This window comes from Staurois parvus, unplaced genomic scaffold (assembly GCF_062004578.1).
Source record: "Staurois parvus isolate SC_StPar_1 unplaced genomic scaffold, SC_StPar_1.0 ptg001161l, whole genome shotgun sequence".
NCBI lineage: Eukaryota > Metazoa > Chordata > Amphibia > Anura > Ranidae > Staurois > Staurois parvus.
In genome coordinates this window covers 860,612-932,700 of record NW_028318957.1, presented here as the reverse complement: position 1 = coordinate 932,700, position 72,089 = coordinate 860,612, and the positions used below count along the sequence as shown (strand labels likewise).

The following is a 72,089-nucleotide window of genomic DNA, read 5'->3' as shown; positions in this document are numbered from 1 at the left end:
CATGTGGGGGACACAGCAAACATGTAGAAGAAGGGGCTCTGGTCAGAGGAGACCAAAATGGGACTTTTTGGCCTAAAAGCAAAACTAACAATATAAATCATCCTGAACACACCATCCCCACTGTGAAACATGGTGGTGGCAGCATCATGCTGTGGGGATGCTTTTCTTCAGCAGGGACAGGGAAGTTGGTCAGAGTTCATGGGGAGGTGGAGAGAGCCAAATACAGGGCAATATTAGGAGTCTGCAAAAGACTTGAGACCGGGGAAGAGGTTCACCTTCCAGCAGGACAACGACCGGAAACATCCAGCCAGAGCTACAATGGAATGGTTTAGATCAAAGCATATTCATGTGTTAGAATGGCCCAGTCACAGACCGAAATCCAATGCAGAATATGTGTCAATTGCTGTTCCCAGACGCTCTCCATACAACCTGACAGAGCTTGAGCGATTCTGCAAAGAAGAATGGGCAGAAATGTCCCTCTCTAGATGTGCAAAGAGACATCCCCAAAAAGACTTGCAGCTGGAATTGCAGCCAAAGGGGGTCCTACAAAGTATTGACTCCGAATACAAATGCAGCCACACTTTTCACAGATTTATTTGTAAAAAATTTTGAAAACCATTTATCACTTTCCTTCCACTTCACAATGATGTGCCGCTTTGTGTCGGTCTATCACATCCAATCTCAATAAAATACATTGACGGCCTAGCATCCAACCCACAAACAGAATTATAAAAGAATGCAGTAATAAATATTACATTGTAAAATAAGGCTTTTGTATGAATAAAGTTTGGAATGTTTGGAAAATTGGCATTGGCACACAATTGGCGCCAATTTTTGTGTTGCCTAGGGCAGCCTAAAACCTAAATACACCACTGGTGCCATCTCTTCATCACTCCGCCTGTATTATCTCTGGATGAGCTGTGTAAGACGAATGCAAGGATGATCATTAGAGACAGCCGTGTCTTCCAAGTCACTTTATGGGGAAAATGTTCATGGCTGACTGGAGTGTCACCCCTTCATGTTCAGAAGTATTGGGAACAAAACACAAAGTCCTCCCCCATCCTGTCCTGGGTGTATTAGTTCCTCTTTGATGTTTCATTCCCCTCTTGGGTCGGGTTATTCGTATCGAAATCTTATTCTCCTCGTCATCCCGAGCAATGTCCCATTCACAGCTGTAACAGAGGTTCTTCCTCTGGATTCATCCTGTAGAAACCTTCAGTTCTGGTCGGAGGGATTTCAACTTTTTCAGTTCCCTTTTAGTTTCACGTGACAAAGAATTGTTCACGATCCTAGAAGAGAGGATAGAAAGCAGACATCATTAAATGATGGACCGCGGTCCGGACACCGACCAAGCGATGTCTGGACCATCAGCCCACCAGACTAAAGTGTCATATCCCCCCGCTCAGCAGTCATTGGTTGCTGGGACCATAGACATCCCAGCAGCCAATGACGTCATGTGTGCCCCCTGTGGCTCGGCATCTCTCCTGCTCCTTTTTTGCCCGCAGGATACGATGTGACGTCATGCAGGCGCCTCTCCGCCCTCACCAAGATTCTCCGCCCCCTGCAGCTCGCTACCTCTTCCGGCTCCCGCTCCCTGTCTGCCCTCAAGGTAGGGTGTGTTTCTGCTTCAATAAAGATTCTCAGAGGCACGTCGATGGGCACATTTCATGGTAAATGGCACTCTGATGGGCACACTTTGTTAGGATGCAGTAAATGTAATTTGAATGTATTATTATTTATTTTATTTTTTTTACTGAAAATATAGCTTTGAAAAACAGTTACCGTAATATAATGTAATAAAAATGTGTAACTACCATATTTATATTCTACAGGTCGTCAGCTTTTGCAGATTGTTTTGGGGTCCCTGCAGCAGGGAAGGAGTTAAATTATATCTATATCCAAGAGCAAAACTGTGACATATTACAGCTTACCAGTCTGTAAGGCCCCATTCACACTTGAGCGTTTTTCAGCGTGAAGTTCGAAGCTCAAAAACGCTCAGGGGGGAAAAGAAAATCAATATTCCTCTATGGAGATGGTTCACATCTCCACTCCAAGTCAGCTGAAGCAGAACGGCTGAAGCTCAAAAAAGTTTTGGAGCTACTTTTGTAACTCAGATTGGGAAGATGTGCAGGTCTTTGGCGCATTTTTATTCCCATAGAAATGTGCGATTGGTGTGTTTTTGCGTGATTTCGCACGTTTTTGTACGATTACCTGCTCAAATAGAAAAATGGAAACAAAAAAAAGTAAAAATATATCAATAAATAAATGTAAAATAAATAAAATAAGTACATATATAAACAAAAAAATCCATGAAAAATAAAAAAACTAAATAACAATTAACCCTTAACCTTAAAAAAAATATGAAATTAATTATTATTAATAATAATACATTTTTCAGGTGTGTGTGTATTTATTTTACATTTATTTATCATCATTATTATTATCATTAATAATAATGTATATTTGTTTGGGTTTATGTGTTTATTTTTTATTAAATATTATTACTAATAGTAATAAACGCACAAAAATTGCGGTAAAAACTTTGAAAACCGCTACGCTCAGATTTGAATGAAGCCCAAATGTGGTGGCTGCATTAGCTGAATTTCATTTATTTATGTACCTTGATCCTTCCAGAAATGCTTTGTCTTTCTACTCTTCTTATAAGCAAACAAACAATAGTAATTTCCTTCCAAGAAAGTGTCTGTAAATGATCCTCATCCACCCAACCCCCTTAATGAAGTGTGTTAAAGTGGTATTAAAGGTTCAAATTAAAAAAGAGAACCCCCAAAAAAGATGTTATACTGCTGTGTGCAATCCATTCCTCCTCTTCTGGGGTCCCCCTTGACCAGTGCCCCCAATAGCAAGCCACTTGGTGCATGCTCGCTCATTAGACCTGTTCTCTATGTCCATAAGACAGACAGACAGCCGCCGCTTGGCCTTGCCCTCTTCTCATTGGCTCACTGGCTGTGATGGACAGTGGCTCCCTCTGCTGTTTCAGCCAATGAGAAGAGGAAGTCCTGGGACAGCCAAGGCTCTCATGCACATCATGGATCAAAAGGGGGCTCAGGTGAGTATTAGGGGGGCTGTGGGGGGAGCAGCACACAAAATGATTTTACCTTCATGCATAAAATGTACTGTATGAAGGTAAAAAACCTTTATCATTTACAACCACTAGAGATGAGCGAATTATTCAAAAATTCGATTCGGCTGATTCGCCGAATTTCAGGAAGAAATTCGATTCGATGCGAATTTATTCGCTACGAAGTTAACTTATAAAAAGGGTTTCTAGGCTTCAGAGAGGCGGTTGAAACATTGTATCTATTTGTTTCCATAAATGGATCCATTTATGGAAACAAATAGATACAATGTTTCAACCGCTGTATGGAGGGAATGTCACAGAACTGTCAGAAATAGCGGAGCTCTGCAGATACACTTTTTGCCGGCTTGGAATTATTCTTATTTTCATCCTACTTCTTCTTCTTCTTCATCCTCATCCTCATCTTCTTCTGAGGATGAGGATGAAGAAGAAGAAGAAGTAGGATGAAAATAAGATTAATTCCAAGCCGGCAAAAAGTGTATCTGCAGAGCTCCTCTAAGTGTATCTGCAGAATAGAGGAGCTCTGCAGATACACTTTTTGACGGCTTGGAATTATTCTTATTTTCATCCTACTTCTTCTTCTTCATCCTCATCCTCTTCTTCTTCTGAGGATGAGGATGAAGAAGAAGAAGAAGTAGGATGAAAATAAGAATAATTCCAAGCCGGCAAAAAGTGTATCTGCAGAGCTCCTCTAAGTGTATCTGCAGAATAGAGGAGCTCTGCAGATACACTTTTTGCCGGCTTGGAATTATTCTTATTTTCATCCTACTTCTTCTTCTTCTTCTTCTTCATCCTCATCCTCAGAAGAAGAGGATGAGGATGAAGAAGAAGAAGAAGTAGGATGAAAATAAGAATAATTCCAAGCCGGCAAAAAGTGTATCTGCAGAGCTCCTCTATTCTGCAGATACACTTAGAGGAGCTCTGCAGATACACTTTTTGCCGGCTTGGAATTATTCTTATTTTCATCCTACTTCTTCTTCTTCTTCCTCTTCTTCTTCATCCTCATCCTCTTCTTCTTCTTCTGAGGATGAAGAAGAAGAAGTAGGATGAAAATAAGAATTCCAAACCGGCAAAAAGTGTATGTGCAGAGTTCCTCTATTTCTGACAGTTCTCTGACAGCTCCTTCACATGTACAGCGGTTGAAACATCTGTTTCCGAATAAAAACATCTGTATCCTAAATGGAAACAAATAGATACAATGTTTCAACCGCTGTACATGTGTTCCTTCTGTCAGAGAACTGTCAGAAATAGCGGAGCTCTCTGCAGGGACACTTTTGCCGGCCGCTCGGGAAAAATCCGATTCGCGCACCCGAAGTAGGCAAATATTCGGATTCAACGCGAATCGAATTTTTCCTGAAATTCGTATCGAATTCCGGTTCGCCTGGTTCGATTCGCTCATCTCTAACAACCACTTTAAGCCTGGTACACATGGGCAGAAAATCAGCTGGTTCAGCCGGTCTGTTGAACAGCATGCTGGAAAGCCAATGGGTGCAAGCCCTAATCAGTGTATTCTGACTGGAGGGGAGCCCCCTGTCAGAATACAATGTCACAGCGGGAGAGATCCCTACATCATAGTGTTGATACAGGGATCTGTTTTTTTTTTTTCTATCCCACTGGTTGAGTGAAAGAAAAAAAAAAAACCTTCCTGTGTGTACACAGCTTTACTGGCAGGATCAACAGGAGAAGATGAAGGAAAGGCCTGAAATAAGGAAATAAATGCCTCCAACACATTTTAGAACTGGTAAGCTGCTGGCAATGTGCACAGGAGCCTCGGCTTTCTGGAGCTCTCCCTCCTCATTGGCTATGACAACAGCAAGAACAATTGGCTCCCACTGCTGTCAATCACAACCAGTGACCCAAAGAGGAGAGAGAGGGGGAGGAGTTGGACTGCGGCTTTGTGTATGAATATATGCGCAGAGCAGCGGCTTAGGAGTGAGCCTGCTCAGGTGCCCCCATAGCGAGCTGCGGGAGACCAGAGAAGAGGAGCAAAATGACTGCACACAGCAGGTAAGTATCACATGTTTGTTTTCTTTTTTACAAATTGCCTTTATTGTCACTTTAAAACATATGATCCATACAGGTCCCATTATATATATCATTCATCCACTTATCATCATGTGTGTGTCCTATTTATTGCCTACATAAGGTCGTGTTCAATTCTAATTATATATAAAGTTATAAAAACCAACCACCTTATTTTAATTCCAATTCTAATCCTGTGAATAAGGCCCTGAAACCGGAGGAGGCCTTACCCCCCCCCCCACATGTGTTGGCCGTATGTGGCGCTATTAGTCGTTAAACATTTAAAAAAACACTTTAAAGTGATACGAGTTTTTGTAATAGATGCGTCTCAATGCCTCCTCCAGGGTTCATTTAATGACATTGCCAAATTTTTTTTTTATTTGCCGTGCTGCCTCCAACATCATATACACTATACTGCCAAAAGTATTGTCTCCGCCCTCCCAATCATGTGATTCAGGTGTTTCAATCTCCTCCATGGACACAGGTGTATACAATCAAGCCCCTAGGCATGCAGACTGCTTCTACAAACATTGGTGAAAGAATGGGCCACTCTCAGGAGCTCAGGTGTCCGTTTATGAACCAGCAGTAATAGATCACTGCTCAGTTCTCCGGCATTCTCGGAGAACACAGTTCTCCTGTGAATGCCGTTTATGAAGCATATGTAGATTAGTTTTCCAAACGAAGGGAGAACGGTCTACAAACGCTGGAAAACGGCTGATTTTACTATAATCTCGCGAGATTACAGTAAAAGATCGGTTTACTAAGCAGAGGTAAATTATCTCTTAGTTTGCGGTCCCTCCAATTCTCCAGCTCTGGGCTGGAGAATTTGGAGGGGGAACACAGATCTCCAGAGAAGGGCTGAACATATTCTCCTGGGTGTCATAAACTGTGAATGACCAGAGAATAGCTGTGATCCTCTGAATCTCAGCTATTCTGTGTGTCATAAACGGACACCTCAGTGACTGTAAGCGTGGTCCCGTGATAGGTGGCCACCTGTGCAATAAGTCCATCCGTGACATTTCCTGGCTACTAAATATTCCACGCTCAACTGTTAGTGGGATTATAACAAAGTGGAAGCAACTGGGAACAACAGCCACTCAGCCACCAAGTGGTAGGCCACATCACATGACAGAGCGGGGTCAACGCATGCTGAAGTGCACAGTGCGCAGAAGTCGCCAACTGTCTGCAGAGTCAATAGCTAAAGACTTCCAAACTTGGTGTGGCCTTCAGATGAGCCCAACATCAGTGCGTAGAGAGCTTCATGGAATGGGTTTCCATGGCCGAGCAGCTGCATCCAAGACTTCCATCACCAAGTGCAATATAAAGCGTCGGATGCCGTGGTGTAAAGCAGGCTGCCACTGGACTCTAGAGTAGTGGAGACGTGTTCTCTGGAGTGACCAATCACGGTTCTCTGCCTGCCAATCTGATGGCCATATCTGGGTTTGGCGGTTTCCATAAGAACAGTATATGCCTGAGTACAAAAAAGAGCTGCGTCGTCAAGTTGCCAGAAAGAAGCCTTTACTGCACCAATGCTACAATAAAGCCTGGTGAGGCGTGTCAAGGTGTTGTCAGGCGTATTGTAACCGGGCTTTTTTGTGGCATTGGCACAGTAAAGACTTTTTGGCAACTTGACCATGCAGCTCAGTTTTGTTCATGTATTGTCTATGGTCACTGTTTTTAATGCACTAATTTTTTCTATATCCTCCCCTGTATCTGTATGATGTCATTTTTTTCTCTTTCATTGTAATTTCCTGCTATCCTTTCTGCAAGACAGGCACTGAAATGAAGCAGGAAATTTACTCTATATCTCTATATATACCGAATTCTTCCACATTGTATAGTTTGCCTGAACGTCCTGCATACAAGAAAAATATTCATGATTGCCAAGTGTTTGGTGAGTTCAATTATCTGATGGAAAAATGTCTGCAGTGATTGTCTCTGCTCTGTTCAGGCCAGGCATAGAGGTCTCAGGAAGATTTCAATCGAAACTCTCCCAGAATATGATTGTCTCAGTCAGTCCTGTTATACTCACTGTAATTCCTCTATCCGGCTTGTTGTCAGAGCCGCCATCAGATCCCTGAAATGAGGACCCTCCAGATTGTTCCCAGACAGGTTCAGTGTCCTCAGTGTCGGGTTATTTCTTATTCCAGATGCCAGGTGGGGGATGGAACTGTCTGTCAGGTGATTATAGGACAATCTGTAGAAGAGAAGAATGTTACCAGAAGGAAATGAATCCCCCCCCCCAGGAATGAATGGAACTATTCTCTACATGGATGGAACTCATTTCTCTTTATTGGAATCATTTATATTCGATCACTTTATAAATCTCCAGGAAATAGAATTTTATAAGACAAATGTTATAATGGAGTAGACCCCCCAATATTGTCCTCCATGTGTAGAGACGGTGATATCTCCATACACAGGATGAGCACAGAATACCACTGACATGACTCGTATTGTGCTATCATCTCCTTGTGTATGGAGCATGAATGGGATCAGCAGACAGTGTGAGGCCGGAATCAGCATTGCTAGTGATTGGACGGGAGGATTGTATCTGATATTCTATTTATCTCTGCTGATCAGAGCTCTGTACTCATAGGACGTCATGGCGCTAGGTAACAAATGTTCAGTAATGGGGAGATCTTCCGGAACTGAATAGCACGCCAGATGAAGAGAATTTGTTTGATGCTCTGATCACTCATTGCATTAAGATCAGATTCTCCCATGTATGAGCATCTTTAATGTCATCTATTTATACCGATACCGAACTAAATGTAGAGACTTGCTAAACCCCGGACCCGGCATTCACTATATCCACTCTCCCCGGACCCCGAATTCACTATATCCACTCTCCCCGGACCCCGCATTCACTATATCCGCTCTCCCCGGACCCCGCATTCACTATATCCGCTCTCCCCGGACCCCGCATTCACTATATCCGCTCTCCCCGGACCCCGCATTCACTATATCCGCTCTCCCCGGACCCCGCATTCACTATATCCGCTCTCCCCGGACCCTACAATCACTATATCAGTTTTCCTCAGACCCTGCATTCACTAAATTTGGTCTCATGTCCGGTTGTCCGGACCCCGCATTCACCATATCCGCTCTTCCCGGACCCCACATTCACTCTATCCACTCTCCCCGAACCCTGCATTCACCATATCCGCTGTCTTCTGACCCTGAATTCCCCATATCTGCTCTCCCCGGACCCCGCATTCACTATATCTGCTCTCCCTGGACCCTGCAATCACAAAATATGGTCTCCTTGGACCCCACATTCACTATATCCGCTCTCCCCAGACCCTGCATTCACTATATCTGGTCTCCCCGGACCCCGCATTCACTATATCCGCTCTCCCTGGACCCCGCATTCACTATATCTGCTCTCCCCGGACCCCGCATTCACTATATCTGCTCTCCCTGGACCCTGCAATCACAAAATATGGTCTCCTCAGACCCCACTTTCACTATATCCGCTCTCCCCGGACCCTGCATTCACTATATCCGGTCTCCCCGGACCCCACATTCACTATATCCGCTCTCCCCGGACCCTGCATTCAATATATCTGGTCTCCCCGGACCCTGCATTCAATATATCTGGTCTCCCCGGACCCCACATTCACTATATTCGCTTTCCCCAGATCCTGCATTCACTATATCTGGTCTCCCACAGTACACACAACATGGAAATGCAATTTTTTTTAGTAAATATAAACTGCTAAGTACCTTTTCTCATCAGAAGTATATAGCAGTCTTTTTACTTTTATCAGTGTCCGGCCGAGCACTGGATAAAGTTTGTAGGAGGAGTTTTCTTTCTGCTCTAGGAGGATGCAGAACCCCTGATCTCTGTCTGGACAGCGCTGATTGGCGCTGCGTTGATCACATGTACCCTCCCAAGGAAAAAAAAACATCTCTAGCAATACACACTAAACTGAGCATGTGCAAAATGCCTACGGTTCAGTCTGTATTATCAGAAGATAAGAGGTGGTTGCTTGAAAAAGGGGAGGAACAGAGCAGAAAGGATCAATCGGTCTTTTTACACAATGCAGAGGATTAACCCCTTAGGTTCCACAGTGAGTATCACAAGCACGCTTTACTGCATCTACAGACTGATTGTACTGTTGTGGGTTTAGTAACACTTTAATGGTTACATTTTATAGTCTATAGGGTCACCATGTTACCATCTGATATTATGCTGTTTGTACAACTTTATATCATATGAGGACCTACCCAATGTATCCAGTCAGTTTGTATCCAATTAGGCAATGGAGGTAAAGAAGATTGTAAGATCAGACTGTACTGTGTGTGGGGAGCTTTAACCAATTCAATATCGGGCAATTTTACACCTTCCTGCCCAGGCCATTTTTCAGGTTTCAGCGCACTCACACTTTGAATGACAATTGCGCGGTCATGCAACATTGTACCCAAACTAAAATGTTATAATTTTCTTCACACAACTAGAGCTTTCTTTTGGTGGTATTTAATCACCGCTGGGGTTTTTATTTTTTGCTAAATTAACAAAAAAAGACCAAAAATTTTGAAAAAAACCCACATTTTTCTTTGTTTCTGTTATTAAAGTTTACAAATAAATAATTGTTCTTCATAAATTTAGGCCGAGATGTATTCTGCTCCATGTCTTTGGTGAAAATAACCCAAATTAGGATGTATTATTTAGTCTGTAGGAAAGTTATAGAGTTCACAAACTATGGGATAGATCTGAATATTGATCAATCCTGCAGTACTGACAGCCAATCTAATTTCTTGAGCTCCAAGAATGTCAGGACAGTACAGATATCCCCCAAATGTCAGGACAGTACAGATATCCCCAAATGACCCCTTTTTGCAGAGTAGACAGTCCGACGTACTTCATAAGAGGCATGGCGAGTTTTTTGAAGTTGTATTTTTTTGTCATAATTTTTCAGAAAATGAAAAAATGAAAAAATTATTTTCACTATTTTTTTTTTTACATACTGTCACCAGTGCAGTACAGCGTCATCATATAACTGGCATGGCGAAGAACAGGGACACTGACTGGTGACAGTATGAAAAAAAAAATATATATATATATTTTTTTGTTTTTAATTTTTTTATTATATTTAATTTTTTATTACATTTTTTTTTTTAAGATTTTTTTTTCATATTTTACTATGACCAAAGTAGTACAATGTTACCATAGTAACATTGTACTACTTTGGGGAATTGATCAGTATTTTTTTTTTTTTTTTTACACAATTTGCTTATAGCAAAGAATTACTTTGCTATAAGCAAGCATTTACCTGAATGAAAGCGAATCATTCAGCTTTTTTTTTTTTTTTTTTTTTGTGCTTAGCTGTGATTTGGTCACAGCTAATCACATGACATGTGCATGTGATTAGCTGTGACCATTCACAGCTAGGCACTAGTATACAATGGATGGCATCATGAATGAAGCCATCCATTGTATACAACTGTCATGTGACCTGCTGTGATTGGTCACAGCAGGTCACATGGTACCAGCAATGGGAGCCGGTACTCGGATCTGTCATCGGACGTGTCCGAGGTGCACGGCCGGTGACAGATCGCACTGCTGCGCCGCTCTGCATTAGCGCAAACTGCGCATGTGCGGGAGTACGCCAAATGGCGTGCACCCGGAATGCAGGAACACTTTTCAAGCCGCCAAACGGCCATTGGCCGGGCGGCTAATGGTTAAGTAAGCTACAGACTATACAATATTCTTTCCTTCCACTACGGGTGCAAAGACAGACAATTGCTCAATCCCCCCATCAACACAGTCAGAATGGATGGGGGAATCACTCCTGCCGCACAACTGTGTTCTGCCAACAGGAAGCCTTCCCTGCCAGCAGAACACTGATCACTGTTAGCTGCTATAGACCTCCAGCAGTGATCGAATGCAAAAAGTCCCAGAGGATGGTTGTACTGAATGTGATTGACGGATCAACTTCAGTACAACCAGCCTGCCCATAGATGGGTCAGATCTCGGCTGGTCCTTACTAAACCTGTCCATATTTGATCCACTTATGGCCAGATGTAGAAAAAGTCTAATTTATTGCTGATAACAGAGTTAGAGAAGATCCGAAGATTTAGACAATTGAATGTTAATCTGTCCCAGAATATGATTGTCTCAGTCAGTCCTGTTATACTCACCGTAATTCCTCTATCCGGCTTGTTGTCAGAGCCGCCATCAGATCCCTGAAATGAGGACCCCCCAGCTTGTTCCTAGACAGGTCCAGTGTCCTCAGTGTCGGGTTATTTCTTATTCCAGATGCCAGGTGGGGGCAGGAACTGTCTGTCAGGTGATTGGAGGACAATCTGTAGAAGAAGAGAAGAATGTTACCAGAAGGAAATGAATCCCCCCCCCCAGGAATGAATGGAACTATTCTCTACATGGATGGAACTCATTTCACTTTATTGGAATCATTTATATTCGATCACTTTATAAATCTCCAGGAAATAGAATTTTATAAGACAAATGTTATAATGGAGTAGACCCCCCAATATTGTCCTCCATGTGTAGAGACGGTGATATCTCCATACACAGGATGAGCACAGAATACCACTGACATGACTCGTATTGTGCTATCATCTCCTTGTGTATGGAGCATGAATGGTATCAGCAGACAGTGTGAGGCCGGAATCAGCATTGCTAGTGATTGGACGGGAGGATTGTATCTGATATTCTATTTATCTCTGCTGATCAGAGCTCTGTACTCATAGGACGTCATGGCGCTAGGTAACAAATGTTCAGTAATGGGGAGATCTTCCGGAACTAAATAGCACGCCAGATGAAGAGAATTAGTTTGATGATCTGATCACTCATTGCATTAAGATCAGATTCTCCCATGTATGAGCATCTTTAATGTCATCTATTTATACAGATACCAAAATAAATGTAGAGTGTTACTAAACCCCGGACCCTGCATCCACTATATCCGCTCTCCCCAGGCCCTGCATTCACTATATCCGCTCTCCCCGGACCCCACATTCACTATATCCGCTCTCCCGGGACCCCGCATTCATTATATTTGCTCTCCCCGGACCCCGCATTCACTATATCTGGTCTCTTCCCAGAACTCGCATTCACTATATCCGATCTCCCCGGACCCTGCATTCACTATATCCACTCTCCCCGGACCCTGCATTCACTATATCTGATCTCCCCAGACCCTGTATTCACTATATCCACTCTCCCCGGACCCTGCATTCACTATATCTGCTCTCCCCGGACACCGCATTCACTATATCCACTCTCCCTGAACCCTGCATTCACAATATCCGCTCTCCCCGACCCCGCATTCACTATATGCGCTTTCCACGGACTCTGCATTCACCATATCTGATCTCCCCAGACCCCGGATTCACTATATCCGCTCTCCCCGCACCCTGTATTCACTATATCCGCTCTCACCAGACCCTGCATTCACTATATCGGCTCTCCCCGAGCCCTGAATTCACTATATCCGCTCTCACCGGACCCTGCATTCACTATATCCGCTCTCCCTGGACCTCGCATTCACTACATCCGCTCTCCCCGGACCTTGCATTCACTATGTCCGCTCTCTCTGGACCCTGCATTCACTATATCTGGTCCCCCCGGACCCCGCATTCACTATATCCGGTCTCCCCGGACCCTGCATTTACTATATCCGCTCTCCCCAGACCCTGCATTCACAATATCTGATCTCCCTGGACCCTGCATTCACTATATCCGCTCTTCCCGGACCCTGCATTCTCCATATCTGGTCTCCCAAGACCCCGCATTCACTATATCTGCTCTCAACGGACCCCGCATTCACTATATCCGCTCTCCCCGGACCCCGCATTCACTATATCGGCTCTCTTCCCAGAACTCGCATTCACTATATCCGATCTCCCCGGACCCTGCAATCACTATATCCACTCTCCCCGGACCCTGCATTCACTATATCTGATCTCTCCAGACCCTGTATTCACTATATCTGCTCTCCCTGTACCTTGAATTCACTATATCTGCTCTCCCTGGACACCGCATTCACTATATCCACTCTCCCTGAACCCCGCATTCACTATATGCGCTTTCCACGGACTCTGCATTCTCCATATCTGATCTCCCCAGACCCCGCATTCACTATACCTTTTCTCCCCGCACCCTGTATTCACTATATCCGCTCTCACCAGACCCTGCATTCACTATATCGGCTCTCCCCGAGCCCTGAATTCACTATATCTGCTCTTACCGGACCCTGCATTCACTATATCTGCTCTCCCTGGACCCCGCATTCACTACATCCGCTCTCACTGGACCTCGCATTCACTACATCCGCTCCCCCCGGACCCTGCATTCACTATATCCGCTCTCCCCGGACCCTGCATTCACAATATCTGATCTCCCTGGACCCTGCATTCACTATATCCGCTCTCCCCAGACCCTGCATTCACTATATCTGGTCTCCCACAGTACACACAACATGGAAAAGCAATTATTTTGGTAAATATAAACTTTTAAATACCTTTTCTCATCAGCAGTATAAAGCAGTCTTTTGATTTCTATCAGTGTCCAGCAGAGCACTGGTTAAAGCTTGTAGGAGAAGTTTTCTTTCTGCTTTAGGAGAATGCAGAACCCTTGATCTGTCTGGACAGTGCCGATTGGTGCTGTGTTGATCAAATGTACCCTCCCAAGGAGAAAAAAAAAACCTCTCTAGCAATACACACTAAACTGAGCATGTGCAAAATGCCTACAGTTCAGTCTGTCTTATCAGAAGATAAGAGGTGGTCTCTTGAAAAAGGGGCGGAACTGAGCAGAAAGGATCAATCGGCCTTTTTACACAATGCAGAGGATTAACCCCTTAGGTTCCACAGTGAGTATCACAAGCATGCTTTACTGCATCTACAGACTGATTGTACTGTTGTGGGTTTAGTAACACTTTAATGGTTACATTTTATAGTCTATAGGGTCACCATGTTACCATCTGATATTATGCTGTTTGTACAACTTTATATCATATGAGGACCTACCCAATGTATCCAGTCAGTTTGTATCCAATTAGGCAATGGAGGTAAAGAAGATTGTAAGATCAGACTGTACTGTGTGTGGGGAGCTTTAAGTAAGCTACAGACTATACAATATTCTTTCCTTCCACTACGGGTGGAAAGAAAGACAATTGCTCAATCCCCCCATCAACACAGTCAGAATGGATGGGGGAATCACTCCTGCCGCACAACTGTGTTCTGCCAACAGGAAGCCTTCCCTGCCAGCAGAACACTGATCACTGTCAGCTGCTATAGACCTCCAGCAGTGATCGAATGCAAAAAGTCCCAGAGGACGGTTGTACTGAATGTGATTGACGGATCAACTTCAGTACAACCAGCCTGCCCATAGATGGGTCAGATCTCGGCTGGTCCTTACTAAACCTGTCCATATTTGATCCACTTATGGCCAGATGTAGAAAAAGTCTAATTTATTGCTGATAACAGAGTTAGAGAAGATCCGAAGATTTAGACAATTGAATGTTAATCTGTCCCAGAATATGATTGTCTCAGTCAGTCCTGTTATACTCACTGTAATTCCTCTATCCGGCTTGTTGTCAGAGCCGCCATCAGATCCCCGAAATGAGGACCCCCCAGATTGTTTTCAGACAGGTTCAGTGTCCTCAGTGTCGGGTTATTTCTTATTCCAGATGCCAGGTGGGGGCAGGAACTGTCTGTCAGGTGATTATAGGACAATCTGTAGAAGAGAAGAATGTTACCAGAAGGAAATGAATCCCCCCCCAGGAATGAATGGAACTATTCTCTACATGGATGGAACTCATTTCTCTTTATTGGAATCATTTATATTCGATCACTTTATAAATCTCCAGGAAATAGAATTTTATAAGACAAATGTTATAATGGAGTAGACCCCCCAATATTGTCCTCCATGTGTAGAGACGGTGATATCTCCATACACAGGATGAGCACAGAATACCACTGACATGACTCGTATTGTGCTATCATCTCCTTGTGTATGGAGCATGAATGGGATCAGCATTGCTAGTGATTGGACAGGAGGATTGTATCTGATACAGTATTCTATTTATCTCTGCTGATCAGAGCTCTGTACTCATAGGACGTCATGGCGCTAGGTAACAAATGTTCAGTAATGAGGAGATCTTCCGGAACTGAATAGCACCCCAGATGAAGAGAATTTGTTTGATGCTCTGATCACTCATTGCATTAAGATCAGATTCTCCCATGTATGAGCATCTTTAATGTCATCTATTTATACAGATACTAAAATAAATGTAGAGTGTTACTAAACCCCGGACCCCGCATTCACTATATCCGCTCTCCCTGGACCCTGCATTCACTATATCCGCTCTCCCCGGACCCTGCATTCACTATATCCGCTCTCCCCGGACCCTGCATTCTCTATATCCGCTCTCCCCGGACCCTGCATTCACTATATCCGCTCTCCCCGGACCCCGCATTCACTATATCCGCTCTCCCCGGACCCCGCATTCACTATATCCGCTCTCCCCGGACCCCGCATTCTCTATATCTGGTCTCCCACAGTACAATCAACATGGAAATGCAATTATTTTAGTTACTATAATCTGCTAAATACCTTTTCTCATCAGCAGTATATTATTATACAGTATTTATAAAGCGCCGATAGTTCGCTCAGCGCTGTACATTACAAAGGGGGACAGAACATCCGACAGTACAGTAACAATACAAAGCGATACACGAGGGGTTCGAGGACCCTGCTCTTTCCAGCTTACAATCTAGGAGGGAGGGGATGGTGGCACAGGAGGAGATAGCTGTGGGGGATGGAGTGGTAGGAAGAGTGGAGGAGGTCGGCAATTAGCAGGGGGTGGGGTAGGCTTCCCTGAAGAGGTGGGTTTTCAGGGTGCGCCTAAAGGAGAGGAGAGTAGGTGATAGTCTGATGGATTGGGGTAGGGAGTTCCAGAGGATGGGTGACACCCTGGAGAAATCCTGGAGGCGGGCATGGGAGGAGGAGACCAGGGAACTAGAGAGAAGGAGGTCTTGTGAGGGGCGGAGTGTGTGTGCTGGGCGGTACTTAGATATTAGGTCAGTGATGTAATTTGGGGCAGTATGATGGACAGCTTTGTACGTCAGTGTTAGGATTTTGAATTTGATCCGTTGTGCTATCGGAAGCCAGTGGAGGGATTGGCAGAGAGGGGTGGCGGAAACGGAGTGGTTGGTAAGGTGAATGAGTCTGGCTACCGTATTCAGGATCGACTGAAGCGGGGATAGCCTGTGGCGAGGCAGGCCAATGAGGAGGGAGTTGCAGTAGTCGAGTTGTGATATGATGAGGGAGTAGATGAGCTGTTTAGTGGTTTCTGGGGTTAGGTACATGCGGATTTTGGCAATGTTGCGGAGGTGGAGTCTATCTTTTGACTTCTATCAGTGTCCAGCAGAGCACTGGTTAAAGCTTGTAGGAGGAGTTTTCTTTCTGCTCTAGGAGGATGCAGAACCCTTGATCTCTGTCTGGACAGCGCTGATTGGCCCTGTGCTGATCACATGCATCTTCCCAAGGGGAAAAAAAAAAAAAACCTCTCTTGCAGTACACACTAAACTGAGCATGTGCAAAATGCCTACGGTTCAGTCTGTTTTATCAGAAGATAACAGGTAGTCGCTTGAAAAAGGGGAGGAATAGTGCAGAAAGGATCAATCGGTCTTTTTACACAATGCAGAGGATTAACCCCTTAGGTTCCACAGTGAGTATCACAAGCATGCTTTACTGCATCTACAGACTGATTGTACTGTTGTGGGTTTAGTAACACTTTAATGTTTACATTTTATAGTCTATAGGGTCACCATGTTACCATCTGATATTATGCTGTTTGTACAACTTTAAATCATATGAGGACCTACCCAATGTATCCAGTCAGTTTGTATCCAATTAGGCAATGGAGGTAAAGAAGATTGTAAGATCAGACTGTACTGTGTGTGGGGAGCTTTAAGTAAGCTACAGACTATACAATATTCTTTCCTTCCACTACGGGTGGAAAGACAGACAATTGCTCAATCCCCCCATCAACACAGTAAGAATGGATGGGGGAATCACTCCTGCCGCACAACTGTGTTCTGCCAACAGGAAGCCTTCCCTGCCAGCAGAACACTGATCACTGTTAGCTGCTATAGACCTCCGGCAGTGATCGAATGCAAAAAGTCCCAGAGGATGGTTGTACTGAATGTGATTGATGGATCAACTTCAGTACAACCAGCCTGCCCATAGATGGGTCAGATCTCGGCTGGTCCTTACTAAACCTGTCCATATTTGATCCACTTATGGCCAGATGTAGAAAAAGTCTAATTTATTGCTGATAACAGAGTTAGAGAAGATCCGAAGATTTAGACAATTGAATGTTAATCTGTCCCAGAATATGATTGTCTCAGTCAGTCCTGTTATACTCACTGTAATTCCTCTATCCGGCTTGTTGTCAGAGCCGCCATCAGATCCTTGAAATGAGGACCCTCCATATTGTTCATAGACAGGCCCAGTGTCCTCAGTGTCGGGTTATTTCTTATTCCAGATGCCAGGTGGGGGCAGGAACTGTCTGTCAGGTGATTATCATACAATCTGTAGAAGAAGAGAAGAATGTTACCAGAAGGAAATGAATCCCCTCCCCCCCCCCCTAGGAATGAATGGAACTATTCTCTACGTGGATGGAACTCATTTCTCTTTATTGGAATCCTTTATATTCGATCACTTTATAAATCTCCAGGAAATAGAATTTTATAAGACAAATGTTATAATGGAGTAGACCCCCCAATATTGTCCTCCATGTGTAGAGACGGTGATATCTCCATACACAGGATGAGCACAGAATACCACTGACATGACTCGTATTGTGCTATCATCTCCTTGTGTATGGAGCATGAATGGGATCAGCAGACAGTGTGAGGCCGGAATCAGCATTGCTAGTGATTGGACGGGAGGATTGTATCTGATATTCTATTTATCTCTGTAAGAGCTCTGTACTCATAGGAAGTAATGGGGGATCCCCTGACACTGAATAGTAGATGTGTAGTAATGGAGATCCCTTTGACACTGAATAGTAGATGTGTAGTAATGGGGGATCTCCTGACACTGAATAGTAGATGTGTAGTAATGGGGGATCCCCTGACACTGAACAGTAGATGTGTAGTAATGGGGAGACCCTGACACTGAATAGTAGATGTGTAGTAATGGGGAGATCCCTGACACTGAATAGTAGATGTGTAGTAATGGGGAGATCCCTGACACTGAATAGTAGATATGTAGTAATTGGGGGATCTCCTGACACTGAATAGTAGATGTGTAGTAATGGGGGGATCCCCTGACACTGAATAGTAGATGTGTAGTAATGGGGGGATCCCCTGACACTGAATAGTAGATGTGTAGTAATGGGGGGATCCCCTGACACTGAATAGTAGATGTGTAGTAATGGGGAGACCCTGACACTGAATAGTAGATGTGTAGTAATGGGGAGATCCCTGACACTGAATAGTAGATATGTAGTAATTGGGGGATCTCCTGACACTGAATAGTAGATGTGTAGTAATGGGGGGATCCCCTGACACTGAATAGTAGATGTGTAGTAATGGGGGGATCCCCTGACACTGAATAGTAGATGTGTAGTAAAGGGGAATCCCTGACACTGAATAGTAGATGTGTAGTGTCAAGTACCAGGAGCGCAGAGAGAGCACGCAGAGACAGATTGCACAGAACACGACATGCGGGCGTTTATTAGGGAGGTTTTTGGGGTACAGACAATAGTTCTGTTAGTCCAGTAAAGTTCTCTGGAAGGCAATATGGGACAACAGGGGGCTGATAATCTACAGGGTTCAGTAGGACAAGGGAGTGGAGGTTTTGTGAGAATTCGGGTTCCTGGGGAGAATTGGGTTAAATCTTTCGGGCAGCACGGGGTTAGTCCACTTACTAGATGCGGAGAGCCAGACACGGAGGGTTACAGTCCACACAGGGTCAATCCACACAGGCAGCGTTCTCACGGGGAACAAAGGGTTAAGTTTTCCAGGCTCACAGGGAACAAAGGATTAAGTCCGCACAGGGAAGAAATCCAGCAGCAGGCTCATGGGGAACAAAGGGTTAAGTCCTCCAGGGGAGAGATCCAGAAGCAGGCTCACAGGGAACAAAGGGTTAAGTCCTCCAGGGGAGAGATCCAGAAGCAGGTTCACAGGGGTGGGGGGGGGCAGCAGAAGGTTCATCCACAGTGAGGAGATCCAGGCAGCAGAGAGTTAGCCCCACACAGGGGAGGAATCCAGCAGCAGACTGGAAGGCAGGTGAGCCATTGAGAAGAGAGGAGGGCAGGGGGACGGAAACACAGAGGTGGCTGTCACTGAGCACACGGCAGGCAGGAGAACATACGGGACCGGTGCCCTGCTCTGTCTTAAGTACAGAGCCGTTGCCGGGGTAACACAAAACTATGCGTCGGGTTACCAGGGCAACGGGCCCCGCCCCCCGAGTCTCTGGAACCATACAGGGAACGCGGCCTTTGTCCCTGTCGGGCATGGAGCGCAGGAAGACATCTACGAGGGGACAGGGAGGGGGGAGGTGACAGGAGGGAGCCTGCCTGTGGATTCCCACAGTAGGGGGGCCAACTTTATGGCACCCAGCCATGGAAACAGGATGCTCCCTTGGCAGGGGGCCAGATTGCCGGCAACGGGGGTGAGGGGTTGCTGGGGGCTGCCTGTGTTAGGGACAAGGAGGACTAGAAGTCCCAGCATGGACGGGATAGAAGACTGAGGGTTGGGGGATGGCAGGCAGCAAACCTGGAGGATGGGGGGGGAAAGACCAGCTCCATGACAACCAGTAATGGGGGATCCCCTGACACTGAATAGTGGACGGTTGTGTTAGGTGATAGGAAGCTCATATGAGGCTCTAATTGCCAGTGGCTAGAGCGCAAAAATTAGTGCCTGGGTGACATTGCACGGGCTGCAGAGACCCAAGAGCAGAACACTACTCTCACCATTTAGAGCAGTTCTTGCTGGTGACACAGGCAGCACCTTGGACAGAGTTGGGGGGATATAGGAGGTGGAGGAGGCCATTATCTTTGGAAGTGGAGCAGCTTGTTCCTGGCCATCATCCGGTGAGCAGTACTGAGTAGGTTCGTGCAAATGCAACATACAAATAATGACGGGTATAATGGGGGGTGGGGGCAGGGACCCCACCCAACCCAACCCCATCACCTGTCATAGAGGGATCCAATTCTCCATCCACAGATCCACAGCTATGCCATCCTGGACATCCCAGTACACTGCACAGCACACCTCTACTACAAGGCAGGTCTCCTCTTCCAAGCCAGGATCTATGCAGGATGAGAAGGTACTCACTTCTGCTCTCCAGTGCAGGCATCCACAAGAGGGTGCACAATACACACATACATGATACACACACACTGTGCACACACACGATATACACAACCGCTGCTGATACCACCAGTGAGGTAGCAAATATGCCTCCCACTATGTCTGCTGAGGTGGATGGCTCTGGTTCCAGGTTCCTTTCCTTGAACTCTGTGTTGCCATCAGGGTGGACTGGATGAAACACCTGGGCCATTACTGTATCAGACAGGTGTACATTCTCTCATTCTAGTAGAAGATGAATTCCTTTTTTCCATTCTGTCAGTATCAAAACATTTGGAACATCTGGAATACTTCTGATGTAGAGGATTCTCACTCCTTGATCAGGGATGCAGGCTGTCAGCATCTGCTCGACCCGCTCTTCAGTCCAGTCATCTCCAGGGAGGCTCAGCACCACACACTATTCTGGCATTCTGCTCCTGGCACCAGGCAGTGATCTTCATGGGTTCCATCCTTTCTTCCTGGGGTTCACAGACTCTCTAGACAGGGAAATCCCAGACAAGCCCCCACATGTGGGCACTACCCCCTTAGGAGTTGCTGAATTGTTTTGGGGTTTCCTGTGGATCTGGACCCCACTCTGAAAGCCAATCCCCCGCTGACATCACAGTACACTCTTAACTGAAATAAATTACCACCAGAAAGTGAATTCTCACACCGATTGAAGTAAACTAGTAAGAGGTTTATAGCAAATTTCAATATGGCTTGGTTACACAGCATAAACAGAATTAGAATGTGTAAAATCAATTGTTACTTGTGTTGATTTGAACTTAAGGAAAACTAACCCACTAGTTTTCAGAAACTAACCCAATACCCTCAACCTGAGGTGGTCTTACAGTCACCAGTGAGCAGTTAGGACTATCAAACAGGTAGACTAGCTCACTTTGGGCCCTCAGGACCTGATGGCAAGGAGATAGCCTGAAATAAGGAAAAGAGCGCTTTACCCCAAAACAACCAATACTCTTTAAAGGCAATGAAGAGTCTTCTACTCACGTGATGGGGCCCAGTTGGTGCACAGTGAAGAGAAGTGGGGACTGTAACTTTCTGAGGAACAGTGCAATAAAGAGAGGGAAGAATAACACTCCCCCTGCAAGCAGAAATTTAAAAAATGTAATGTTCCTTTAGGGCACTAGTCACTTCCAAGTCTAAAGCAACAAGGGGCCAATCTGGTAAAAGTGATTGTTGGCACAGGGCAACTCTTCTTTGGGCTACAAGACTTTTTGAGCAATAGGGAAATGGCCTCCTTAGCAGAGTGAATTGATGATGATGGTGACACAGCGGTGCTTTGGCCTGTGGATCAACTGTCCTGCTATGAGTTCTGATGGCAAGGCTGTGCTAAGTGTAATTAGATGATAGTTATTAAAAGTTGTGGCCTAGTTCCTTTAACCACTGCATGCAGGAAAATAGCAAAGGTGGAACAGGTGTCAGTGTTCCCTGTCCTTGATAATGATGTGACAGCTTCTGGTGAATTTTGGCGGTTTTTCTCTCTCCTTCGATAAGACCTCAACACAATCTCCGGTCCTGCCTGCAGCATTCCGTCTGGTCACCTGCTAGCAGATTAGCTTTCTCCATGATGCAGCAATGTCAATGAGCAGGAGACTCTCCTTGTCTCCTCTCTTTCTCCGGCCTGGTCCGGTCCTCCCACAGTCAATGCACTCCTCTCTCCAGATCTCTCCCCTCTCACTTTCTGTTTCATCTTGCGGGCTTTCATATATATACTCCCTCGCCCACACGCAAGCTCCTCTGGGAAATGTAGTTCTTTACTACACTGTTCCTTAGCAAGGTTTTGCTGTTCAGCATACAAAATCCATGGGGCTGCTCTACAGAGTGTGAATGCCACTGTTGTGCAGGACACTGCCAGAATGTGTTTGAACATCCTGCATCCACTTGTAGCAGGGTGTTACAACAAAAAACAAAAACACATCGATGAGTTCTTGCGGGAAAAAAAACATTTTAGGCATCAGACAGCATGGATTCATGAAAGACAGAAGTTGTGAGACAAATCTGATTTGGAGGAAGTGAGCAAAACCTTAGACCAGGGAGTGGCTGTGGATGTGGTATACTTGGAAAACGGATTGGCTTGGATCCCTCACGAGTACAAGCCAGCCACTCCTCAGATCCACCCATTGCCTCTAGGCCTTCCTCCAAAGCTCTAGAGCAGGGGGAAATTCCAGAGGGGCTGGCCTGTAGAGCCTCTCCGCTCCTGACCACTATTTGACTTCCTGATTATTGCTCCTAGGCTGCTACTCAGCCCTCCTCTCTATCAATCAGGACTTTAGCTATCTAGGACAGTACTACACTAGTATATGTATAAATGTGATTTAGGGATCTCAGATTTTAAGCTCCATGATCCGAAGAACTCGCTATTGGGGAAGGATGTCGATGAGGATGGGAAAACCTGTTGTTGATGTACGGTCTCAGAAGAGAAACATGGAAAACATTAGGGATTCTCAGATGTGAAGGGAGACGAAGTTTGAAAGCAACAGTATTGACCTGGCGGAGGATGGTAAATGGACCAATAAAACGAGGAGCAAATTTCATAGAGGGTACTCATAGATGGATATTCTTGGTAGAGAGCCAAACCTTGTCACCAAGGAAACATTTGGGACTCACCCAGTGATGACAATCTGCAGCTACTTTGTACTTGGGAGCTGACAGATGTAAGTTCTTGGAAACATTCGCCTCAGAAGGAGTAAGAATAGGAGAACATACGACAGGAAACTGGGCTGGAGCAGACACCAATAACCAGGAGGAAGGGTCTGGTGAGGAGGCTGCCAGGGAGGACACAGGAGTAGTCGTGAAGGCTTTGATTTGTACAGTGGGCAAGACAGGCTGTGCAGAACAGGAACCTGAGGTAATACAAGGGACAGAAGGCACTGTAGGGTGTATGGGGGCTGTACAGGGGACAGAAAACACAGTAGAGTGTAGGGGGGCAGGACAGGGGACAGAAGGCACTGTAGGGGACAGGACAGGGGACAGAGGGTACAGTAGCTACTAATGTGGAAACCATGGCTGGGTCCAAAGCAGCTGAAGGGAGTTTTGGGGTCTTAGCAGGCAGGGCACATGGAATCTGGGAACTCATATGGTACAGAGGTCACAGATGTTGGGACCTTCACCCATCCAGAAGGTAGTGACATAGGAGCTCTGAGCTGCACAGTATGTAAAGGGATCCATGGTTTGGGAAGCAAAGAGGGTAAGGAACTAGAGGTGGACAGCACCGGAAGGGGGCAATAGGAGTAGGCAGGGAAGCAGCTTTACTACAAGAAACATCTTGTAAGGTCTGGCAATGTTGAGGGAGCATCGGAGAGGTGGTGGCCTCAGCCACGGGTACAGTGTGAGGTGGGAGCACCTTAGGGAGACAAGTCCGATTGTATTTTGACCCCCAAGACAATACTTGGCCAGAGTTCCATTCAAGATTGTGTGAGTGTTTCTGCAACCATGGAAGTCCAAAAATGATGGAGCTAGAAGAGTTAGGGAGGATCAGGAGGGAGATTTCCTCATGATGAAGAGTGCCAACATGCATAGTTATAGAGGTGGAAGAAGCGTAGAGGTCCTAAGGCCAAGGTAGAGCCATCAACTGTAGATACTGATTGGGGTGTCATCAAGGGGACAAGAGGAATGCCCAATTCAGTGGCCAAAGATTGCTCAATTAAGTTCCTGGCTGCCCCAGAGCCCACATAAGCAGAAACCTGGTACAAGTTCAGGGCCCAATGAATGGAGACAGGTATGATAAATCAAGGGAAGGTGGTGGAATTCAGGTTCTGTTCTAGATCACCTCCCTTAGAGTGACCTAGACCAAAGTTTCCTGGGTGGACAGAACATGACTTAATTAGATGACCTTCAGCCCCACAGTAAAGGCATAGACCAATTCTTAGGTGACGCAATCGTTCTTGTGGAGTGATGTGTGTTCGGCCTAACTGCATAGGCTCTTCAAATGCTGGTACGGTTGCAGAGGTAAGTTGATCAGGGGCTTTCTGGAAAACAGGAGCAAAAGAACCCACTGGGGGGTGACGTGGACGAGCCCTTTCCAGAGCTTGCTCTTGGAAGCGGATATCGATTTGGATGCTAACAGCAATCAAGTCATCCAGCGCGGTGGGTATGGTTCTTCCAGCTAGTTCGTCCTTAATACAGTCTGCTAGACCCTGACATAGGATTGCAGAGAAAGCCTCATTATTCCATGCCAGTTCCGAAGCTAAGGTGCGAAACTGAACTGCATATTGTCCAACAGTCATGCTACCTTGACAAAGCCGAAGAAGAGCTCCTGCGGCAGACAAAGTCCTGCCGGGCACATCGAAGGTTTTACAGAAAGCTTGCAGAAAGGCTGGGAGGCTGCAAATAGTTGGATCTTGATGCTCCCACAGTGGCGAGGCCCAAGCCAGTGCTTCACCAGAAAAGAGGGAAATCATGTATGCCACCTTGGAACGGTCAGTAGAAAAATGGTGGCCTGCCAGCTCGAAGTGAATTGAGCACTGATTGATGAAGCCCTGACAATCTTTGGGATCACCAGAGAAGCGAGGCGGAGGAGGCAACTGGAGTTTTGAAGGACTGTGTTCTACTGGAGGAACAGCGGGGGTTGGAGCAGCAGGAACCAGAGCAGAAGCCAAACAGAGGATAAGGAAGGGGACACAACCTGCAGCTGATCCAGCCGAGAGGAAAGTTCCTGCAGACACTGCATAATACGTTTCTAATAGGCCTGCTGGACATCGACTCTCTGTGCCAAACACTGGAGTTGTTCCAGGAGAGGCTGCGGGGTCTCTGAGGAGCTGATGGCCTAAGCAAACTTTCAGCACCTGTGGTAGTGAGTTCTTATTGATCCTCAACTTGGTGTTCCCCAGAATGTGGAGTCTAAGCCCCAGCCTGCTTGTTCACCAGAGCCCCTGACAGTGGGGATGGACTTGCAGCAAGCTGGGACCAGGTCGCGGCAGCTGAGGTTGAGGAGACCGCTTGCGGGAGCAGAGTACAAAGGGAGGAGACAAACGGAATCCGACAGGCAAGCCGAGGTCAGGACAGGCAGAAAACAAAGCAAGGTCAGAGAACGAAGCTGGGGTCAATACACGAGTAGTCAAAGTAGTATTCAGACAGTAATAACACACAGGAGTTCCAACAACTAGGAAGTTTCTCAGGCAAAGTGGGCTAGACTGAGCATGTCTTGAATAGACAAGCAAACTAGGAGGCAGGCCAGGAAGTAATGGAACAGAAGGAAATAAAACCAAGAGGATAGCAGACGATGCCCATAGGTGAGCACAGACAAACACACACCTCAACTCAGCCTAGCTTAGCTAGCAACTCCACACGGTGTCTCCCTGGAGCAGTAAACCAATTTCCTCATTTGGGGAGGGAGTTGTAGGTGGAGACCTCAGGCTATGACCAAAAATCCTCACATTTGATGTCGTGGCGTAGGCTACCTCCCTGGGAAGCAGCTTCCGGCTCAGGTAGAGGATGGGATGTTCCTCTCTTGCACCATCCACCTGGCTCAGGACTGCACCCAATCCATATGCAGAGGCATCCGTCTGAACTAGGAAACGGCAGGTGAAGCCTGGAGCCTGTAGGAAAGGATAGGAGAATAAAGGAAGAATGGAAGAGATACACTTCGTGACTTATAATGTTAATGAATTAAATAGCCCTGGGAAGAGATTTAGGATATTTAAAGAGATTCAGCATAGATTGTCTTCAGTGTTTTTTTTTTTTACAGGAGACACATTTGGTGCGAGAAACAAATGTGAAATTAAATTCTAGATATTATCCATTGTGGTTCTATGCAGATTCCCCAATTAGAAGAGCTAAGGGAGTGGCAATAGGTTTTGCAAAAAAATATAAGGTTTACGTTAGAAGACAGATTGGTAGATCCTGTAGGGAGATTTCTGTTTCTGAAGGGAAAACTGCAAGAAATAGATTGTACATTAGCAAATATTTATTGCCCGAATAAGAAACTGGAGAAATTCCTAAAAAAAACTCTGAAAAAATTAATGGATTTCAAAAAAGGGAGGTCTAATTGTGGCAGGAGATTTCAATCTCTGTATGGACCCTCAGATAGACATGACATTGCCTGTGCAGAGAGAGGAAAGTAGGTCTTTGAGATCCTTGAAAAAAATGATATTCCAATGCCAACTTGTGGATATATGGAGAATTAAGCATGTGAAGGACAGAGATTATACATTTTACTCCCTTGCACATGAGATGTATTCAAGATTGGATTATATATTGCTGGAACATCGACTTATTGGGGTTTATTTACTAAAGCTGGAGAGTGCAAAATCAGACTCACTTCTGCATAGAAACCAATCCGCTTCCAGGTTTCATTGCCAAAGCTTCATTGAACAAGCTGAGGATAGAAGCTGATTGGTTTCTATGCAGAAGGGAGTCTGATTTTGCACTCTCCAGCTTTAGTAAATAAACCCCATTGAGTCTTTGGTCAAAGCAAAAATAGAAGTGATGTCAATATCGGACCATGCTGTCACAATGCAATTATTATGGGGAAATATTATGGTGAGCTGAAAGGGGAAAAAGTATGGAGGTTAAATGAGACACTCCTCCGGGATCAAGAGACGGATCAAAAAATTAAAAAAGAAATAGAGCAATTTTTTGTGGAAAATGAGTCTGGTTTAGTGTCTGTAGCAACGGTGTGGGAAGCTCATAAGGCCTATATTAGAGGAATCCTGATACCAATTGGAGCAAAGAAGAAGAGGGAAAGAAGAGAAAAAAAATGAATGTACTTCTTGGGGAACTCTGTGAGCTTGAGCAGACACATAAATATAGAGTAACAAAAGAGATTATGCAGAGGGTAATAAATAAAAGAGAAGAATTAAATAATTTTCTGGAAGAAGATAAGAGAAGAGTGTTTAACAAAATAAGTGAGAGATATAGATGGGGAGACAGGCCAGGAAAGTATTCAATGAGGACTTAGAGAAAAATAAATCCAGGAACTATATAGAGAAAATAAGAGATCCCAAAGGAGAATTATTGTACTCAACTAAAGATATAGCTAAAGTGTTTAAAGAATACTACAATAATTTCTATAATATTATTCCCCATAGTTCTATAAATAAAGATGGAGTAGGAAAAATAGAAAAAAGACAGTCATACTTAAGAAAAGCGGGATTACCGAAAATAAGCGAGGAACAATTAAAATCCCTTGAATTAGCAATAATGCAGGAAGAAATACAACTAGCACTAAAAAGTACTGCAGCTGTCAGGAACTGCGGGTCTCGCCGCGGCGCACAGGTCTGCGCATGCGCAGACTGCCTAGGCGCACCAATGTGCAGGCACTAGGACCTGGGCGTCCGCGGCGGCAGTTGTGGCCGCGCATGCGCACTCACGCGCCTGGCAACAATGACGGTGCAGGGAGCACTATTTAAACTGGCCAGGCGGTGATCAGGTTGCCACACAGTCTAGTTCCTGTACCTGTGTTTCTGAAGTGCGTCCCTGTTGCCGATCCTGCTTGTCCTGAATTGTGTTGACCTTCTCCTGCTCTGACCCCCGGATCGTCTCTGACTATTCCTCTGCCTGTCGTTACTATTACTATTGGACCTCCCGTTGCTGAACCTTGCCTCGTGACCCGGTTGCTCTCTGTCTACTGCTGGGTACCTACCTGCCTCCACAGTTACCGACCTGGCTAGTTGGACCACGCTCACTCCTGACTGTCATCCATCCATCCCGCTCAGGACCTGGACCTGTCAGCCTCTTCACATCAGGCTCACACCTGGCACATACCCTCAGCGGGACCCCTGTACCACAGTTGGGTGCACTCAGGGGTCGTGACATAGATCAAGTAGGATTTGTCCCAGGGAGAGAAGATAGAGACAATGGATTGAGATCTCTGTTTCTCATACAAAAAAAGTAGGAAAGAGAAAACCCCTGCGGTGGTACTCTCGATTGATGCTGAAAAGGCATTTGATAGAGTAGATTGGGGATATATGATGGATACATTGGAAGTATTGGGGATAGGACATAGAATGAGAGAATGGATAAGGAAATTATATAGCCTCTGCAGCAATCATGGTTATTGGGGAATTATCAGAGTATTTTGGGATGCTAAATGGAACAAGACAGGGATGCCCTCTGTCTCCACTTCTATATGTTTTGTCATTGGAATCTCTATTGGCTACAATAAGGAATAATATAGATATAAAGGGAATATGGATAGGAGACACAGAACATAAGGTGGCAGCTTATGCAGATGATATGCTGTTTTATGTGGGAAAGCCAAGGATAACATTGCCAAATTTAATAAATCATTGAAAGAATATGGGGAGATGTCAAATTTAAAAATTAACCCAATTAAAACAGAGATCTTAAATATAAATCTTCCAAATAGAGAGAAAAATAGGTTACAGGAGTAATTTCCCTTTGTTTGGAGAGAAAAAGAATTAAAATATCTAGAGACCAAAGATGAACTAAGGAAATTAGGTGGGGGAAATATATCATGGATCGGTTGTGTAAACTTGATAAAAATGGTGATTGTTCCAAAAATTCTGTATAAATTCCAAATGATAACAATTAAATTACCAGAAGCATACTTCAGAACAATTAAAAAAATGTTAAATAAATTTATTTGAAGCAATGAAATTTTAAGTAGAAATAAAGAGAAAAGGCGAACTAGGAGTACCAGACTTGGAAAGATATTATTATTCAGTAATATTGGCAAGAATTTTTGATTGGACACATAATGCACATGGGAAAAGCTGGGTAAAAATTGAAAATACAATAAGTTGTACTAATTTAAGTAGAATTGTATGGATACCTCCACAATATAGAGGATTAGCAGATAGCACAAGTTTGTTCACACCAGGGGCGGACTGACAACTCATGGGGCCCCCGGGCAATAGGGAATCATGGGGCCCCTGTGTCCTTGCCAAACTCAAAAAAGCCAATGAAAAAGGTACCAGGGGCATCTCATGGGGCCCCCTACTGACCCCGGGCCCTCGGGCAGTGCCCGGGTTTCCAAATGGTCAGTCTGCCCCTGGTTCACACTTAATGTTTTAAGAGTTTGGGATGTTTTACACAGATGGGATGGGAATTTAATTCACTGTTAATGCCTTTAGGATCCACAGTTTTTTTCCTCCAGGTAAAGAAAGTATCACTGGGAAGTGGATAAAGAAGGAAGATGTACAATTAAGAGACATAATGGTGGGAGAGGAAATGGGTTCACTTAAAGAATTGAAAAATAAGAGGGAAATATTTATGAGAATGGATGTGTAGCGTTATTTTCAATAGAAACACTTTATAGGGAAGTTGCCAAGGCCATTGAGAACAAGAGAGGATTGGAACCCTTTTGAGCACTTGTTAGATACACGGGGTGATGGGAAACATGGGATTTCTAAAATATATAAGATTCTCACTGAAATAGATACGGATATAAGGCCATCATTTATAGAGAAATGGGAAAGGGACTTAGGAGTAACAATAGATGTGGAAAAGCAGAAGAAAATGTATAGTCTGATTCATGAGAATGTAAATATGAAGGAGGTGGAAATGAATTATAAATGTTTGGCAAGATGGTACATTACACCGAGTGTAGCACAAATATTAAGCGGAGACAATTCACCCTTATGTTGGCATAGATGTGGGGGTGCAGATACAATATATCACATATGGTGGGAGTGTCCTAAAATCCAAGAGTATTGGGTTAAAATAGTATGTTTGATTCAGAAAATTACGGAGGTTAATATCTCAAAAGACCCAGAGATTTGCCTTTTTCATGGTACCAAGCTTTCAGTTAAAAAATATATTTAAAAAAACTGGTTTATTGTATTATTTGAATGCAGTGAAAGGATTGATACCCAAATTTTGGAAGGAACAGGAGGCACCAAAAATAAAAGATTGGGTAGATAGGGTGGATCAGATATATAGATTGGAGGAACTTTACCGTATGAATGAAGATAAGATGGAGTTTCCATATAAAATGGAAAAAAATGGGAGGAATTTAAAAAAATCAAACTCAATTCTAGGGATCATGGTTGATTAATATAGGAATAAATATGGCTTTATTTCTGGATTAGGATCTCCAGAAAAAGCAGAGCAGAGATAAGGTAGGGTTGAAGGGGAGGGAGGTATGTGGTTTATTGGTAGGGGGGCTTTGGGTGAGGGGAAAAGATATAAAATATTAATGTTATTGTTTTGATATGGTGTTAGGTAAATGTGAGCTTATGTTTTGTTTATACAAACAACCATTTAAAATAGATAATCTGAAAAATTAATAATGAAATATGTAAATTATAAAAAAAATCCAATATAATAATAATAATTTCCCTGGAGAAATTTCAGAACATTTTATTATTCATAGTTAATATTTACCCCAGACTCTTGATGTTGTGTAGAACCGGTACAAGTTTTCTCAATCCTTCACTCTGAATATTACATGAACGTAGATATACTTCTATCTCTCTGCAGGATTGAAGGATAAAGGACAGCACAGAGAAGTCCAGAGGGCTGAGGGGGACATTGTACAAGTCAATGTTGTTTGATCCAATACATTGTGACACCAAAGCCTTGTTCCTGCTCTCATGGAGATAGTAGAATACATTAAGAAGATCTCTGTTGCCTCTTATGGATGTGTCAGGTCTTTGTTCTAGTAGTTTCTTCTGGATCCAGGTGATGACGTGTCTGGCAGCCTGAGCAGACAATTCTCCCACATGAGACTTTAACATGGATCTAGTAGAAGAGTCTGAGAAACCGCAGAGGAAACGGAGGAATATTTCAGCACGGCCATCTTTGTAAGATTTAGCTACATCAAGTGTTTCCTGTAATCTGTCAGCATTATAGTCAATAAAATGGACTAAAGCAGCAAAAAACTCCTGAAGAGTGAGATGTAAGAAGGTGTAATCCACATCAGGAGGCTGACCAGATTCCATCAGGAACGATGAAAAGAGATGTTTATCATTTCTCACATTGAATGACTCCAGTTGACGCTCATCAAACACAATCATGTGATTCATGACTCCATGTTCTGCCATCCGCCCCATAGATGTCAGCAGTTCCCGGGCAGTGTGAACACCATCTGTATTCTGGCTGTGATTGGCCAGAATGTTGGAGACAAAAGTCACAAAGAGTTGTGTCACTGTTTTGGGCAATGATGTCATCAGCTGATCGGTGATTGTTGGTTGGGCTCTGAAGCACATTGATAACACTGTACAGATGATCCAGCAGTATGCTGGGATATAACAGAAAGTGTACAGCGTGTCATTCTCCTGCACATAATGAAAAGCCTTCTCTGACCATTCCTCATTTCCAAAGAAATTATTGAAGAAGGTCCGTCTGTCTTCGTGGAGAAATCCCATGATCTCTGCTATTCTCTGGAAAGCACCGGTATCAACCGATGCCAGTCTGGTTGGGCGGCTGGTCATCAGTACAGAGCAACCCTTAAGAACACTCTGCCTCACCAAACTGATCACAATCTCACCAAAATGTGTTCTCTGTTTTTGATTGGACAGTTTACTTGATCTGAAATCCACTTGATGAATACTTTCATCCAAGCCATCAAATATAAACAGAAGTCTCTCTGGATCTTGTAAAATATTTCCAATCTGACTCTCCAGATGTGGATATTGTTGAAGAATCATTTCCTCAAAGCTGAGCTCTCCCAGTCTATTAAGGTCCCGGAATCTGAAGAGGAAAACAAAGGCAAATCTCTGGTAGTGTTTTCCGGTCACCCAGTCATAGACAAACTTCTGCATCAGTGTGGTTTTCCCTATTCCTGGCACTCCGCTCACCATTACTGCATGTGGTACACATTGTGACTGGAGGTTCCGTTGGAACAGCCTGTTGGGAGAAATATGTTCCAGTCCAGTCTGTGTTTCCTTCAAGCATTCCTCATGTTTTACCCCGGTCTGTATTATCTCATTCTGGGGACGCTGCCGGAACTGATCAGTGGAGACTAAAATCAGCTTCACATAACGCTCATTGATGAGGAATGTTTGTGGTTCCAGGGTAGTTCTTGGGGGTCTATGCTCCACTAGAGTCTCAGTCTTCTCCATCAGATGTTGTTTGTGCTTTTTCTGAATATCTAGAAGGTGGTGAAATTTTCTTTTAATCAGATAAAATCAGATGTTGAAATATAAAATTAATTTTAAAGTGTTATAAACCCAGGACTCTGCATTCACTATATCTGCACTCCCTGGACCCCGCATTCACTATATCCACTCTCCCTGGACACTGCATTCACTATATCCGCTTTCCCCCGGACCCCGCATTTACTATATCCGCTCTCCCCAGACCCCGCATTCACTATATCCGCTCTCCCCAGACCCCGCATTTACTATATCTGGTCTCCCACAGTACACAGAACATGGAAATGCAATTATTTTAGTAAATATAAACTGCTAAATACCTTTTTCTCATCAGCAGTTAGAGCAGTCTTTTGACTTCAGCAGAGCACTGGTTAAAGCTTGTAGGAGGAGTTTTTTTTTCTGCTCTAGGAGGATGTGAAACCCCTGACCCTCTGTCTGGACAGTGCTGATTGGGACTGTGCTGATCACATGCACCCTCCCAAGAAAAAATAAACCTCTCTAGCAATACACATCAAACTGAGCATGTACAGGTGACTACGGATTCAAAGGAATAACAGGCGCATGGAATAGGCAGTCCACATAGTCTTTTAGTTGGGTATGAGATCCAAAAACGGACAGGAGGGTGGACAGTCTAAAATACAAGGAGAGAAACACAGTGCCTCTAAGTGTAGACTGTTTAGCAGTTTAATAATTAAAACCATACTTTCCAGTGACCTTCCAGGCTTTACTATCAGGCGCTCCTCCATCTCTCCAGCGCTTTCTTCTGTCCGGCCGGCATTCTCTCTCACTGTGGTTCCAGTGTCTGGCATAGAGGCGCTGTGCACACTTAACCCTTATGAGCCCGTTTGTCGTTTCCAATATATGAGTTGTTAAACTTGCTGTTTTAATCATTAAACTGCTGAACAGTCTACACTTAGAGACGGTGTGGCATATAGGTGGAGGTCACGATTCCCTTTCAGCTTCACTGCCAGCAGCCTGCCAAACTACGGGATGAAAGCCAAAGTCTGCATTCCAGGCTCAAATTACCTTGATTGTTGAGGATCAAAAGGATCCCATCCAATGTTCTAGCTATCATCCAATGCCATTAATTTGATTTGAAGAATTTTGCCAATATGATAGCAAATAGGACACCTACATACCACACCTAACCCATACAGAACACATCGGGCTGGATTTAATAAAGGCAAATAGACTGAATAGAAATACTTTTACCCAGACATTATTAAATGTGGAAAAGCTATGATGATTTCTATCATTCAGTCATGTGCAAACAAAAATGCTATTTTATTTTCCTTGCACATGATTAGGTATTCATTAGATATTGAAGTGTAGCATCCTCCTAGTTTAGCTAGGGGAAGCTAGAGTCCCAATTGTCAGTCAGGAAAGCTGAGTAGCAGCCTGGGTGTAATAGCCAAAACGTTAAATTGTGGACAGGAGCTGAGAGGCTCTGCAGCCCTGCCCCTCTTTTATTTCCCCCTGCTCTATGGCTCTGGAGCAAGGCCCTAGAGGCAGTGGGTGGATCTGAGGGGTTGCAGTTCCTAGCCAATCCCCAACAAGAGGTTGGTAAGGGGACAGGGCACCCTTAAAAGTGTTGGAGCCTGCTCAATTGGAGGAGGGAGAGTTCGGGTGGAAGATGTGAGGCTGTGAGGAGGCCCAAAAGGATGGAGTCTACCTGCAGGCCTTGAGCTGGAAAGGAAGAAAGCACAGAGTCCCACTGGCCCTGTCACGGTCTGGATCAGGTTCAGAGACCAGTTGCTTCAGCAGTGTAAGGCTTACCTGAAACCAGCAAGGTTGGTACACCAGCAGATCACCCTGGGAATGACGCAGGCTCACCTGAGGTGCGGGGTCTAAGTATTAACCAGTTTTCCCCAGAGCTCCTAATGGTGGAGATGGATTTGGCTGCGTGCTAATACCAGGTCGCAGATCTCAGGATCACCCCACCAGGGAATGAGCAAGCTGGAAACCAAAAGCGGATAAAACAGATTAGGGATCAAACAGAAGCGGAGTCAGTCACAAGCCAAGGGTCGGTCACAAATGGTAGTAGATAGGATGAGGAAGAATGGTAGTCAGTAGCAAGCCAAAGGTCGGTAACAAAGATGTAGACGGCAGCAGGAACAGTAAGGGGGATATTGGCTGGGAAGGCACAATAATCTGGCAAGGATGAAGTGCGTGGACATGGCTTTTATAGGAAGTTCATGGGAGGAGCAAGGAGTTCAAGATTCAAGACAAAACAGGGCCAAGGCAGGATCATCCAAAGAGTTGTTAAGGGAGCTGTCCAGCATTCCAGGTGGCTCAGTGAGAAGAAACATTGCCTCTCACCGCAGAAGGCCCAGATTCGATCCCAGGCTCTAACAGACCCCCAGATTGAGGACCACCTGTATAGCAGGGAAGGAGTGGCCCAGCTGATAGGCCCGGTAGCAGCCACCAACCCACCAGTGGTACAGGAAAGGATCTGAGCGAGTACACCTATGCCCTCTGGGTGGGGAAGGAGCACTCTGGTGGGAAACCAGATTCACCACCTAATTGTAACTGTTCATCTCCTAAATTGACAGGCACCGGATCCCCTGTTCAGGAATACCTCCAGATTGCTGGATGAAGGAAGAGGAGCTCATCTAGGGTCTGGGGTGGTATATTAAGAGATGCTGGCTAGCTCTTCATTACACACTGCGCTATGTGTAAAAGCTTGTAAATGGTTCCAGGAGGTTGTCCTCAGTTCATCAGTTCCCTTGGGCATTCTGTACACCCCTAACCCTATTCCAGTTCAAATCACTAAAAAGAAAAAAAAAACACCACCACAAAGCTCAAGGACTGATTTCTGACTCTGGATGCAAGCTTGTGTGAAGATGCATGTTGCCTGGCTGTGCAGGACTACGAAGGGACCCAAAATCTTTGCAACTCCTAAGGGGTAGTGCTACAGAAGCTTTACCATACTACATTTACTAAGGAAAACAAGGGAAAGTGCACATTCTATTTTGCCTTCAGTAAATCAACCCCATTGGATTTATCCCATTGATAGAAGCAAAAAATAGCACTATCATGACTAAGATATAAAATGTGAACCAGCTGCGTCACGTGACCCTGTGGCGTGATGCGTAGGGGAGGAGTTTTGGTGATGTCATGGTGCTCGCGGTCACCTGACCTGCTCCAGAGAGATCACGAAGGGGAAAACTGGTTATAGCCAGGTGTCAGCTACATTTATGCGTGTAATATTGGGTGCTATGGAGCACCTGAATCATGCGAGTTGCTTATTTATATTTTAATAAAATGGACGTTTTTAAACGATAAAGCATTATTGGTCTGCCTATGTACTTCCTACATGTATGCTGAGTGAAGAAGGAGCTGAATCAACAATGAAGGAGAATCTTGGTAGAGGTCATACCATCACTATACGTCCACCTAGAGGACGCAAGCCTTCTTTGACCAAACATAGTTGTGAGGTCAAAAATTCCAGGTCAGAGCACAACTGGTGTCACTGGTGGTGGAGGTGCACTATACAGTTATGTTCAAAATAATAGCAGTGTGTTGAAAAAAGTGAATAAAGCTCAAAATCCTTCTAATAGCTTTTATTTCCATATACACAAATGCATTGGGAACACTACACATTCTATGTTCTATTCTATCACTTAATGAATATTTAGTTGTTTAAGCACTGTTTCTGAGAACTGTTGTACATCTGTGTTGCATGGAGTCAACCAACTTCTGGCCCCTGTGAACAGGTATTCCAGCCCAGGATGATTGGACTACATTCCAGAGTTCTTCTCTATTTCTTGGTTTTGCCTCAGAAACTGCATTTTTGATGTCACCCCACAGGTTTTCTATTGGATTAAGACCCGGGGCTTGGGCGGGCCACTCCATAACGTCAATCTTGTTGGTCTGGAACCAAGATGTTGCACGTTTACTGGTGTGTTTGGGGTCGTTGTCTTGTTGGAACACCCATTTCAAGGGCATTTCCTCTTCAGCATAAGGCAGCATGACCTCTTCAAGTATTCTGATGTATTCAAACTGATCCATTATTATTATTATTATTATTATTATACAGTATTTATAAAGCGTCAATAGTTCGCTCAGTGCTGTACATTACAAAGGGGGAATGAACATCCGACAGTACAGTAACAATACAATGCCCCGAGGGGTTCGAGGGCCCTGCTCTTTCCAGCTTACAATCTAGGAGGGAGAGGATAGTGGCACAGGAGGAAATAACTGTGGGGGATGAAGTGGTAGAAAGAGTGGAGGAGGTCGGTCAAGTTAGCAGGGGGTAGGGTAGGCTTCCCTGAAGAGATGGGTTTTCAGGGTGCGCCTAAAGGAGAGGAGAGTAGGTGATAATCTGATGGGTTGGGGCAGGGAGTTCCAGAGGATGGGTGACACCCTGGAGAAGTCCTGGAGGCGGGCATGGGAGGAGGAGACCAGGGAACTAGAGAGAAGGAGGTCTTGTGAGGAGCGGAGTGTGCGTGCTGGGCGGTACTTGGATATTAGGTCAGTGATGTAGTTCGGGGCAGTATGGTGGACGGCTTTGTACGTCAATGTTAGGATTTTGAATTTGATCCGTTGCGCAATCGGAAGCCAGTGGAGGGATTGGCAGAGGGGAGTGGCGGAAACGGAGCGGTTGGAAAGGTGAATGAGTCTGGCGGCCGTATTCAGGATCAACTGAAGCGGGGATAGCCAGCGGCGAGGCAGGCCAGTGAGGAGGGAGTTGCAGTAGTCGAGTCGTGATACGATGAGGGAGTGGATGAGCTGTTTAGTGGTTTCTGGGGTTAGGAACGTGCGGATTTTGGCGATGTTGCGGAGGTGGAGTCTGCACGAGTTTGTTAAAGATTGGACTTGGGGCTGGAAGGATAGTTTGGAGTCCAGAATGACACCAAGTACTCTGGCCTGCAGGGCGGGTTTGATATTGGCGTTGTTGGATGTGATGGAGAAGTCAATGGGGGGTGGGGTCCGGGCTGGGGGGAAGACAAGAAACTCGGTTTTGGAGAGGTTCAGTTTAAGGAAGTGGAGCGACATCCAATCTGATATGTCGCTCAGTAGGTGTGTGATTCGGGCGGAGACTGAGGGGGTGAGGTGGGGGGTTGAGAGATAGATTTGTGTGTCGTCGGCATAGAGGTGGTAGTTGAAGCCGTGAGAGTGTATGAGTTGGCCAAGGGAGGAGGTGTAGATGGAGAAGAGAAGGGGCCCAAGGACAGAGCCCTGAGGGACCCCAACAGAGAGGGGGAGTGAGGGGGAGGTGGTAGCATTATAGGTAACGCTGAAAGAGCGTTGTGACAGGTAGGATGAGAGCCAGGAGAGAGCAGAATCTCTGAGGCCGTGGGAGTGTAGTTTTTTGAGGAGGAGGGGGTGGTTGACTGTGTCCATGATCCCTGGTATGCGATAAATAGGCCCAACACCGTAGTATGAGAAACATCCCCATATCATGATGCTTGCGTAACCATGCTTCACTGTCTTCACAGTGTACTGTGGCTTGAATTCAGTGATTGGGGGTCGTCTGACAAACTGTCTCCGGCCACTAGACCCAAAAAGAACAATCTTACTTTCATCAGCCCACAAAATGTTGCGCCATTTCTCTTTAGGCCAGTCAATGTGCTCTTTGGCAAATTGTAACCTCTTCAGCACACGTCTTTTTTTCAACAGTGGGACTTTGCGGGGGCTTCTTGCAGATAGCTTGGCTTCACATCGGCGTCTTCTAATTGTAACAGTCCTCACAGGGAACGTCACACTTTCTTTCATCTTCCTGGAGCTGATTGTTGGCTGAGTCCACCCCATTTTGGCTATTCTTCTATCCATTCGAATGGTAGTTTTTCGCTTTCTTCCACGTCTTTCAGGTTTTGGTTGCCATTTGAAAGCATTTTCGATCATTTTAGCTGAGCAGCCGATCATTTTCTGCACTTCTTTATATGTTTTCCCCTCTCCAATCAACTTTTTACTCAAGGTACGCTGTTCTTCTGAACAATGTCTGGAACGACCCATTTTCCTCAGAATTTCAGAGAGAAATGCACTGTAACCAGCATGCACAACATTTGCTGCCTTCCTTCCTTAAATAAGGGCAATCATTGCCACCTGTTTTTCAAAGAATGAATGACCTCACTAATAGAACTCCACACTGCTATTATTTTGAACATGTCCCTTTCAATTAGTGATTCAATGACACAGAATCTGCAGCATGCATTTCATGACTGTTGGGTCTGTTGGATTTCTATTACTCTACTACACCTGCTAGTAAATTATTTGCCATGTAGAAATATAATTTCTACCAAAAACAGTGATTGATCTGGTTAGTGATGTCTGACTGCTATTATTTTGAACATAACTGTATATGAAAAAAGAAAATTTTTGATGGAAAAAGTTTTTTCTATAGTTGGAAGGGCTATAAATTAGCGAAGGACTGTATTAGTTCATTAGATTTGGGCATATTGTTTGTAGTATTTATTCAATATTATGTCACTATTTGAATAGCGTGGCACTGTTATCGTATGATTTTAGCATTATCAGGACTATTACAATAATTGATAATGCAATTAAATGGGAACGTCCCCCTTTGCCTACTTTCCTGATGATGCAGAAAATAACCCTGACTGGGGATTCTTCTGTGCAACATTACAAAAGATTGGCACGCCACCACCCCTGCTTCACAACATGATGACCCTTTATGACTCCCTACCTGCAGAAATCCATGTCAATTAATTATTCTTTGAACTGGTAGCAATTCATGTTTTGCACCAGGGTTGTCCACTTTCACTCTACGTTTATACAGGCAGTCCCCAAGCTACAAACATCCGACTTACATACTGTAACGGAACCGACCCAGACTGCGCTTTAGTACTTCCATTAGAATACCACTTCCCCGTCCGAACATCGACAGACACCACAGCCGACCATACAAGACTAGACGACACCATTCTTGAAGCAATTTATTTGAACACAGATACACGATATATACACTCGGGACAACCCCCCCTCCCTGCATAATGACCCAGGGCGGGGCAATCTACATTTACTAACAAGAGACAAACCAACAGACAGTCCCATCAGGAGGGATTGCTGCTGGAGACACCCCCCCCCACCAAGCTAATACACTTAAACACATACATCCCATAATAGTTTGCTCCCAAACAATAGAACAATGGGATGCAGCCACAGAACATCAAAACAATCAACAACCGCCCACCCCAATTTTAGGACAGATCACCCTGTACCCCTAACAGGCACAGGGTGATTTACACATAAGAGGGATATTGAGAGCTGGATTCCATGGGCCCCCCACCCAAAGTGACTCCTGTCACACATACAACTCGTACTTAAGAACAGAGGCAGCGTGACGTCACGACGGTCCCAGAAAAAGCCAGACAGCCATCTTGCTGCTCACCGCATGCTGCCACCAACTGTCTGGTGGATCTGTCAGCAATTCCACATCACTGCATGGCCAGTTAACCCTTCCCTATGCTATCCAACACTTAAAAAAAAATTGGGGTCTGGATTTACCCTTAAAAATGTACCTGTTCCAACTTACATGCAAATTCACCTTAAAGTGATACTAAAGTCTTGGGTTTTTTCTTTTTTTTTAAATAAACATGTCATACATACCTGCTCTGTGCAATAGTCTTGCACAGAGCAGCCCGGATCCTCCTCTTCTCTGGTGCTCCTTGCCCCTCCCTCCTGTCGGGTGCCCCCAGAGCAAGCAGTTTGATATTGGGGCACCCAAGCAGGCGCGCTCCTGAAACACGGCTCTGCGTGTCTATTCACACACAGAGCCGCTGCTCGGCCCCACCCCTTCCCTCTCCTGATAGGCTCACTGACTGTGATTGACAGCAGCAGGAGCCATTGCTCAGCCAATCAGTCGTGAGAGTTCCCAAAGAACTGCGGCTCTCGTGGACATCGCTGGATGAAGAGGGAGCTCAGGTAAGTGTTGGGGGGGGGGGGTTGGGGGGTCCTGATACACACAGAAGGTTTTTTACCTTCATGCATTGAAAGTATGAAGGTAAAAATACTTGAGCCTTTAGAGCCACTTTAAAAACCTAGCTTGTTCGTAACCTGGAGACTAGCCAATAGAACATGTGGCTAGAGCTTTTTAAATGAACCTGACCATCTAGGGCATACCAACAGTCCAACAACATTATAAAATGGGTCTGTACACGGACCTTCTCCTGTGTATTTTGAATCCTACCTGGACTTTCCTTCCATTCTTCAGGAATTTACCGGTTTTGGATCATTTAGTTGTTTTGAGGTTAATACTCTTAAATTGTTCGGCACAGGAGGAGGAGCCTAACTATGGCGGTAGGAGAGAGGACGATGTGAGCACTCTCCGCAAGACACTCACCCTCCTTCCCCAGATGCTCCCCTAATAACGCTGCGAAGGGGCCCGAACAAAACTCACGGGCAAGAGGGGGTTCCCGAAGAGAATCTGATGAGAACGGAGCTGCAGGAGTCCACGAGTGCGGGACGGCTGAAACCTCCCACCCGAGGTTGTTGGGAGTGCAGGAGACGCCGGGTAGCCACGTGATCTCCCGAAAGGGAGCTCTGGGAGACAGAAGCCGGCTGACTCCCTGTGTCAGGGGGAGACGCCGGCTCTGTCACTGACAGGACAAATGATCCCGGCTCAGTGTCCCGGCTCGGTGAGAGGAGAAGGAGAGAGAACTGGCTGGGACTCAGTGGAGCCGGTGAGACGCCAGTCTGGGGGAAAGGAGAGCCTGGCTGCCAGATACCTGTGAGAGAGGTAGACGGAGGAGGAAGGAGACCTGGAGAGATTCCCCCCCCCCTCCTTCAACTGAGGGGAAGAGGAACAGAGTTAAAACAGAGGACACAGAACTCAAAAGACAACCTCCCTGGAAAAGCGGCTGGTGAGTGAGAGTGGCTGGACTGTGTATTAAAATCTGTTATAAGGACAGTATATTGAAGCAGGAAGAGAAGTATACATAGAAAAAAAAACAAAAAAAACAAAAAGGGAATACCAAGTAGAGTGAAGAAACTAGAACCTCTCTAAAGGACCCATTACAGCATATACCCTAAAGTTTTAAAGAAGAGGATTGGAAAACATGAAGAGTAAAAATAGTAAAGGGAGTGGGCCCAAACATTCCCAATCTGGAACAATTAGAAAATTTACGTCTCAAGGTAATGTGACCCCAGAAAGAACTCAGGGAATAGGTGAAAAAAGTATAATGGAAAACAGTATGGATAAGAGTGCCAGATCTCCGGTGGAATTGGATAATGATAGTCAACAAATAACAGGAGGAACAGAGTTAAGAGAAAATGAAGGAGAACTACAAATCCCAAATAAAAAAGAGATGGCAGAAATGTTTGGAAGTTTGGAAAAATCAATCAAACAGGAGATGGGAATTATTAGGAAAGACTTGGGACATCTTTTGTCTAGAGTAGAAGAAACAGAAGAAAAAATTAAAAAACATGCGCAAGCCATTCCTGAACTGAGAAATCAGATAATGGAGATTAGGCAAGAACAGAAAAAGTTGGGATACAAGTTGGAGATACAAGGAAACATGCATAGGAAAAATAACCTCAGGATAAAGGGAGTTCCGGAGCTTACACAAGAAGAAGATTTAAGAGAGACAATACAAAAAATTCTAAACTCCATAATGGGTAGACCTAGAACCGAGACATTTGTATTGGACAATATATATAGGCTAGGAAGGTTTCAACAAAATCGGGTGGAAGAGAGACCAAGAGATGTAGTGGTACACTTTAATAAAAATGCAGAGAGAGAAGAAGTATGGAAGAAGATAAAAGGAAGAGCTAGTATTGAGTATGAAGGAAAACATTTACAAATTTTTGCAGACTTGACACCTGAAACATTATGGAGAAAAAGATCATTGAGACCACTAATAAAACAGATGAAAAAACAAAATGTACAATGTAGATGGAGTAGCTCGATGTGTCTAATCGGATGGAAGAATGGAGTTACTGCATATCTGAGATTTCCTGAGGAATTAAGAGACTTTTTTGATAAACTTAACATTCAAAGAATAGAGATTCCAGGTTGGGAGGAAGAGGAAGAAGGAGGGATATATGCTGAGGGAAAAGAGGAATGGCAGCAAGTTAGAAGAAGGAATAAAGAATGAATAGTTAGGGGAACACTGGGGGAAAATGAGGTGGGTGAACCGTACAGGGTTAGAGTTCTACCTCAAGGTCAAGATCCAAAAGTGACACTAGGCTCACAAAAGGATTAGATGGCAAAGAATAGGCCTAATGGGGGAGGGGGGAGGGAGAGCGGAGAGGAGGTTGTGAGGGGGGGTGGAGGCGGGGGGGAGGAGGGAGGGGAGGGGAACGGTAAGGGAGGGGGAGGAGGATGGTATAGGGGGAAGTTTCTTAATACACTCTGCATAGAGAGGAGAAGTATGCAAGAAATATGGAAGATATAAGATTTATAACATATAATGTAAAAGGGTTGAATATTCCTGGGAAGAGATTTAAGCTATTTAAAGAATTACAACATAGAGAAGCTTCGGTAGTCTTTTTGCAGGAGACACATCTTGAGATTAAGTCAAATATAAAATTGAACACCGGAAATTATCCAACATGGTTCTATGCGGATACCCCAATTAAGAGAGCTAAGGGGGTGGCAATTGGGTTTGCTAAAAACATAAGGTGGGAGATAGAGGAGAGAGAGACGGATCCTGAGGGGAGATTCTTGTTTTTGAGAGGTAGATTGCAAGACATGGAATGTACAATAGCAAACATCTACTGCCCAAATAAAAGACCAGAGGTATACCTAAAAGAGATATTAAAAAAATTGATGGATTTTAAAAAAGGAAGACTGATAGTTGCAGGAGATCTGAATCTATGCTTGGATCCACAGATGGACACATCCTCTTGTGTGCAGAGAGAGGGAGGTAAGTCTCTGAGAATTTTAAAGAAGGAGATACATGAGTGCCCACTAGTGGACATATGGAGAATAATGCATGGAAAGGAAAGAGACTATACCTTCTTCTCTAATGCACACAAGATTTATTCGAGATTAGATTACATAATGGTAGATCATCAACTTATTGAGAGGGTGGCTAAAGTAGAAATAGAGACAATGACGCTTTCAGACCACGCCCCGGTTATAATGAAGGTAAGATGGGGGAGGAAGTTAACAAGGGGGGTAGGATGGAGGTTAAATGAGGCTCTTTTACAAGACCAAGAGATTGATCAGAAGATCAGAAAAGAGATGGAAAGATTTTTTCAGGAGAACGAAACAGAGGATGTGTCAATAGCCACAGTTTGGGAGTCCCACAAGGCATATATCAGAGGTATACTGATTGCGTTAGGGGCAAAAAAGAAAAGGGAAAGGAGTAAGAAACTAACGGGCCTCTTAAAAGAAATATATGACCTGGAACAGATCCATAAAAATAGAACAACAAGTGAAATAAGACAGAAGGTAATAAAAAAGAAGAAAGAACTGGAGTTATTAATGGAAGAAGAGAGGAGGAGAGTACTTAATAAAGTAGCAGGAGAGAGATATAGATGGGGAGACCGACCAGGAAAATATTTAATGAAAGCCATAAGGAAAAAGACAAATAGAAATTATATAGAAAAAATAAGAAACCCCAAGGGAGAAATGGCCCACTCTACTAAAGAGATCGTAAAGGTGTTCAAGGAATATTATAGTAAGTTGTATAATATTAACCCCCAAGATGGTGTGAATGAAGGTGAAAATGAGAGTAGAGATAAGAGAAGATTATACTTAAAAAACGCAGGACTACCAAGGGTAGATGAAGACCTATTGAAATCCCTGGAAGTAGAAATCACGCAGGAGGAAATAAAAATAGCATTAAAAAATACTAAGGCAGGGAAAAGTCCTGGTCCAGACGGATATACCGTGAGATATTATAAAAAATATAGTGATTTGCTAATACCTAAATTGAAAGAATATATGAACGCCTTGGGTGGAGAAATGGAGATTAGACAGGAATCCCTACAAGCCCATGTAACACTTATACATAAGGAAGGGAAGGACGCTACTCAATGTTCCAGCTATAGACCAATTGCACTGCTAAATATAGATACGAAGCTATATGCAAAAGTCCTAGCAAATACAATGAAAGGTTTAATGCCAGAATGGATCCACGGAGATCAAGTGGGCTTTGTATCGGGGAGAGAGGGTAGAGATAACGGAATTAGAACTATGCTTTTGATACAGAAAACCCCAGTAGTGGTGCTCTCGATTGATGCTGAAAAGGCTTCGATAGAGTAAACTGGAGCTTCATGATGGATACCCTAGAGATCATGGGAGTAAGTGGTAGAATGAGGGAGTGGATAGGAAAGCTATATAGAGCACCCTCTGCGGTTATCTTGGTTAATGGTGAAAAATCAGACCCCATAGAGATGTCAGATGGGACAAGACAGGGATGTCCATTGTCCCCACTGTTATATGTGTTATCATTGGAACTAGAGATGAGCGAATCGAACATGACGAAGTGGAATTCGTTCCGAAGATTTGGAAAAATTCTATTCGCGACGAATCTGAAGATTAGCAAACTTCGGATGCACGAATTGAATTTTCCCAAAAATGGCGGCGACATGTGTGGCGACGGAGAAAATGGACAGAGAAGATGGGGCGGGGATCTCTGGGAAGGCACGCGGACCCATAATGCATTCATGACATGTGATCGCATTAGCCAATCAGCAGCCAGCCAGCACTGTGTAATGGTGGAGCTATAAATCGCGGCCATCTTAGAATTCTCCATTAGCCTCCGGTCATTCAAGAGAGACAGACCTGTGTGTATTAAGGGACAGAGTTAGAGCTACAGAGACTTTAGGGCCACAGAATCGTTACTCAGGGACACAGAATCGTTACTCAGGGACACAGAATCGTTACTCAGGGACACAGCTATCAAAGAATCGAAAATTTAAAGTGACATACACCCTTTTTTTTTTTGGTGGCTGTCGTGCACAGTTGGTGCTGCAGTTTGCCGATTGTGCAAAATAAACTGACTTTCTGCTTCACAACCACTATTGTACGTTCAAAGAGTTAAATCCATTTACACGCCGGCTGGCGGTAATATTTTTTGGGTGATTAGTGCATTCCAGTGACACAAACGTACAGTTTCCAGCCAACGGCAAGCTGCAATTGACCGATTGTGTACAATAAACTGACTTTCTGCTTCACAACCACTATTGTACGTTCAAAGAGTTAGATCCATTTACACGCCGGGTGGCGGTAATATTTTTTGGGTGATTAGTGCATTCCAGTGACATAAACGTACAGTTTCCAGCCAACGGCAAGCTGCAATTGACCGATTGTGCTAAATAAACTGACTTTCTGCTTCACAACCACTATTGTACGTTCAAAGAGTTAAATCCATTTACACGCCGGCTGGCGGTAATATTTTTTGGGTGATTAGTGCATTCCAGTGACATAAACGTACAGTTTCCAGCCAACGGCAAGCTGCAATTGACCGATTGTGCAAAATAAACTGACTTTCTGCTTCACAACCACTATTGTACGTTCAAAGAGTTAAATCCATTTACACGCCGGGTGGCGGTAATATTTTTTGGGTGATTAGTGCATTCCAGTGACACAAACGTACAGTTTCCAGCCAACGGCAAGCTGCAATTGACCGATTGTGTACAATAAACTGACTTTCTGCTTCACAACCACTATTGTACGTTCAAAGAGTTAGATCCATTTACACGCCGGGTGGCGGTAATATTTTTTGGGTGATTAGTGCATTCCAGTGACATAAACGTACAGTTTACAGCCAACGGCAAGCTGCAATTGACCGATTGTGCTAAATAAACTGACTTTCTGCTTCACAACCACTATTGTACGTTCAAAGAGTTAAATCCGGTTTTATTTTTGGGGTGCTTATTGAATTAAAGAGTATGTCAGACAACACGCAGAGGAGTGGCAGAGGAGGCAATGTTTCAGGAGCGAGCAGACGTGGCAGCAGAGGAAGGGGTCGAGGCAGCACTAGTCGCAGCCAGAGGCCAGTGCTCCCGGTGTCATCCAGCGGTCGTGTCTCCACCGACAACCCTGCCGTCATCGATTGGTTGACTCGGTCGTCTTCCTCTTCCCAGGTCACCTCTGACACCTACAGCCAACGGTCGGTGGGTACGTCAGACACAACCGTTAGTTGGCATGGCCCGGGAGCAAGCCCACTGAAATCACGTGTCCTCGACCTGCCCCTGTCCTTTGGTGTTCCCTCACCAAGCGAAGTATCGCATGCTGTGGGCTCAGCCCCACTGTACAGTGAGGAAGAGCTAACAGAGGGCGGTCAGGAACGGGGGGAGACATCCGCCTCTTCAGCAGCCAGGCGAAGAAGTACTGGCGAGGAGAGTGGCTCGGTAGCCGGTCTAGAGACAGGTCTGTCTCCTGACCCACACGCAGCCGAGGGGGCTAGTAGTGACGCGGAGACCCTAATTGATGATGATGAGGCTGATCGCACTTGGCAGCCTCGTCGTCATCAGGCTATTGCTTCCGCATCATCAGGAGAAGAGGGTGCCAGCTTGCCAGCGAGCAAAACAGTCGGTGGGTTGCCCAGGAGGCAGCAGGGTCGCAGCAGTGTCAGTGGAGCCAAACGGCCACGGAGTAGAGCACCAGCTCCACTGTGCCTACCACCACGGCCAGTAGTGGTGCCGGTGTGCACGGAGGAAGTAGCAGTCAGCCAGTGAGGAGTAGCGGGGGCAAAGTTTCCTACTCGGCGGTGTGGCAATTTTTCGTCAAGCCGCCCGAGGAAGTAAACTTAGCCGTATGTCGACTATGTGGCCAGAAAGTCAAGCGTGGCCAGGGGGCCAATGTTGGGACTACAGCGTTGCGTCAGCATATGCAGCGTCGCCATTCGGTGGCCTGGGAAAACCGTGATAAAGATACGGCGGTTCTGCCTGCCCCAGCCCCCGCTCCATCACCCGCTCCGTTACTTGCTCCGTCACCCGACGTCAATCGCCCTCTATCAGCCAGTCAAGGCTCCAACACCTCTGCTGAGGGGAGTTGTCGCTCGTTGGCATCTTCCGCTCGTTCAGATGCTCCTTCTCCTGCTACTCCTCTTCACGGATTCCGTCAGCAGTCTTTCTTGGAATCCGTTTCCAAGAGACAACAGTTTGCGAGCACGCACCCGACGGTGCAGAAGCTGAACGTCCTCCTGTCCAAGTTGCTGGTGCTGCAGTCCCTCCCTTTCCAAGTGGTGGACTCAGCACCTTTCCGAGAAATGATGGCTTGTGCCGAGCCGCGGTGGAGAGTGCCAAGCCGGCATTTCTTCGCCAAAAAGGCAGTGCCAGCCCTGCATTCACATGTAGAAGAGATGGTGGGCCAGTCTTTGAGCATGTCGGTCTCTGCCAAAGTGCACGGCAGCGCCGACGTGTGGAGCTGTAACTACGGTCAGGGACAGTACATGTAATTTACGGCCCACTGGGTGAACGTGGTGCCGGCACAGCCGCACCAGCAACTTGGACAGGTCACGCCGCTTTTGCCTCCACGTTTGCACGTCCTTGGTCCAGCAAAGATGTCCGCCTCTACCACCTCTTCTTCCGCCGTGTCCTCAGCCGCCACCCCCGTGCCAAGTCCCATTACCCGACCGGCATATCACATGTGCAGGGCGCAACGGTGTCACGCTGTGCTGCACCTGGTATGCCTTGGCGAACGTAGTCACACAGGGGAGGAACTTCTGAGTGTAATGAACAGAGAAATCGACAGATGGCTGTCTCCGCGCAAACTGAAAATCGGAACCATGTTGACCGACAACGGAAAGAACATGGTGTCTGCTCTGCGTCAAGGAAGGTTGTGCCATGCGCCATGCATGGCTCACGTGTTCAATCTGGTTGTCAAGCGGTTCCTAAAATCCACTATCCCACTGCAAGACATCCTTAAAATGTCACGTAAACTTTGCATGCATTTCAGCCATTCCTACACCGCAAAGCACACCCTCCTTGAGCTGCAGCGGCAGAACGGAATTCCACAGCATCGCCTGATCTGCGACGTTGCAACAAGGTGGAATTCAACCCTACATATGTTAGACCGCCTTTACGAACTGCGAAAGGCCATCACCGATTTCCTGATGTTACAAGCGGATAAAGGTACTCCCCTGTGTAACTTCGATGTCAGCCATTGGCAGCTCATGCGTGACACCTGCCGCTTGCTCAGGCCCTTTGAGGAGGCCACGCTATTCGTGAGTCGGCAGGACTATGGGATGAACGACGTCATTCCTCTGTTGCACGTCCTGGAACAAATGCTGTTAACAATGGCTGGTCAGGGTGCGGTAGACGTGGCGCACAGATCTCAACACCACATGACCCCTGTGGGGGCAGGACAGGAAGAAGAGGAGGAGGTAGAGGAGGACATTGGTGCTCAGGAATTATTGAGTGAAATGGGTGGTTTTTCCACTCAGCGGACAGGAGTGGAGGAGCAGGAGCATCTGGTAGAGGAGGAGGAGGAGACAGAGGACCCAGACGCACCGTGGCAGTATGCTGTGGAGATGGAGGCAGGGAGTCCCTCGCATTCCTTGGCACAAATGGCCCATAGCATGCTCGGTTGCTTGCGTAGCGACAGCCGAATAATAACCATCAGACAGAGGGGTGACTTTTGGCTGTCCACCTTGTTGGACCCTCGCTACCGTTCAAAAATGGTGGCCTTTTTCACACCTGCTGAGAGGGAGGCCAAAATAAAGTACTATAAAAACCACCTATGTAGTCAGTTGGTCTCTGCCTTTGTGCGCCAACGTCCATCCTCAGACACTGTGGGCCCTGTGCGCTCGCGTTCCGCTGCCATGGCAGCAGGGGAGGGGTGGGGTGGTAGGAGCAGTGGCAGCTCCACCAGCAGCGGCTGCCTCAGTCTGCAGTCGATGATGAGTAGCTTTCTTCACCAGCGCAGTGAGGAAACTACTAACCAGCCGCAGCAGCAGCAGCATCAGGTGGACCTGGAGCAGGACCTCAAACAACAGGCTTGGGCCTACTTGGACAGCACCCTGCCAACCGAGGTAGACAATCCCCTTGACTACTGGGCAACGAAACTTGACCTTTGGCCCCAACTAGCTGAATTTGCCCTTGAAAGGCTGTCATGCCCGGCCAGTAGCGTGGCATCGGAGCGCGTGTTTAGTGCGGCAGGAGGTATTGTAACTCCGCGGAGGACACGACTGTCCACCCAAAGTGTGGAGAGACTCACGTTTGTGAAAATGAATCAGGCGTGGATTAGTCTGGATTTCAAACCACCAGTTCCTGACACAACTGACTAAATCCGCCATGAATCATGCCCCAAACATGTTATTAGGGACAAATGGAAGACCTCCACCTGATCCGTACATTTGTATATATATTTTATTGAGAGGCTGCTGGTCGGCCGACTCATGTTTTGCACATTTTTAATGACTTATACTCTGCAGGTCGGGCCCCTCATGAATTGGGGTTTTTAAATTATTTATACTTCGCTGGACGACCGTCACATGAATTGAACCTTTTTAATGACTTATACTCTGCTGGTCGGGCCCCTCATGAATTGGTGTTTTTAAATTATTTATACGTCGCTGGACGACTGTCACATGAATTTAAACTTTTTAATTATTTATAGTCGACCAGTTCGAGACTGATGGAATAGCAATTTTTTTAAATATTTATTTGACACGTGTTGTCCATCTCATCAATGAGGTGGACTGTTTATTTATTGGCCACGGTTTGGCCCCCTCCTGTTTCTTACATTGTTAACTTGTTGTATCGGTCACGGTTTGGCCACATGTTTGGTTGTCTTGTTAAGATTTGCTGTAATGTACACAGTTACGCTTGACTTGTCGACTTTCCACAATCTACTAAGGTATAGCATCTCATCAAAGTTTTTTTTTTTTTTTTGGTCTAAACCATTTCTTATAATGTCAATTTGTAGGATACGCCGCTGTAAGGCGACCTACTTTTTTGTCACTGTGTAGACATCTATTTATAGGCCGATGTTTGGCCAGAAAGATATATTTAGTAATAACCTAGCCGTTCAAGCCGCTCACTGAACACCTCGGGAATTGCTTTGTATATCTGTCGCCTTAGGGGCCGCTGTCTGGCGACATAATTTTTTGTCACTGTGTAGACATCTATTTATAGGCCGATGTTTGGCCACAAAAATATATTTAGTAATAACCTAGCCGTTCAGGCCGCTCCCTGAACACCTCGGGAATTGCTTTGTATATCTGTCGCCTTAGAGGCCGCTGTCTGAACAGCTCATGAATTGCTTTCTATATGTGTCGCCTTATAGGCCGCTGTCTTTACAACTTTATAATTCCATGCAGTATATAGCCCTATCGGCCACTTTCTGGCATCCAGTTGCTGTGGCCCCCATCACCACACTGTGCCACGGTCCCCTGTACCGCCTTCTCATACTGCTGCCAGATCCATCCTCTGCCATGTGCGTCTTTGTCGTCTGCTCACGCTGCTGGGTTCCAGTTATAAACCTAGGCCTGTGTATGGCTTCCGAATACTGCTGCCTCCACCGCCACCCTGCGCCATGTGCCTCTGTCGTCTGCTCACGCTGCTGACGGCTTCCGCTTTTTAACCTAGGCCTGTGTATGGCTTCCGAATACTGCTGCCTCCACCGCCACCCTGCGCCATGTGCCTCTGTCGTCTGCTCACGCTGCTGACGGCTTCCGCTTTTTAAACTAGTCCTGTGTATGTCTTCCGAATACTGCTGCCTCCACCGCCACCCTGCGCCATGTGCCACTTTCGGGTCTTTTCACACTGCTGCCAGGTCCATACTGATTCATGGCCCCCTGTACCGGCTCCTCATGAACGTGGTTCAGCGGGTTTGCATCACTTAACGGCAAATCGTTGACAAATGCTGGGACGTTCAGTGTTGTGCGCATTAAGCCAGACACCAAAGGGCAGCACAGACCTGTTATTACTCGCTCAAGCATGGCTGAACAAAACCAGTCTCTACCACAAATTGGACCCAGACCTGCCCAGGGTCTCGTAACTAGATTGCACGGAGGAGTAGAGTCCGTTATCGGAATTAAATAGACAAAACGCCACACCAAAAAGAGTGGCCATTTCCAACACTTATTCCAGAAAGAGGAACAACCCGTTTCATATACGGCCCGTAGACGTTTCACGTCTGCCACATTCAGTCGATTTAAGACGCAAGCTCCACTTCCTGTGGTCTCTGACCGTCGATATACCTTTAAGTGTCAGCTTTGAAGCTATATTCCCTCCGGAGCACTGACACTGGTGCCCTTCCGTCAACATGCCTTTAAGTTTCAGTTTTCAACCATATTCCCCACAGAAGCCAAACTCTTGGGTATCCCAGAAGCTGCTCAGCGGGTCAGGGCAATAAAGCTCCCGGTTCGCAGGTTGTTCCGTCTTATGGATGGAAGTACGACGGTATATGATCTTCTTCGCACCCATGGCATTACCTCATAAAATTTCTGCATTGCATCTGCAATCACAACGCTGACTTCCCGGATCGCCACTCAGCCATTGGACTCTTGATAGTCGTCTCCCCACACTGCTGCTGGGGGGACTTTTTAACCTAGGCCTGTGTATGGCCTTCAATTGAAGCTGCTTCCGCTCCGCCACTCTGCCATTGGACTCTTGATAGTCGTCTCCCCACGCTGCTGCTGGGGGGACTTTTTAACATAGGCCTGTGTATGGCCTTTAATTGAAGCTGCTTACGCTCTGCCACTCTGCCATGGGCCTCTTGGGTATCCCAGAAGCTGCTCAGCGGGTCAGGGCAATAAAGCTCCCGGTTCGCAGGTTGTTCCGTCTTATGGATGGAAGTACGACGGTATATGATCTTCTTCGCACCCACGGCATCACCTCATAGAATCTCTGCATTGCATCTGCAATCACAACGCTGACTTCCCGGATCGCCACTCAGCCATTGGACTCTTGATAGTCGTCTCCCCACACTGCTGCTGGGGGGACTTTTTAACCTAGGCCTGTGTATGGCCTTCAATTGAAGCTGCTTCCGCTCCGCCACTCTGCCATTGGACTCTTGATAGTCGTCTCCCCACTCTGCTGCTGGGGGGACTTTTTAACATAGGCCTCTGTATGGCCTTTAATTGAAGCTGCTTACGCTCCGCCACTCTGCCATGGGCCTCTTGGGTATCCCAGAAGCTGCTCAGCGGGTCAGGGCAATAAAGCTCCCGGTTCGCAGGTTGTTCCGTCTTATGGATGGAAGTACGACGGTATATGATCTTCTTCGCACCCACGGCATTACTTCGTAGAATTTCTGCATTGCATCTGCAATCACAACGCTGACTTCCCGGATCGCCACTCAGCCATTGGACTCTTGATAGTCGTCTCCCCACACTGCTGCTGGGGGGACTTTTTAACCTAGGCCTGTGTATGGCCTTCAATTGAAGCTGCTTCCGCTCCGCCACTCTGCCATTGGACTCTTGATAGTCGTCTCCCCACGCTGCTGCTGGGGGGACTTTTTAACCTAGGCCTGTGTATGGCCTTCAATTGAAGCTGCTTCTGCTCTGCCACTCTGCCATTGGACTCTTGATAGTCGTCTCCCCACACTGCTGCTGGGGGGACTTTTTAACATAGGCCTCTGTATGGCCTTCAATTTAAGCTGCTTACGCTTCGCCACTCTGCCATGGGCCCCTGTACCGCCTCCTCTTGCTGCTGCCAGGTCCAGAGTGTGTCATGGGTCCCTGTACGGCCTCCCATTGCTGCTGACTTCATCGCCAGACTCTGCCATGTGCCACTTTCAGGTCTCCTTACACTGTTGGTGGGTTCCATTTTGTGATAGGGTGCTGTATGGCCTTCCATTGCTGCTGCCTCCACCGCCACCCTGCGCCATGTGCCTCTGTCGTCTGCTCACGCTGCTGACGGCTTCCGCTTTTTAACCTAGGCCTGTGTATGGCTTCAGAATAATGCTGCCTACACCGCCACCCTGCGCCATGTGCCTCTGTCGTCTGCTCACGCTGCTGCCAGGTCCATACTGATTCATGGCCCCCTGCACCGGCTCCTCATGAACGTGGTTCAGCGGGTTTGCATCACTTAACGGCAAATCGTTGACAAACGCTGGGACGTTCAGTGTTGTGCGCATTAAGCCAGACACCAAAGGGCAGCACAGACCTGTTATTACTCACTCAAGCATGGCTGAACAAAACCAGTCTCTACCACAAATTGGACCCAGACCTGCCCAGGGTCTCGTAAGTAGATTGCACGGAGGAGTAGAGTTCGTTATTGGAATTAACTGTGAGGGACTTTTAAACCTAGGCCTGTGTATGGCCTTCAATTGAAGCTGCTTCTGCTCCGCCACTCTGCCATTGGACTCTTGATAGTCGTCTCCCCACGCTGCTGCTGGGGGGACTTTTTAACATAGGCCTCTGTATGGCCTTCAATTTTAGCTGCTTACGCTCCGCCACTCTGCCATGGGCCCCTGTGCCACCTCCTCATGCTGCTGCCAGGCCCGTAATCTGCCATGGGCCCCCGTACCGACTCCTCATGCTGCTGCCAGGCCCGTAATCTGTCATGGGCCCCTGTACCGCCTCCTCATGCTGCTGCCAGGTCCAGAGTGTGTCATGGGTCCCTGTACGGCCTCCCATTGCTGCTGTCTCCATCGCCACACTCTGCCATGTGCTACTTTCAGGTCTCCTCACACTGCTGGTGGGTTCCATTTTGTCATAGGGTGCTGTATGGCCTCCCATTGCTGCTGCCTCCACCGCCACACTGTGGCTCCACACTCTGGTTTTGGCCCCGTGACTGCCCAAATGAGTGAAGTGTGCGGTGATTCTAAGATCGACGGCACTCATCTGCATGTCATACTGACTGACAGTATTATTTCTCTTCCCCAGCAGACTCCAAGGGCATTTAAATTAAAGGTACAGTGTTCTGCACTAATATAAAGGCTCTCTGAAGCCTAGAAACACCCTTTTTATAAGTTAAATTCACAGCGAATATATTCGGCTCGAAGCGAATTTATTCGGCGAATTCGGCGAATCAGCCGAACCAAATTTTTGAATATTTCGCTCATCTCTAATTGGAACCCTTGCTGGAAACAATTAGGAAGAACGTAGATATAAAGGGAATACAGATAGGGGAAACTGAACATAAAGTGGCAGCCTTTGCAGACGACTTGTTGTTTTATGTGGGAAATCCTAGGATGACATTACCGAACTTAATAAAAAGCCTAAAGGAATACGGGAAATTATCAAATCTAAAAATCAACCCAACAAAAACTGAGATCTTAAATGCAAACCTTCCGAATAGTGAGAAAGATAAGATACAAAAAGAATTCCCTTTTATATGGAGAAATAAAGAGATAAAATATTTAGGGATTAAACTTACTGCTTCATATACAAAACTATATAAATTAAACTATATTCCTCTTCTAAATGAGATCAAAGAAGAACTGAAGAAATTGGGAGGAGGAAATCCCTCTTGGTTAGGACGTATAAATCTGATAAAAATGATAATTGTACCCAAAGTCCTGTATAAATTTCAGATGATCCCAATTAGACTCCCAGAGGCCTTTTTTAAAGTAATCAAAAAGATAACAAGATTTATATGTAAAAATAAAAAATCCAGAATATCGTATGACCTGATGACTAGGGGTAAAGAGAGAGGGGGATTGGGAGTGCCAGACCTCAAGAGATATTATAATGCAGTAGTTCTAACAAGAATTTATGATTGGACTCACAATGTAGAGGGGAAAAGATGGGTTAAGATAGAGGAAGAATTGAGTGGAGTGGATTTGAGTAGAAGTATATGGGCACCTACACAATATAGAGGTTTAAGAGACACCACAAGTGTATATACACTGATTGTTTTAAAGGTTTGGGATAATTTACATAAATATATGAAATGGGATTTCAATTCACAATTAATGTCATTAAGGAATATGGAGTATTTTCCACCAGGTATAGAAGGGAGTGTGGGAAAATGGTTTAAAAAGGAAGATATGCAACTGATCGATATTATGGATGGACAGAAATTGAAAACACTGAAGGATTTAAAGAAAGGTGGAGGGGAACTTTTTATTAAGATTGATGAGTGGAAATATCACCAATTAAAACACTTTGTAGAAGGGCTCCCAAAACCTATGAGAGGAAAAAAGGAGTGGAATATGTTTGAGAGGTTGTTGGAATCACGGGGAGATGGGAAACGGGGTACGGCAAAAATTTATAAGATTCTCACTGATTTAGGCACGGAAGTAAAACCAAGTTATATAGATAAATGGGAAAAAGATTTGGGGATAGAAATAGATGAGGATAAACAGAGGAAAATATATAGACTTACACATGAAAATGTCAGTATGAGAGAAGTGGAGGTGAATTATAAATCTTTAGTAAGATGGCACATTAAACCGAGTGTTGAACATAAAATAGATGTAGAAAAAACACAAGAGTGCTGGCGGGGGTGTGGAGGGATTGGTACGTGGTTTCACATATGGTGGGAGTGTCCAAAGATCCAAAGGTACTGGGAGACAATGGTCAACTTAATAAGGAAAATCTCAGGGATAAAGATAGGACTAGATCCAGAAGAGTGCCTATTACACAGTACAGAGATACCAGTGAGTAAATACAAAGACTTGGGTATATGGTACTATGTGAATGCTGCAAAGGGATTAATACCTAAATTCTGGCATAATTTAGAGGTGCCGACAGAAAGAGATTGGGTTGAGAGAGTAAATCAGATTAGTAAGATGGAGAAATTGTATTATATCCAAGAAGACAAGATGGAGATTTATAATAGGAGATGGAGGCAATGGGAAGATTTTGTAGATAAAATGAACATATGTGAAGCAGTGGGATGTGATAAGTGAAGTTTCTTTTTGAATTTTTAGGAAAGGACTTAAGAGAGAAACGCAGAGTGAAAGGGGGGCAGGAAGAGGGAGGGAATAGGGGTAGAGGGAAGGGAAACAAAAGGGGGGAAAAAGAAGGAGATAAGAATTTTATATGATATATGAGATTGTTGAAGAAATGTTATGTTCTTCTTTTCTTTCTCTCTTTTTTATATGTATTTATAAATATGAAAAATCAATAAATATTTGAATTAGAAAGGCTGGTAAACAACTGCCCATGAGCAACATCTCTTTTCAATGGGAGTCTAGGGTGACTGAGCGCACTAATAATAGTGCAGATCACTATAAAACCTTGCCCATGTACTGTATATGAACTCAACTATCCTCCCCTCTTGCAACTGATATTCAACAGACCCAAGGATTGGCCACAAAAGCAGCATCATTTTTTAAAAGCCATTTGTTTTGGAAGAAAAGAGAGCTAGCAAAAATGTGGACCTACCCTTTGCCATGGAATATCAGCAGCAGTAACACCCATTTTGTCATGTATGCATTTTATGACTTGAATTAAAAATTCCTCAGTGAAAGAAAAGCCCCAATGAAAGTACAGTATATGCAAGTTCTTACGTTGTAAAACAACCTATTCAGTTAAAAAAAGAAATGAAAGATAAAACATTTGCGTGTAGATAAAAGAAAAACTATTTTCCTTGTTTAGAAAATGATCACATTCCCTCTAAGCTCCTTATGCAGCTAACAGAGAGGTGGAGGTGTAGAAACAGCAGCACACTGACTTTTTCAGTGAATGGCTGTGCTGTGCGGGGGGAGTGGGGGGGTGTAAGGACAAGTCTGATTGGAGGAGAGCAAGCACGAGTTCCCATAGTTAGAGAATAGAGAACTGACTGCGCTGTGCTCTCATGCCTAGAAAGGAAGAAATACAAAGAGAACAGGAGACTTCATACAGGTACATGGTTGTCAGGGTGCTATTTGGAACAAACATAAGCATGTGCTGAAAAGGAGACGCAGAATAAAAAAGGAAAAGACCTGGCATAGTCACCAATGCTTTACATGGCACAAACATTTGAGTCAGCAAGAACATTCGCACTTGCGTATGTTCACGCACACCTGCTTCGAGAATTGGCACCAAATGCCCTATATAAGGACAGTGGCTGTACTCAGACTTTGCTGGATGCTCTTTGGCTACCACTATTCCTTGCTCCTGTGTTTCCTGTATTCCTTGGTTACCAGTTACCAACTCCGCTTGTCTATAGACTTTCCTGCTGCCTGATCCCTGGTTTTGACCCTGGCTTGCTCTAAGGGCTCTGCTTCTCTTGTTCTGCCATGCATGACTCTGGCTTGCTCTTGACTACTTTTCTGCTTGCTCCACTGGATCCCTGTGAATGACCTCATCTCTGTTCTTGACCACATTCCTGCCTACTCCCTGGCTTGCTTTTCAGTGTATGAGTTCAGCTACTATCCTGACTATGCTGTTTCAGTCCATTCCTGCCAGCCTGATTCTGCTTCTTCCTTGGGTGCCACCTTGCCTGTGGTCGCTGCCCTGGTCCCACTACCTCACCAGTGGTAACTGAGGTCCTGCCATCTGTCTTGACAGAAAAGCTGGCAGCTATCCGGTTGACTTTACTGCAAACAGCTTCCAGCAGATCTACCTAAACGGTACACGTGCTTCTTTGAACCTAGCATTCCCTGTTCTCACCTTCAGGGGTACCTGGCACTTAGCTGTAAGGGAAGCCCTTTCATCAAATCAGCCTCAGACTAGGTACGTGAGAATAGTACAGCAGGCACATATCAGGAATATGAAATGTTGGGATTACATACTGTAAGTGAAAACATTTTAACAACGTTTGAACATATTTCAACAAAATTAATCATATTTTTAATTGAAAACACAATATATGCTCTATTTACCTTTCAGCTCCGGAGTCAGTGAACAACCGTGTTCATCCAGCAGAATCTGCTCCACCAGATGCTCACCTTAAAAAAGTAAATAATTATGATTATTTATATTCATCTAGAGGAGAATGGATTAGTGGTGCTGGATTTAATTTTTCTCCTAAATAGAGCTCACAAATAGAATCATTTCAGCTAGTGTTCTTGTGACAAGAGTCACTTTGGGTGGGGGGCCCATGGAACACAACTCAATTTGGAGAGGTGGGGAGACCCCTGTCTCAGCTTCCCATATCCCTATTATTTGTAAGTCACCCTGTGCCTGTTAGCGGTACATGGTGATCTGTCCTTAATATTTGGTGGGGGGTTGTTGATTGTTTAATGCCATGTGGTTGCATCTCATTGTTCTATTGTGTGTCTGGCTTGGGAGCAAACTATTATGGGATGTATATGTTTATGTATTGGCTTGGTGGGGGGTGTTTCCAGCAGCCCTCCCTCCTGATGGGACTGTCTGTTGGTGTGTCTCTTGTTACTAAAGGTAGATTGTCCCGCCCTATGTCATTATGCAGGGAGGGGGGTTGTTCCCTTGAATGTACAGTGAGGAACAGAAGTATTTGAACACCCTGCAATTTTACAAGTTCTCCCACTTAGAAATCATGGAGGGGTCTGAAATTCACATTGTAGGTGCATTCCCACTCTGAGAGACAGAATTAAAAAACAAATTCAGCAAATCACATTGTATGATATTTAAAGAATGTATTTGTCTTGCACTGCTAAACATAAGTATTTGAACACCTTAGAAAATCAGTTTTAATATTTGGTACAGAAGCCTTTGTTTGCAGTTACAGAGGTCAAACGTTTCCTGTAGTTCTTGACCAGGTTTGCACTGCAACAGGGATTTTGGCCCACTCCTCCACACAGATCTTCTCTAGATCTGTCAGGTTTCGGGGCTGTCGCTGAGCAACACAGAGTTTCAGCTCCCTCCAAAGATGTTCTATTGGATTTAGGTCTGGAGACTGGCTAGGCCACTCCAGAACCTTGATATGCTTCTTACAGAGCCAATCCTTGGTTATCCTGGCTGTGTGCTTTGGGTCGTTGTCATGTTGGAAGACCCAGCCATGACCCATCTTCAATGCTCTGACTGAGGGAAGGAGGTTGTTGCTCAAAATCTCACAATAAATGGCCCCATTCATCCTCTCCTTAATACAGTGCAGTCGCCCTGTCCCCTTCGCAGAAAAGCACCCCCAAAGCATGATGTTACCACCCCCATGCTTCACAGTAGGGATGGTGTTCTTGGGATGCAACTCATCCTTCTTTTTCCTCCAAACACGACGAGTGAAGTTTAGACCAAAAAGTTCTACTTTGGTCTCATCTGACCACATGACTTTCTCACATGCCTCCTCTGGATCATCCAGATGGACATTGGCAAACTTCAGACGGGCCTGGACATGTGATGACAGGGGAACCTTCCGTGCAATGCATGATTTGAAGCCATGACAGCATAGTGTTCTACCGACACTGACCTTTGAAACTGTGGTCCCAGCTCTCTTCATGTCATTGACCAGCACCTTCCTTGTAGTTCTGGGCTGATTTCTCACTTTTCTGATCATCAGTGATTTCCCACGAGGTGAGATCTTGCATGGAGCCCCAGTCCGAGGGAGACTGACAGTCGTCTTTAGCCTCTTCCATTTTCTATCAATTGCTCCAGCAGTTGATCCATTTTCACCAAGCTGTTTGGCAATTGCCCCGTAGCCCTTTCCAGCCTTGTGGAGGTCCACAAGTTTGTCTCTGGTGTCTTTTGACAGCTCTTTGGTCTTGCCCATGGTAGTAGTTGGCGTCTGACTGACTGTGGGGTGGACAGGTGTCTTTAAAGAGCTCAGACAGGTGCTACTAAGTTAGATTAATGAGTGGAGTAGAGGTGGATTTTTTAAAGGCACAGTAACAGGTCTTTGAGAGCCAGAATTCTTGCTGTTTCTTAGGTGTTCAAATACTTACTTTCAGCAGTGCAAGACAAATACATTCTTTAAAAATCATACAATGTGATTTCCTGAATTTTTTTTTTAATTCTGTCTCTCAGAGTGGGAATGCACCTACAATGTGAATTTCAGACCCCTCCATGATTTCTAAGTGGGAGAACTTGCAAAATCGCAGAGTGCTCAAATACTTCTGTTCCTCACTGTATATATCTTGTATCTGTGTTAAAATAAAGTAGTCTATTTCTTGGTTTGCTTCAAATCTGTGGTGTCTGTGATCGGTGTTCGGACGGGGAAGCAGTATTATAACGGATGGACCCAAGCACAGATGGGGTCGATTCTGTTACAGTTCTCATTCAGGGTTTTTACCCGCTGGCTACCATAAAGTCATCCGGACTGGAATAAAAGTGACAAAGTGGTTTAGAATTTGGCTGCAGCTTAGGAGGTTGAGCATGAGATGATAATGCAACACTGGAAGATTAGTTAGAGTGGGACTTGGCATGACTAGTGGCACATAGGAGAAGGTGAATGTGGCTGGAGAAAGGAAGGACAAAGTAGCAACCAAGTTCATCATCCACAGAGTACACTATACTCTGCAGAAATTACAATCTTGGGGGAGAGTGGACTCCCTGTATTGTCCCTGATGAGCTACGGCTATCCTCATACACAGCTACGGCTACGAGTACCCTCGCTCTTGGGAGTCCGTTTCAACCACCCTTAATACACTTTGCTCTACACCTGTATTGCTTGACCCAAAAGTGGCATTATTAGGAGCTGTCCCAGATGAAAGTCTCCCATCTGATGTCCACATAATATGGACGAGATCTTTATATTGAGCTTGCAAATTCATATTACAGAAATGGATCTTATCAACAGCAACAATGCACAAACAGTGGATAGATGTGATTCATTTCAACCTACGGAGGGAGGAGCTGACATATAAACAAAAGGGGCTGCCCCAAAACATTTCAGAAAACATGAGCCCAATGGCTAGATTCCAATCTATCAACCCATTCCACATTGTCCTTGGGACCTGAAGTAGGGAGTTAGGTGAATGCTCTGCCAATGGTTGGAGAGGATGGCCGTCTTTTAGTTTAAATGAGATACATTATATAAGTGGTTAATTCTTTAATGTGACTCTTGGACAACTAACCTCTGTAAGAAGACTACTTTAACTCAAGGTTCCTTAAATCTGTTATGGCGTGATCTAAAGATAGTATGCTTTATCTGTACTTTTTTGGATGTCTCAGTAATATTTCTACTTCTGCTGTGGAAATATTTTTCTGTATAGTTTTTCGTTAAATAAAAAATTGTTTACTAAAAATTACCTGATTAAAAAAAAAAAATGTTTTTGTTACTGTATTCATTTCCCAAACCCCCCACCCCCGTGCCTAACTTGCAGTAATGTACCAGTTTGGGATTATTTAGTCATTTTGAGGTAAATACTCAAATTGATCACACTTGACATCTGCCTTCACAAAGATGATAAACAACTTCCCACAGGCAACTTATCTTTTCAATGGGCGTCTAGTGCGATCGAGTGCTCTAATAATAGTGCGAATCACTAAAAAACCTTGTCCATGTATGAACTCATGCAGCCCTTTGATATTTGAAGTGTGGCCCTTGGACCCCAGCAGTCAGTAGAGGGAGCAATGATTTGTAAAAGGGCCCTTAATAGTAGTAAAGTCTAGTGGTATCATGCCACATGTCCCTAGTCTCTGACTGTCTCCTATAGCATGACTTCTGTAGAACAATCTCTGACCATTTCCTCCATCAAGTCTTCCATCTGTGACAGTTTTCTGCAGCATTAACTATATGCTACACCCTTAGAGATATTGAGGTCTGCATTTAAGGCTCCCGATACTGTGAGAGTTGACAACCAATGCTAAAATCAGTATCCAGGGCCGGATTACTCACACAGCCAATAGGCCATGACTTAAGGTGTCATGGCTGCCAGGGGTGGCATATTACAGGTTTGCTGGTTACTGTTACTTGTAGGCTTACATAGCCTGCCAGGCAAATCCGCTCTCCACTTCCTCCTGTGTATGGACTTAAACATAAAGCAAAATTAAATGCAGATTAAGCAGTGTTACCTGTCAGGCTGATTTCTCGCAGAACGGCCAATAAAATAGGAGGAGGACGATCTTCCTGTAGTGCATAGAGACATTCCCAGAGTCCAATCACAGCTTCTCTTCCCCGATCCTGAATATCTTGTAACAAGGTGTGAGCGAAGGCAGAAACCCCCAGTCCTTCTTGTACTGACCTGTATTTCTAAGACATAGACATATTCTCCTTGTAGATATATTGGGCAAAGAATTGCAGAAATATATTTTTTCAAATATTCTCAAATTGCAGGAAGGAAAAAAAATTGAAGTTTTATCAGTGAAAATAGCACAGATTTAGACAAAGCAACAAAAATTGACCCTACTTACTGTAAGTTCAGAGAAAATCAGATGGGCCTAATATGACAACTGTGTATGATGCTGGACTTAACCAAAGCTTAAAGCTGAACTTCAGTCAGATATAAAGGAAAAATGTGTTATGTAGTTTTGAGTTTATTCAAAAATATTTTTTTTTACATTTACTTTTAAAGACAGCTATGTCAATTTCTGAATTTGACTGGATATCAGCTTTATACAGTATTAACCCTTGTACAGTGGAACCCATACTGGGAAAAGGAGAGGCAGCCCTAAGACCCAATTTAAGTGTGTTACAGTGCATATATGATGAGAAGCTACATACTGAATAAAGGCAAGAGCAGAATGACCAGAGGAATGAGTTCTTCAGCGAGCTTCTGCTCATTCGTTGTCCAATCACAAGCTGGGGGTGGGGTGATGACAAGTTTGCTTAAAGTGGTTGTAAAGGCTCAAGATGCATTCTATGCATGAAGGTAAAAAACCTTCTCTGTGCAGCATCCCCCCCCCCCCAGCGCCCCTTAATACTCGCCGAACCCCCCTCTCAATCCAGCGATGTGCACTGGAGTCTCAATTATCCCGGGACTCCCTCTCCTCGTCGGCTGAGGCAGAGGCAGCCAAGCACAAAGCAGCAGTCCATTCACTCCCCCTCATTGAACAGTCTAGGGGTTGTCTTTTTGAAGTTGCTGGTAGAACTGGAAAGTAGGGGAGGACAATGGGGTATGGCATATTCAAAAACACTAGGTATTGTTAGCAGAGGACAGTTCTTGCTCAGTAAGAGCAACACAAGTAACAGGTAGACTGGAAGAGTCTATGTGGTCATCACAGTGGCTAAGTGGTTAGCACTTCTGCCTGGCAGCACTAGGGTCAATGGTTCAAATCCAAAACATGGCACTACCTGCTTGGAGTTTGTATGTTCTCCCTGTGGCTACATGGGTTTCCTCCGAGTACTCCATTTTCCTCCCACTGGTGGAAAAACTGGCCCTAGTATGAGTTTGTGACGTTATATTGTACGCCCCTTGAGGGCGGCAGCTGATGTGAATGTACAATATATATGTAAAGTGCTGTGTAAATTGACAGCGCTATACAAGTACCTGAAATAGTTAAAGTGGTTTTTTAGGCTCAAGGTTTTTTTTACCTTCAAGCATTCTATGCATGAAGGTAAAACACCTATGTGCAGCATCCCCCCCCAGCTCACCTAAGCCCCCTCTCGATCCAGCGATGTGCACTGGAGTCTTGACTCTCCCGAGGCTCCTTCTCCTTATTGGCTGAGCCAATGAGAAGAAAGAGGTGGTGGGGCTGAGCCGCAGCGGCTCCATGTGTGAATGGATACACAGAGCAGCGGGTGCCCCCATAGCAAGCGGCTTGCTGTGGGAGAACCCGACAGGAAGGAGGGGCCAAAAGCGCCAGAGGGGGACTCTACAAAAGGGGGATCCAGGCTGCTCTGTGCAAAACCATTACATACAACAGGTAAGTACAGACATGTTTGTTATTTTTTATTTATTTTAAATAAGCCTTTAGAATCACTTTAACTGCAAAAGGAAATGTCGGGTCACCAGTCTGGCTCTGCTTTCTGGATGTTCTGTGAAAATCTCAAGACTTTATTGGACAAACGTATAATTCATTTGACAGGTAACGCAGATCCAACATAATTATTATAAAGAATTTATATAGTGCCAACAGTGTACACAGCGCTTTATAATATAAGGCCATAATGTACTGTATGTATATCAACTATAAAATGAGCCATTTGCCTGGAGCTTTACAAAGCAATCAGTGGAGAAGAGAAGGCGGTCAGCCTCATGTCCTGGAAGTTGGTCAGACCAGGAATTTTAAGATCTTCACCCCGTGTTCCGTAGAGAAAGTCAGATTTTATACATTTAATGAGAATTTTACATTTGATAGGTGTCTGTAAAATTTTCATGCTTTTGTTAACACATGGTAGGTCTTTGCTATCATTATCTTACATCTCTGTTTAAGACATTCCGAGACTTTAGTTCTCTGAGAAGAGCTTTCGTGTCCAAGTTCTCCAGGATGTAGATCAGATCATCTCTGTAATACTCGTATATTCTCCTCAGTGATGAATGTTGATACAGAGACAGCTGGTGGCAGAACCTCTTGATGTCCTCTAAAGAAACAGAAAATATTTTTACATGAATATCGATTTATATTAGAAACAAAATGATCATTGAGGAAATCTATATAATTGCATCTGTTCCTCTTTTTTTGTGCTTCCTTTAATAACAAGGTGTTGGTTTAGACCCACAAACACCTGTAACCTATAAAGCAGGGTTTCTCAACCAGGGTTCCATGGAACCCTAAGGTTCCTCCACAGGTTGCTGGGTGATTCTTGAGCTATGAGCAATCTTTGGCTCTCAGGTAAGTTCCCACTGACACCATTGATCTTTTTAGTTATCTGTAAGGGGCTAATTCTTCCCATTGACCACAAATGTAAGGAACATTCTTCCCACTGACCATCACACTAATGTATCATGAGCTGTAGATATAGTCATTTTTAGCAGGGGTTCCCTGAGACCGGAATGTTATTTCAAAGGGTCTTCTGTGAAAAGACTGAGAAAGGTTGATCTAATACCATCATTACTTCTAAATCAATAACTCTATAGTGGGGGGTCAGCAACCAGTAGATTGTGGCCCGATGACTGGTAGATCACGGTCAGGGTTTGCTGACCCACCATCCCAGAGCATCAGAGTGCAATGCAGAGGGACTATTTGTAAAGTTGGAGCTGTAGTAGGGAGCGGGATAGCCGCATAAGCCCATGCCTCCTCTGTAGTGCCGACTCCTACGCCCTGTCATGGTTGGTGGGTGTAGCACCTGCCAAGCATGACCTATTTAAGTGAATGAGGCCGTTCTGCAAGTGCCCTGAAACCTTGTGCAGTACAGCAAACAAGGGGTTAAACAGGCATCGGTGTGTTGCTTTCTCACCACCTGCTTTAACTCCTCGGACCCCACAGAAGCATGCAGTTATGGGACACATGCAGAGTGGCCCCATTTACTTGAATGGGTCTCGACTGACAAGGTGGTAGCACCCACCAAAAGCAGCAGGGGGTGTAATTCCTGCTGAGGTATGGTATGAGTACAACTTTGGCTGCTGCCTCAGCAGCTAAAGGGGGTATGCATTGGGGGGAGGGGGGGTTAAAACTGTGACTCAACTGCAGAGTTTTGCCACCCCCCCCCCCAACTTTACATGTGAACAAGCTCTAAGAGCGCCACTGCCGGATGCAACTAAGGGCTCATTCTCATTCACAAGTACAGCAAGTGCTGCTCCTCTGCAAAACGGTCCAGGTGTGTTTGAAAAGTGGTAGGGAAACGATACAGTGAAAGAAAAAAATATTTGATTTCCTGCTGATTTTGAATGTTTGCCCACTCACAAAGAAATGATCAGTCTAAAAATCGAATGTTCGGTGTATTGTAACACTGAGAGACAGAATAGCAACAACAAATTCAAAAGAAATGCGTCTAACAAATGATGCACTGATTTGCATGTTCATGAGGGAAATACGGATTTGATCCCCTATCATTCAGCAGGATTTCTGGCTACCAGGTGTCTTTCATACGGGTAAAAAGCTGAGATTAGAAGCAGTCTCTTAAAGGGAGTGCTGCTAATCTCATTTTGTTACCTGTATAAAAGACACCTGTCCACAGGAGCAATCAAACCATCAGATTCCAAACTCTCCACCATGGCAAAGACCAAAGAGCTGTTCAAGGATGTCAGGGACAAGATTGTAGACCTACACAAGGCTGGACTGGCCTACCAAACTATGGCCAAGCAGCTTGGTGAGAAGGTGACAACAGTTGGTGCAATCATTCACAAATGGAAGAAACACAAAACAAGTGTCAGTCTCCCTAGGTCTGGTGCACCATGCAAGATCTCACCTCGTGGAGTGTCAATGGTCATGAGAACAGTGAGGAATCATCCCAGAACTACATGTGAGGATCTTGTCAATGATCTCCAGGCAGCTGGGACCACAGTCACCAAGAAAACAATTGGTAACACACTATGCTGCCAAGGATTGAAATCCTGCAGTGCCCACAAGGTCCCTTTGCTCACATCTCCAGGCCCATCTGAAGTTTGCCACTGAACATCTGAATGATACAGCGGAGGACTGGTTGAAAGTGTTGTGGTCAGATGAGACTAAAATCGAGCTCTTTGGCATCAACTCAACTCGCCCTGTTTGGAGGAGGAGGAATGCTGCCTATGACCCCAAAAACACCATCCCAACTGTGAAATATGGTGGTGGAAACATTCTGCTTTGGGGGTGTTTTTCTGCTAAGGGGACAGGACAACTGCATCGCATCAGAAGGGACGATGGACGGGGCAATGTACTGTCAAATCTTGCGTGAGAACCTTTTTCTCTCAGCCAGGGCATTGAAAATGGGTCGTGAATGGGTGTTCCAGCATGACAATGACCCAAAACACACGGCCAAGGCAACAAAGGAGCTGCTCAAGAAGAAGCACATTAAGTTCCTGGAGTGGCCTAGCTAGTCTCCAGACTTTAATCCAATTGAAAATCTGTGGAGGGAGCTGAAAGTTCGAGTTGCCAAACATCAGCCACCAAACCTTAATGACTTGGAGAGGATCTGCCAAGAGGAGTGGGCCAAAATCCCTCCTGAGATGTGTGCAAACCTAGGGGCCAACTCCAGGAAACGTCTGACCTCTGTGATTGCCAACAAGGGATTTGCCACAAAGTACTAAGTCATGTTTTGTGAAGGGGACCAAATCCTTATTTCCCTCATGAACATGCAGATCAGTCATCATTTGTTAGACATGCATTTCTGCTGAATTTTTTGTTGCTATTCTGTCTCTCAGTGTTACAATACACCGAACATTCAATTTTTAGACCGATCATTTCTTTGTGAGTGGGCAAACATTCAAAATCAGCAGGGGATCAAATACTTATTTCTTTCACTGTTACCCCCTCACCACCTGATTTGCTGTGCAATACATATGATTGTGACACGGTAGTATGGAAATTAGAGGTTTAAATCCGGTGTCAGGAGGCCACACTGGGCCAGTTGATCTTTGACTTCTCCCATGTTGTTTAGTTAGATCTCTACCTCTTTAAGGTTGCCTATCCCTGCTCTATAGTATCTAATCTTTCCTCATAGCTGAGCTCCTCCATGCCTCTTATCAGTTTGGTTGCCCTTCTCTGTACTTTCTCCAGTTCCCCAATGTTCTTTTTGAGAATTGGAGCCCAAAACTGAAATGCATATTCCAGATGAGGTCTTACTAATGATTTGTACCGAGGGATGGGTGGGATATCTCTCTCTCTGGAGTCTATACCTCTAGTAATACAAGAGAGGATTTTGTTTGCTTTAGAATCCGCAGCTTGGCATTGCATGCCATTATTAAGCTTGTGATCTACCAGAACTCCCAGATCCTTCTCCACCATTGATTCCCCCAGTTGTACCCCCCCCCCCGCCCGTAGTATATATGATGAATGCATATTCTTAGACCCCAAGTGCATAACCTTACATTTATCAACATTAAACCTCAATTGCCACAGAGTTGCCCAATGAAACAGAGCAACTTACACTTGTAGGTAAAAATCAAAATGCAGAGCTTCCTACCACTTCAGGCATGTTCTTTAGTCTCCAACAACTCCAATAGCATGTTTTCAGTCTTAGTCTGTCTCCTGCAGCATGTCCGCAGGCTCTGACAATCTCCAGTTGCACGTCTGCACTCTCTCATGGGTTTCTGTTACATGCAGTGAATATTATGTGCAGCTCTTAGCTGCTGTCAGGAGCCACACATGAGGTACACGTTAACAAGAAAGTTGACCACGACTGACACAGGGGGATTAACCACTTGCCTACCGGGCACTTTCACCCCCTTCCTGCCCAGGCCAATTTTTTACTTTCAGCGCTCTCATACTTTGAATGACAGTTGCGCGGTCATGCAACACTGCACCCAAACTAACTTTTTATAATATTTTCACACAAATAGAGCTTTCTTTTGGTGGTATTTAAACAGTTGTCGACTGCAGATAGCCGAATGACGGCTACACTGTGGCCGGCCAGTTCTGGGTGGGCGTCATATGACGTCCTCCCAGAACCCGCTCTCCTGCTCGCCCCTGGTGGCGCGCACCTGGCGATCTCCGTGATCGTTGTGTCCTACGGACACAGCTGATCACGTGATGTGGTAAAAGGCCAATCACAGCGGCCTTTTACCACGTGATCAGCCGTGTCCAATGACACGCTGATCACAGGGAAATGCAATCCAATGTCAGATCGTGAGGAAAGTACTGCCGAGAATCGGCAGTTGTCAGAGCAGGGATTGTCACCAATCATCAGGGCACTGATCATCAGTGCCCTGAAGATCGGTGCCCAGCAGTGCCACCCACCAGCTCTGCCCACTTGTGCCCAGCAGTGCACCCACCTGTGCCCAACAGTGCAACCACCTGTGCCCAGCAGTGCCACCCAGCAGTGCCAAACACCTGTGCCCACCAGTGCCACCCACCAGTGCAGCCCAGCAGTGCTGCCAGTCAGTGCCCAGCGGTTGTGCCAGTCAGTGCCTAGCAGTGCCGCCAGTCAGTGCCCAGCAGTGATGCCAGTCAGTGCCACCTATCCGTGTTGTCTATCAGTACCCATCATCAGTGCCGCCTATCAGTGCTGCCTATCCATGCCACCTCATTAGTGCTGCCTATCAGTGCCACCTATCAGTGTCCATCAGTGCTGCCTATCAGTGCCCATCAGTGCTGCCTCATCAACGCACATCGGTGAAGGAGAAAAATTACCTGTTTGCAAAATTTTATAATAGAAACAAAGAAACTTTTTTTTTTTAAATTTACTGCACTTTTTTTGTTTATAGCGCAAAATGTAAAAACACCCAATGACAAGAAAATACCACCAAAAGAAAGCTCTATTTGTGAGAAAAAAAAATTATAAAAATTTCTTATGGGTACAATCTTGCATGACTGCGCAATTGTCAAAGTACGACAGCGCCGAAAGCTTAAAATTGGCCTGGTAAAGAAGGGGGTATAAGTGCCCGGTAGGCAAGTGGTTAATCACCACAGGGAGGGGTTTTATTGTTTGCACTGTAAACGAAAAAAAGTGAAAATTTAGAAAAATAAGGTTTTCTTTGTTTCTATTATTACATTTTAAAAACAGGTAATTTTTCTCCTTCACTGATGTGCATTGATGAGGCTGCATTGATAGGCAGCACTGATGGGCACTGATGAGGCAGCACTGATGGCCACTGATAGGCTGCACTGATGTGGCAGTACTGGTGGGCACTGATGAGGAGGTACGGATGGTGCTGAACTGATAGGCGGCAAGGATAGGCATTAATAAGCGGCACTGATGGGCACTGACTGACGGCACAGACTGTCAGCACTGACGTGCACAGATTGGGAGCACTGCTGGGCAGAACTGTTGAGAACTGATGGGCAGCACTGTTGGGGGCTGATGGGCAGCACTGCTGAACAGCACTGATAGGCAGCACTGATGGGCACAGATTGGCAGCATTGCTGGGCAGAACTGTTGAGAACTGACGGACAGCACTGTTGGGGGCTGATGGGGAGCACCGCTGAACAGCACTGATCAGAAGCACTGCTGGGCACTTTTGGGGATGCACTGATTATGTATCAGTACAGATATGTCCTTTAACAGTTGCCGGTTATCGGCAGTACTTTCTTCACGCTTTGAGTGTGAGGATAGTACTGCTGATAACCGGCAAGTGTATTTACAAGGTGGTCAGCTGTGATTGGACACAGCTGATCACGTGGTACAAGGCCACTGTGATTGGCCTTTTACCATGTCATGTGATCAGCTGTGTTCAAAAGGACACAGCAATCACAGACTGCGCCTGGTGCGCGCCGCTGCGGGCGCATTTTGAGAGATCATATGACGCCCTCCCAGAACTGGACGACTGGCCTTTAGCCATCATTCAGCTATAGCGTGGTAGGGAAGTGGTTAAAGGAGGCCTCTGACATCACCAAGGGACAACCCATTATATTTAGTGAACATAATGCTACAGAGTGCTGTCAGTGACTGCAGGCATGCAGTAGGAGACAGTGAAAGACCAACGTACTACAGGAGACGTCAGAGACTGCAAACATGCTGTAAGAGTTATTAAAGACTAGGAACTGCTAGAGATCACTTTCTTTACAAATCAGTTTCTTTACAAATCAATGATCCCACGATTGCCCCCCCCCCTTTTTTTAAATAAAACATGTGCCACATTTGAGAATTTATTTCAGCAAGATCCATTATTAAAGTGGGAAATAAAACAGAAAAAGAGAAGGGAATGGATGGGAAAAAAAAATAAGACAGTGGGAAATATTAAATTATTAGAATCCAGTAAGGACCAAGGCAAAGAAAACAGATTTTTGTCTGCGGGGCCCCAAAAACTGCACAATGGGTGTCGAAGGGTCACTTGCAGCCCCCCGGCCAGAGGTTGGTCCCCAAAGATATAAGTGAATAAAAAATAAGCAGCAACTGATCTCTATTTACCAGAACTGGCAGCTCCTCTCCGGCTCGTCTCCATCTTTTTGCTCATTGTGAAGTCCTGTACAGCAGAATTAGTCCATCATAAGGTACACCTAAATGCACATCATTACCATTCCATTATTAGACAATAATAATATAATTAATAAAAGAAATTCTTGAACTGAAAAATGTCACTTGAAAAGATAACGCATTTCCTATGAATCAGTCAGTGTTCAAATGAATGTTCCGTTGTGCAGCACTACCCCCGCGGGGGCCTCTGTCATTTACAAGGTTCTTTCCCAACACAGTGCAGAGGCAGCCAGGCACAAAGCAGCAGTCCATTCACTCCGGCTCATTGAACAGTCTAGGGGTTGTCTTTTTGAAGTGTATTTGCTGGTAGAGCTTGAAAATGGGGGAGGACAATGGGGAAAAATCAGGACATGATTTCTAAACTGCTGTCACTCCCTCATTTTCAAGACCACTTACACATATCTTATATCAAAACGTTCAGCTATCCTTGCTGCCACTAAAAATGTCCACGGCTAAGCCATAGTCCTGATAGTTTTCACAATATGACTATTTGTTTGCAACTCACGCCGCCTATTGACATTCATTGAAACTCCACTCTAGCCACCTCACATTTGAAGGGCAATTTCTAAACTGTGACTGTGCCTTCATTTTTAATATTTCAGAGACATACTATGCATCAAAATGTAGGTCTGGGTCTTGTGATTCTCACAATATAAAGCTCTTCGGTGTATGATTTACAATTTTTAAACTACAACCGTTTGAAGATGGCAACCGCCAGTGAAGTGAGCAAGTTGGAGCAGTTTGTTTTTAACCGCTCTTCTCTGCCCTTGCTGTAGAGTGAGTTGCCATAGGAACCCAGGGGTGTGAGCAGGCAGCAGAGTGACAAGCCACTCCAACCACAAAACAGTTACTCAAGCCACTCCACCCAGTTACTCCGCCCACTCCAGTTGTAGACTACTGGTGGAGGCAAGAACACTTCACACAATTTCCCCAGAAATTGTAGCTTTTCTAGTTAATTAAAGTAGTTGTAAAGGCTGAAGGTTTTTTTACCTTAATACATTCTTGCATGAAGGTACAACACCTTCTCTGGGCAGCACCCCCCCCCCCCCAGCCCTCCCAATACTCACCCAAGCCCCTCTTGATTCAGCGATGTGCACTGGAGTCTTGACTCTTCTGGGGCTCCCTCTCCTCATTGGCTGGCTACAATGGCTCCC

The 72,089-nt window shown here is 45.2% G+C and overlaps 1 protein-coding gene and 1 long non-coding RNA gene across 2 annotated transcripts in view; both read right to left on the bottom strand.

Annotated features, from left to right (window-relative positions):
* The window catches only part of LOC149439088 (uncharacterized), an 8,307-nt gene extending 997 nt beyond the window's left edge, over positions 1 to 7,310 (bottom strand). The window contains exons 1-2 of the long non-coding RNA XR_016307867.1: positions 7,152 to 7,310; positions 1 to 1,289 (exon numbers count right to left, since the gene is read on the bottom strand). The exon at positions 1 to 1,289 is cut by the window's left edge and continues 997 nt beyond it. This is a non-coding gene — a long non-coding RNA (uncharacterized LOC149439088). The remainder of the gene's footprint in view (positions 1,290 to 7,151) is intronic.
* Positions 7,311 to 17,515: 10,205 nt separating this feature from the next.
* On the bottom strand, positions 17,516 to 70,960 carry LOC149439087 (NACHT, LRR and PYD domains-containing protein 3-like). The gene is made up of 6 exons (XM_089659499.1): positions 70,870 to 70,960; positions 64,364 to 64,524; positions 62,076 to 62,253; positions 58,031 to 58,096; positions 30,758 to 32,465; positions 17,516 to 17,684 (listed from the first exon to the last, which is right to left on the bottom strand). The coding sequence occupies exons 1-6, from the start codon at positions 70,913 to 70,915 to the stop codon at positions 17,516 to 17,518; spliced, it is 2,328 nt and encodes a 775-aa protein (XP_089515625.1). The 5' UTR covers positions 70,916 to 70,960.
* Positions 70,961 to 72,089: the final 1,129 nt, after the last annotated feature.

Bases quoted from the DNA above. Each gene is read 5' to 3' on its own strand.
- LOC149439087 (XM_089659499.1), bottom strand. From the start codon at position 70,915: ATGAGCAAAAAGATGGAGACGAGCCGGAGAGGAGCTGCCAGTTCTG. The intron at 62,254-64,363 runs GTAAGATAATGA...TCTATGTCTTAG, and splicing joins GGAATGTCTTAAACAGAGAT to AAATACAGGTCAGTACAAGA. The intron at 32,466-58,030 runs GTAAATAGAGCA...ACCACCTTCTAG, and splicing joins ACTGACTCCGGAGCTGAAAG to ATATTCAGAAAAAGCACAAA.